General features: G+C 41.3%; 1 protein-coding gene across 3 annotated transcripts; it reads left to right on the forward strand.

Annotated features, from left to right (window-relative positions):
* Nucleotides 1–14,307: 14,307 nt before the first annotated feature.
* On the forward strand, nucleotides 14,308–41,325 carry VGLL3 (vestigial like family member 3). 3 transcript variants are annotated; one of them, XM_065657116.1, is made up of 4 exons: nucleotides 14,308–14,593; nucleotides 23,832–24,087; nucleotides 29,493–29,993; nucleotides 35,462–41,325. In XM_065657116.1, exons 1-4 carry the CDS (start codon nucleotides 14,489–14,491, stop codon nucleotides 35,503–35,505), a joined length of 906 nt encoding a protein of 301 aa, XP_065513188.1. In that variant the 5' UTR covers nucleotides 14,308–14,488; the 3' UTR covers nucleotides 35,506–41,325. The 3 variants fall into 3 exon arrangements, with proteins under 3 accessions (XP_065513188.1, XP_065513197.1, XP_065513205.1); XM_065657125.1 differs by having other exon boundaries at nucleotides 23,835–24,087; XM_065657133.1 differs by lacking the exon at nucleotides 14,308–14,593 and adding an exon at nucleotides 14,800–14,830.
* The last annotated feature ends 30,764 nt before the right edge of the window (nucleotides 41,326–72,089 follow it).

Genomic DNA, 72,089 nt, shown 5'->3' on the forward strand with positions numbered 1-72,089 from the left:
AAATCTTGTGTGACTCTGGCTAAACCAAGCACTTTGTTGATATAAACCTGAAAGTAGTTCTTAAAGTGGAAGTAGTAAGTAGTAGTCATGTAAGAAACTGATGGGTGATCTTATAAACTGAATTTATCATGTCTCCGATCCTGCAGTTTTCTACAGGTTACTGTGCTAATTTATTCTTACTTCAAGCCTGCCCTGCGTTTCCATGCGGTTGCAAAATGCCTCTTTCAGACATTCAGTATGTTCCAGGATTTCTTGGAGAAATCCATTGATAAGGTTAGTTCTGTTTCTGAAGCCAGGTGACATTCAGATCCAGAAGAGGTAGGCTTATTTTGCAGGTTATTCCAAAGGGGCAGAGCCGTGTGTTTACTAGAGTGTCTGAATGTATAATACCAAATATGAGCCTAAAACAGTAAGTAAAGGAAATCTGTTTCTTCCAGTTTTGCCAAAACTTTTTATTCTTGTTGTAAACTACACAATATTTTCTGTGTTCACCTATCTATTATTTGAGTCGCGATTATTATTTTTTACATTCCTTAACTTTCATTCAAAATGCAAAAAAAAAAAATATTTTGTTCTCACAATTACTGAGAAAACAAGAAAACATCAGAATGATCTTCTCCAAACAATTCAAACCAAATAAAACCAAAGGCAGGGTAATATGAGAATGAACCCAAAAGTTCAGAAACCCAAAGTCTAACAAGAAATCTAAATGGGCTCATTCTTAAACTTCAAAGTCAATTTTTTAAAAGTTGACTTTAAGTTATGACTTTAGGGGCACACCAACTTGTGAGTTTTGATTGCAATAAACCAAAAATCGTGCCCTATTATAATTGGGTTGCTAAAAATGGAGAAAATAACCAGCAGTACTTTCCTTGTGGGGAACCTTCCAGAACGAGTGAGAGAGTCACAGTCAATGCTTGTGTTTGCTAAGACAACAGCAATGCGGGAATGGACATATCAGATCATCAGTGGCGGTTATTATATTCAGCTATCGCTACTCAAGTGTCTGTTGAGTGTTACACAGACAAGCAAGAGCACTGTATGGGGCTGTTAAATCGAACCCAGGCGCCTGGTGCAGACCCAACCCTTTTGACTTCTTGAAAATGACATCCATCTAGTGGACACAACTCAGTATTACAGCTGGAAGAAACACCGGATTCTAAAATGATACGTTAACATTTTTCTATGTATAAAAACTTTTTTTTTTTATAAGGAGGTAGGTTTATTTGCAAGAGAGTTTCTTTGATGGACTGCTTTTCTCAATAAGCCTATTTATTGTTCTTGATGGAGGTCTATTCTTACCTTTTTTTCAGATTCTTACCTACATCCTTATGAGGCTGCTGGCATTTTCTTCAGGTTCAAAATCTGGGCTTTGGCAGGTACTCTGCTGACAAATTTACCACCAGAGAACAAGTGGAAATTTTGGAGAAGAATGATTGATCACTGTATGAGAGATCTAAACCGTATAAACGAATTAAAGGTGTAATTCTGCAATCCATCTCCATTTGCTTCAGCAGATATTACACCAGAAAGACTCCTGAGAGACTTAAATGAATCCTCTTACTTGCGTGCACTAGATCTTGCTTCCTAGGAGATGTACAACTGTCATATGTATTATAATGGCACAGTGTACCTGAACTGTGTTTAAAAATAGGAACCCTGTGAAACAGAAAGGTAAAATATTGAATTAGCATGGTTAACAAACAGGTTTTCTTATCAATTTTATTTACAAAGAATAATTGAGACTATCGCTCATCTTCTTGACTACTGCAACCCATGGAAGTAATCATAGGTCAGAGAACAAGAAACAAATCACAAAACCTTTTTGAAAAGGTCATGTGATTTTGAGACCATCTAATCAAAATTATTCAAAATAAAGTGTTTTGCAGCACCAAACCGAAGTGTTGGACTGCCAGAAATGGAAATTCTGCTGCATTTCACATGCTCCCCTCATGTCAACATGGAAGGGTATCATTGTTGCTGCTCATATGCTACAGTGATCTACTCTCCCTGGAGCCTCTCTTTACCCATGATGCCTGAGTGAAGTGCATAACTGGTAGACCCATGTCTCTGAATCCCAGTCAACACAGTTATTAACTTCAGTTGTTTGATAGAAGGGCCGTGACCACAGTGTAACTGGAAAGCGGTTGCAAGTCTTGATTTGGTGGCCTCTGAGCACCTAAGGTCCTGCTGTGCATGCTCTTTTTCTCCTTCATGTACCCGTGTCAGGCTAATTAATTACCCAGTGAGCTGTGTTGCCCCTGGTGCTTTGCAGAATGAATAGAGCAACATTCCCAACCACTTCTCTTAAAAATTAATGTTTGCAGTTTGACAAGACATTTTCTTCTTGTGATGTGTTTTGTACACTTGTTACAGCAAAGAAGTTCTACTGAAATGGAATACCCCTAGCAAGAAGCTTCAGGGTTACCAACTCGGTAATTCTATATGAAAAACACACGTCCTGAAAAAAAGTTTTAATTCTTACTGTCTTTTAAGTCTTCTCTAAACAGAGAAAGTAAATGAAACCCTACTCAAGCTGTTATTTGGACAATTCAAAAGCATAATAAATAGTGAGACAATTGGTAAGTGACGTGTTGGTGTGTGTTGGTGCTTAACTGTATGCAACAACTTAACTTTCTGGTGTGACTAACTTAAAATTCACTCGCCTTTTTTTTTTTTTTTTCAAGAGGGAAACCCATGAATGGATATAACAACTTAATCTCTTTTGCACATCAAAAATGTGAATTATTGCTGTTAACAGTAGTATTCATAGAACACCAATTGTATTACTTGCATATAGCAATAGTAAAACCTGCTATAATATCAGAGCATCTCCCAGCTGTGCACAGTAATGTTTACATTCTCTTCAGCGAGGTGCAGGTGTGAAAATAGCTGTATATGTAATTGTGTATGTTTTAGAGAAAGCAATTCCTTATATCTGATGGAAGCAACATTGAAGTTTGCAAGGACTATGGGGGAGGTTGTTCCCTTTTCATCTGCGGAAAGTTCTGTCTTCTGTAGAGATTTGGGTCACCTTTGGTCTAGAGCTCTGAGAGTTCTACCCTTTCTCTGGAGAGGCAGAAACCTCATGCCAAAGAGGTTTTTCTTCCAACTAGTTTTCAGTATAGAGCATTAAGCAGTTTTTCCAATGTCCTGGAGTGATCTCCAGGCATTGACCGTGACAGCAAGTGATGCATAGATCGGCACTACTCCTGGCCCTTAAGTCCTGTTTTTATATTGGTGTGCTATATAGATGCTATTCAGAAGAAGAGGAATATTGCTACCAAGGTTAAATATTCTGAAAAAAGAACAATTGCCTAAGGGACATTTTTTTCTTACACAGCATTAATTTTAGAAGTAATCAAATCTCCCAGGAGTACGATGTCACATGAAGTGATTGAAAGTGTCACTACCATTTCATCTTTGCCATTTTTCTCCATTGTGCCCGAACATTACAAAATGCAATAATGCATGTAAGAGATCTGGCAGCCTGATGTCTGCCCATCCTGAGGCACAATGGAGGGAATCAAGAATAGAGCAGTTGCCTGATTGCTGAACCATCTTGTTTATACAGGCTCTTACATAAGCCTTTTTTCTTCTGATTCCGTTATTTACCAAGTCAAGGGTCTATCTCATTGTTCCATTAGTGCACTACCTGAATTCACAGTAAACTAATGAAATATGGCAATAAATCTTATTAGATGTTGTATGTGGAACATAGCTCAGTCCCAAACGCTCTCCTGAGAGAGCCCCATTCCTCTCAAATAGATATCAATGAGAGTAAGACAATATGCAGCAGAAGAAAACAACTAAGTTTTTCAAAATGGTGATATCTTAATTGCATGGCACAAATGCCATTCTTTGAGAGAGCAAGATTTTTTAAATGATCTGTGTATAAAACCACTGATGGGATGTGCAAGCAGAATGGATAAAGTGCTCCCACTCTCATTCTTGTTTCTCTTTTCCTTGTTCTTGGCAGGACTGAGTGGAGTAAGGCCACCGAGGCTGGCTCCCTGCTTTGAGATGCTGCAGCTGATGAGCTTCAAATACCAGTCTGACCTGGGTCCAACTCATTCAAAAGGTTAATTTTCACACTTTGGTCTGAAGGTAAAAGATGCAGGGATTTAAAACTTGTGTTTCTTGCTTTGCTATAGGTGAAGTACCTGGCTTATTTGTCCTTCACAATCTGCAGCTCTGACTGTTTGCAAGGGCATTAGGCCTGCCTGCCTCTCTGCTGTATTACTGTCCCGTGGTGTAATTGCTGTGACATGTCTTTGAGCAGGCCTGTTTGCTTGCCACATGATAATTTATGATTAAGCTGCCTTTATTTATAACTCATTCAAGAGATATAGGTAGGCTTTCAAATGCTTCTGTCTACCAGGCAAACATTCATCACAGCTGAAAACTCTCAGGTTTCTCCTGGCTCTTGAGTGGCTTAGCACTGGGCTGGCATCAGCTTCCCCGGCACTGTCAGGAATGAAGTGTTTCTTGGCACGTGCAGGAGCTGAATGCTAGGCACCTGGAGAACTTTAAAATTGAAATAGGTGCCTACTTAGCTTTAAGAGCCTTCAGAGTTGGGCAGCAGCTGAGCAGAGGTTTTTAGTATCACCATTTGTAATTGCAGCTAAATTCTGCCTAGCCGCCTGCTTAGATACCCTAAATACCTTTTTGGGATCTGGGTCTGAGGATTTTTTTTTAACTTTCTTATGTATTAAATAATAAAGAGCAGGCAATTAAGAAGTCTTACTTAACTGGGTTAGTCTCTTGAAGAGAGCTACAAGTCAGCCTCATTTCCTTCTCCTGAGAATTGTTAGATCATTTGTTACAAGGGCGAAGGGAGCCTCTGCAGCATTTCATTGTGGAAGTGTGTGGGACTGCTCTACAGAGCACTCTGTTTCCTTGTTTACAAACCATGTGCACTTAGATTGAGCATCCCAGTTGGATGTTTAGCTTGAAAAGTGATCTGTCAGTTGCTGTTTAATTAGGACTCTACAGCCCACCTTTCTCAAATGCTGCTGCTTATTAACATGTTCCCTGATTGGGAATATGCAGATGCTGTTAGTAGAAGAAATAGTTGCCTTTAGTCAGAGTGAAAGGCCTTTGCCACCTCTCACTTGGAGTTATAGCAGCAGACACAGACCCCAGAGGTTAGGTGTGAGGACAGGGAGACAAACAGACTTCTATTCTCCTTCCAGGGAAAATGCTGTCAGCGAGGGGTGTTGCTGTGCTCCCTGCCCCAGGAGAGGAAATGTTTCTCCATTGCTGCCCATGTGTCCAGCTCAATGTTGCTTCTTGGGGTTTCTCTGTAAGGATTTCAAGAACAGGTGAACAAATCTTTGCTGCTTGCTTGTTTGGGCTGGGATGTGAGGGCAATAGCAATCAAAAATGTTGGTGTTTAATACCTCTGAGAGAGGCCTGGAAAGAATAAGCTGCTTACAGAAAAAGAGTGTGGCTCATTCTCCAGCGGTGCAGCCTTCTCTTATTTGGAAGGCAATTACTACTTTTTCACAAAATTAAAGGCTTTAATACTGCATTTCTCCAAAGAGACTCCCCAGTATGCTCTACTGAAATTGTAAAGATATCTCTGAATTAAACTGTAGTGTGCCATTCAAGTGCCCCGGCTTAGTATTAGTGTTGTTAACTACTTCCCGTCTCTCTGATTTATTGCTGCCAGCTTGAAAAAAAAAACAAACCCAAAACCTCAAGTTGATGGTGCTCATGGGAACTGTGGTATTGATACACTTGGAGAATTAAGTTGTTCATTCATACTGAGCTATAGTAGCTATGGCAGTACTCTTAGCCTGTCTGGTTTGTTTGCATCGCATGTACCTTGCCAGAGGTGACAATTTTCTTTCTCTCTTTGAAATATGAAAGATGAATTTAGAAGAAAACTTTCTTTTTTTTTTTTTTTTTTTTTTTAGAAAAGCTAACATTAATGAAATAAAATGCTGAGTACTGTTGTGTTGGACCCAGCTCTTCCAAAAAACTGAAAGGCATTATCTGTTGTGTGTATTTTTAAGACAGAAGCACAGTATTTCTTTTAGATGCTAAGGATAATGCATGTGTGTATATGGGTAAGGACTGTTTAACAGGTGAGAAAATTCCATTGATGGAGGGAAAAAAATGGAGATTAACCTTCAGCTCTCTTACCCCTGACTTTGAGAATATTATCTCTTTTCAGTAGTTTGTTTTAGCTTTGGTGCAAGCAAAAGCCATTCTACTGTATTTCCCCCATCCTCTGGCTTTCTGGGAAGTGAAGAATCATTACTGTGAGCAATATACTTCCTCTTTACGCTACTTTTTCCAAACAGTTTCAGCATGCTAGTTTTGCCTACCTAGAGACCTACTTTTTCATTAAGACAATCCCATCCTATAGCATAAAGATGCCCATGGAGCAGGGACTAATTATGTCAATGAATCTTGCTTCCTACAGGAGACTAAACATGCTTTGAGACTTCAGCCCATGCCTGGATGGCAAAAATTCTGACCACTATCTTGAACTGATTAATCCCACAGCTTCTGTATCTCAAACTGTAAAAAAAATAGTGGTGACAGCTCACACAACCTTTGTGGAAATCAGTGCATTTATATATAAATATTTTACACATTTTACTATACAACGTATTAATTCACAAAGAATTAAATACTTGCTTTCCCACTCATACGGAGTATTCTGGTTTTGTGATGGGTAAGGAATGATACCATAGACAACTGAGAAGAGATGGTAGAGTATTATTGATAGCTGCAATTTATTTATCAAGAGACTGTTAGTATTCTAGAAGCATTTTTCTAGCCATTTCCTTCACCATACACACAGGTTCTCTGGATGAGTAAAGAAAAGCTAATGAAAAGCCTACGATAATGAGATCACGAGCAATATGAAAAGAAACTGGGCAATGCTGGCAGTCTTGATTATGACAATAATCTAGTATAGGAGCAAATTACATCATTATTCCAATATAGGCTCTTGGCAAAAGCAGTAGAAAAAAAGACCCAAGCAATTGTTAAATTGTTAAAGGCATTTATGGTATTGTGTGTTGCAGCAGCAAAACAACTTTTCACTTGCATTTATCCTATCTATCTAGAATTTGGAAATGCTGTGTGGTATTAAAAACGTGGTGACATTTCTTGTAGTAAATGCTTTCTGTCATTTAAGCCAAAGAAAGGATTTGCATTGCCCCATTTTTGCGAACAAGGGTGTCCATCAAATGCTCCTATAGTCAGCAGTCACACCCAATAAAACATGAGGAGTGCTAGTAGCTGAATTGTTGTAGAAACCACTTATTTCAAGCACAGGGAAAGGAGAAGGAAGTAAAATGAGTGCAGCTCAGCTGGATGCAGTACTGCCATTGCTGTGTTTCATGAGGAGTTATCTGAAGAAGCCTACCTGGGAAAGATGAATTTGCCATGTTTGGTGACAAAACTGTACAGCTGCAATAAAGGTTTGAGGGTGAAGCAGTGGTGTAAAATCAATCCTGTTCTCCTGCAGATTGCAATATCTGCAAGGTGGAGTGGAGGGTGAAAGAATGCTAGCTTCAGCAGGGATGATTGTAGAAAATCTAGGTGTCATTTCAGTGTGATGAAGTCAGATTGTAAGACTGTTTTCAGACTAAGAATTAATCCAAGACAAAACTGATCATAATTTTACTGAGCTAACCCTTGGACTGGTGTCTCTGTCCTATTAACCTTAAAGACACATGTGTCTGCTGACATGAGGGGAAACAAAGGTAAGGAGATGGCATTATATTTTTAATAGCAATTATGGCTTAAGTGTAATCAAAAGCCTTAGCCCTACCTTAGGGCTTGTTGGACTGGATCAAAACCTTCGCAGCTAGCTGGTGCAAACATGCTCCCCTACAAACCCTTTTGCTGGTTCAGCTTTGTTCTAAATGTGCTGCTGGGCTAATCTTTTGCTGTGGGCTTCATGCCAGACCGGGCATTGTCAGCTTGCCCCCAGCTGCATAGAACTGGCAGACGCTCTATATCATACTCTGGCTAATTCATAAAAAAAATATCCGTATGCCTGCCATTCAGCAGTTACAGGAGGCGTATCTGACTGGAGGACTAATATTCTGTGAGCAGCTATGCTAACGTCAACAGGAGTAATTTCAGAGCAAAATGTCAGTCAGTGTTCATGAACCAGTCACTGATCCTCAGTCTGCAGAAAAACAAAACCATAACCTGCCAGGAGCCACTGGGCTTCATCCTCAATTGCTCTGTTTTCACCATTTTTGCTATAGCCCCAGAGACAGGCCAACAGGGGAAGCAGGGAGTGAGTCTATGCTCAACCCATGGCCAGCTTGGGACCAAAGCAGCTTTAAGGATAACTGAGAACAGCATCAAAGCTACCCTGAGTTAGGCCAGATACTGCACCAGCTGCAAGCTTGAAGGAGCACCCCAATGTGGTTTTTTTCCAATGAGGAGGAGGATGGAAAAGAAAGGCATAATTCAGCATCTGAAGGTTTTGATCAGTTTTCTGCTTCTCCTTTACAGTTACTCCCCAGCTGCTTTGCACTTCCCTCCCAGATGCGACAGGGCCCCAAATTTCAGCTGCTGAGCTGGAAACATGTTTACTAGTGTATTATGAAAAAGACATGGTAAAAAATTCCAATATTGATGGAGGATTCTAATGCCAGATTGTGCCTTGGGATTCCAGTGCATATCTTCCATTAAAGCCTTTAAAAATGTTTGCATTTCAAGGAAGAATTTGGACCTTTGTCACATTTCCCTCTTTTTCTTGGAGAGCCAAACATTTTCTGTGGTAACAGAAAATACTATAACAAGAATAAATATAATGCATTGAGGCAATAAAATGAGTAACAGTCCTTGATCTATTTGTTGAAGATTACAGGCATAAGATGTAAAAGCTGTTAGTGGCTTGAAGAAAGATATTTGCTATGATTGGCACTGCAGCTTTGCTTATATTACAAAATATGAAGGAGATGACTAAAGAGGTGTCCAGATTCTCACATTGTATGGAGAAGTTGCTATGCATCTTGTGATCATAGCTTGGGCCAATGATTTACTGTATTTCCTTGCCTTTTGAACCAAACAATCCTAAAATTTCAGAGTAACGTACTTGCCACACATAAACTGCTGTTTCCCTTTACAGAGGAGTCAAAACCTTGATAGTGAGTGTGTAATTACTATAGGTATGAGGGAAATGTTAAGCCTGTTTTCTGTACTCCCAAGGTGCTGTATGAATGAAAATGGTATTGAATGAATGGAACACTTCTTTTTTTCCCAAACACAGAATCACAGAATGTTAGGGATTGGAAGGGACCTCGAAAGATCATCTAGTCCAATCCCCCTGCCGGAGCAGGAACACCTAGATGAGGCTGCACAGGAATGTGTCCAGGTGGGTTTTGAATGTCTCCAGAGAAGGAGACTCTACAGCCTCCCTGGGCAGCCTGTTCCAGTGCTCTGTCACCCTCACTCAGAAGAAGTTTCCTCTCATATTTAAGTGGAACCTCTTGTGTTCCAGTTTGTGCCTGTTAACCCTTGTCTTATCATTGGTTGTCACTGAGAAGAGCCTGGCTCCATCCTCATGACACTCACCCTTTACATATTTATGAACATTAATGAGGTCACCCCTCAGTCTCCTCTTCTTCAAGCTAAAGAGACCCAGCTCCCTCAGCCTTTCCTCATAAGGGAGATGCTCCACTCCCTTAATCGTCTTCGTGGCCCTGCGCTGGACTCTCTCCAGCAGTTCCCTGTCCTTCTTGAACTGAGGGGCCCAGAACTGGACACAATATTCCAGATGCGGTCTCACCAGAACAGAGTAGAGGGGAAGGAGAACCTCTCTTGACCTACTAACCACCCCCCTTCTAATACAGCCCAGGATGCCATTGGCCTTCTTGGCCAGAAGGGCACAGTGCTGGCTCATGGTCATCCTGCTGTCCACCAGGACCCCCCAGGTCTCTTTCTCCTACCCTGCTCTCTAACAGGTCATTCCCCAACTTATACTGGAACATGAGGTTGTTCCTGCCCAACCTTTCAATTTCCATATTGTTTCAAATTGGAGCAGTGTATCTATGTATAGAGAGAAACTTTATCCTCGGGAAAGGAAATAACTCTCACCCTTCTCTCCCTCCCCAAATGTTTGTGGCAGTCTGCTTCCATGCCATTTCTTCAGGAATGAGGAGTGCCTGCCAGCCTGCCCCTATCTTGTGCGTCTTCCCTGGGGAATGGAGAGAACTTGAGCCTGACCCAGGGGTTTTGGGGCTCTCTGTTGCCTCCTGCACTTCTGGGACTTACACTGTATCAGCTGGAAGTGTAGATCACAGCGGTGATTGGCACCTCAGCTTTACAGGAACACGTCTAGCAGCCCTTGAGTTCCTAGGTCAAGCTAAACTCCCTAGCTGGACATCATGTAAGTTGGTGTGAAACATTGATAAATCTTTGTGGTAAATTCCACCAGAAACTTAACTGGCTTTAGAGGGTGTTTGTCAAAATTGAGTCATCCCCACAAAAACGCTTTTTCATCAAAACTCTTTTTTTTTTTTTTTTCTTTTCTGTCTTATCAGAGGATTCCCAGACAGTTGCAATCAAACTTTATTTTTACCCTTCTTTTTCGTTCATATGTAAGGCATAGATAATGCCTGGTGTTTATTTCCTTAGAATACAGTGTGTCTCTTCAGATTTGGTTCTTCTCATTTAGGAAAAACTAACGTGTTACATTTTTGGCTGTTGAGCGGACCATAACAGTAAAGCCAAGGGGCTTTGCCTGTAAATACTAGGCACAGCTAGCAAGGGTGTGGTTTCCAATGATTTAAATACTTATAGAATGCCAGCAGAGGGTGAAACAAGGGGGAGAGAGGAGAATAAAGGAAAAGACTTGTTTGTTTTCATCTCTGTGGAACTGCTAACTGTACAGAGTTGTCTCTTCAAAGAGATATTTGGGAATAATTGCATAGTGTGGAGAAAGGAGTGGGGGGACCCTGACTACTTCTCGTTATTGCTCAGAAGACTGTACCAAGTCACGTTCAGCTGTGGTTCTTACCTGGTTCTCTGTGAGGATTTTCGGGTCTTTATTTCCTGTGATTGCCCTTAGCATCACTGAAGTTCAGCTAGTCCAAGAACCAACATAGTCTGATCTATTTAAGAAGCTAGAATAGACAGCAAAGATGAATGAACTTTATTTAAAGTACAGCCAGTCAATTCTTTTCCTCATTAGAGTGACTGTGTCAGAAAGCTGGGATGTTTCTCTTCTGTAAAGAAGATCTGGAACCAGTCATACCTTAGCCTGTTCCTCTCCTTTTGTTTGTGTGATGCATCTGCATTAGCAAGCTGTGCTTTTCATTCCAGAGTGGTGAAAGGGGACAACAATAAATTACAATACCTTTTAAGTAATGTCCAAGTCTTATCAGATCTCACATTTCATCCCAATGCTCTTTCATGCCATTATTTTACTATTAATATTACTCTAATTGCCACAGAGAATTTACAGTTTGATGCTCTTCTTGGGCACCTAGTGCTTGAAACTACTGCTGTAAAATAGTATGGAGGCAGAAACTGGAGATCGTCTCTCCTCCTTTTGCAAATTCCTATTTCTTGTGAAATCTCCAAATTCATATCTTCCTGTGCTTCTGAAGAGAGTGGCCCTCTATATACTTCATGGTATTGTTACACTGCTAAAAATGGAAATTTGATGCTGCTTCTTGTGGAGTGGAAGCGAAAGAGCTGAGAAAGGTGGTGATTTTATCCCAACTGTCTCATGATACTTGAATGCTGGGAGTAGAAAGCAATATAATATCTGAAAATGCAGCCACTTACCACTTTTAAATAAATTCCAGATTATGGGCCAAACTCACTGTTGACATAAGCAGATGCAAATCTAATGAAGTCACTGCAGTTACTTCTCCTTATGCCAGAGGTGAATTTGTCCCTATTTTTGGAACATGCTAGTTTTGTGCTACAGTGTTGGCACACTGTATCATGTCAAAATCCTTTTCGGCAATGGCTGAGTACGACTAGCTGACTAACATGATGTATCATGTCAGACATATTCCTGATAATGGTTCCGTTCTGCTTTTTGACATGATGTATCATGCCACTGTATTGTGCCTGGAGGCATTTGATAGGATTTGCAGCAGGATCTGATAGTAAGGAATGTGTGCTAATTGAGTATCTGAGTACTTTGACATCCTGTGGAAAACGGTGATATCTATGTTAGCGCATCTATAAACTTCTCGCAAGTGCCGCATGTGCTTGGGTGTAAAATGATCACTACTGTACTCCCACCTCAATGTACCGCACTAGCATAGCAGATAATAAATAATTTCTTATTTTGGTCTGGTTCTGCTCTAAGGACTTGTAGTGGATTTTCTCCTAAAAACCATCAATTGGTATTGAAAGAACTTGTTCCTGTTTGTGATTTTATATCTTGTTTCATTACTGTTATTTAGCATAGGAGGGGCCGGTGTTGTTGGTGTTGTTGTTTGTGGGGGGTTTGTTTGGTTTTGGTTTTGTTTTTATAAATAATCTATTATAGGGTCTTATTGCCATTGCATCTGAAAGCATTTTACCTCAGAATGGTGCTAAACAACATCTTCCCTAAAACAGGAAACGTTTCACAATCCTCTGCAGCAAGCAGCACAGCTTCCCTGAGAGGATCTGCGAGGGTGGATAGCAGCCAGTTGTCCAAATGTGAGGAGGCCGGGTGCCAGGAGTCGGAGAGGCTGGAGGAATGCCTGAAGGCAGCCCGGCCGTACACACGCAGTGAAAACCTCCAGGTCAGGATCAGGCGCATGTCCAGGAACAGAGAATTTCCGAAGGTGGTACCTGTTATTGCTGATCGACAGCTCCTGCAAACGTTGCTGTCGGGATAATGTTCTGCCTTAGGCTGGTTGTCACAGTAGGAAACAAGGAAAAAGAGATTTCTGAAATTAATAGAGCCCAGATTGACCAGAGATTTGTAGATAGGAATCAGAATTTGGATTTTCTGTTTCCCTGAAGAAACCATTCAGAAGCCTGTATATTTGGTATAGCAAAGTGTATGCTGTATGTGTATTGTACCCTTGCAGAATCTTCCAAGTATCTGCAAAGATTAATGCTTAAATTGAATCAATTTAGGTAAATATACAAAATGCAACAGGAAGAAATTACCACAGTGACATTAAAAAAAAGTATATAGCAACTTTAAAATCTGTACACCCGAAACTAAAAAAAGAACAAAAAACCACCAACAACCAAAAAACCAAAAAACCTGCCTGCAAGAAATTGGATCTTTTTTCAAAGTATTGCCATTGGAGGTTTCAGAGAAATTCTTCCTATAAACAGGGAATCCTACTGGGGGCAGACAGAGCTATTTTAACCTTGTGTATTCATCTAACTGTTCTGGCCAAGGAGATGTGTGTGTGTGTTTGTGTGTGTGTGTGTATATATATACAGAGAGAAGAGAGAGTATAAATTTAGAACTTTTGATTGAAGGCTTACATTTTTGGCCACTATTAAGTGTAGGTAAACTTCAAAACAATTTTTTGTTTGTTTTTAAAAAGAAACTTGATGTAATTCATTTTAGGCCAAAATGAGAAGAAACCAAGTGCAAACAAGTGCAGTCATTCCCAGGCTCATAAACTGGAATAATGCTGACAAGCCATCTGCGTAGTCTTTTCCATGTGAGGAATGGCATTGAAAGCCTTCAAGTGCGGGACTGCAGTAGGGCAGCTTGCAGGCAAAAATGTGCATACAGAGTTAGACCATTAATATATTTGAGTAGGACTGGAGCCATTACAACCAGATCCTGGTTTTCTGCATATTTTCAAACTAGAGCAGTACACTTCATTGATTTTTTTTTTTTTTTTTCCGCCTTCAGACATTGTGGACCAAATGTAGGGAGAGAAGACAGACTTTCCAAGCTAATTAAAAACTTATCCGATCTCCCACCTCCCATGGGACAAGTGGGTTCCTTCTTCCTCCCAGATGAATTTCCAGGATGAATCAATCCCTCAGGAGGTCAAGTGTGGCTGGTGCAAGTGACACTTCACTAGAGAGAGTCCCCGCTGCTTAAGCGTGGCCGAGCTTCTCGTAGACTGAAACCCGGCACCGAGGTTCTTCCCTCTCCCGTCCAGAAGCGACGGGAGATTCGCACCAAGAGCAAATAAATAAATATTACTGAGGGCCAAACCTGGCAGCCGCGGGCCCCTCCGTGGGCCCCTCCGTGGGACCCTCCGCGGGACGGGCGGGGGGCAGGCGCAGGTGCTGCGCTCCCGCGGAGCCGCTGCGAGAGGGGCGGGCGGGGCGCGGTCCCCGCCCCCGCGGCCGCGCTGCTGGTGCTGCTGCTGTCGCCGCCGGGGCGCCCCGCGCTGCTGCCGCCGCGCTATAAGTGCGGGAGCGGGGCGCGGCGGCCGCCGAAGATGCGCTGGCAGCCGGGGCTGCGCGGCGCCCCGCCGCGGCCGCCCTGCGCGGAGGAGGAGGAAGAGAAGAAGAAGGAAGAAGAAGAAGAAGAAGAAGCGGGAGGCGGCGGTGGCGCGGGGCGGCCGCGGCCATGAGCTGCTCGGACGTAGCCATGCAGCAGCCCGCCCCGGCGGCGTGCGGGGCGCCCCGCTATCTGGCCGGCGCCGCGGCCGCACCCGCGGCGGGCTGCCCGCAGGTGAGCCGCGGGGAGGGAAGGGTTGCGCGGGCTAGCGCGCAGGTCGTGGCGGTGGGCCGGACTGGGAGGTGGGGGGACTTTTTCGGGTGTCCCCCCCGTTAGCGGACTACATGGCGCATCGCTGGCTGGCCGGGGCGGAGACCTCCACCCCGGCCAGCCAGCGATGCGCCATGCAGCCCCCGGCCTGATTTGGAGATGCGGGGAGCTGATGAGAGTGCCCCAGAGCAGCGGAGACTGGTAAGACCTTTTTTTTATTTAAAAAAAAAAATTTTCCCAAATTCTTATATTTAGAGGGTATGTGTTGACTTGCTCGGCCGGAGCGGGGAAGGGGGAGAAAGTTATTCCTTGCTTTCTACCCCCGCCTCCTCTCCGCCGTCGCTCCTTACTCGACGAGCCTCACAGCTCGTCCACTCTGCCGGCGCAGAGCTGCGCCGTTGCTGTCCGCTGGTGCGGAGCGGTCCGCGGGCGCGCACACTGGCGGAACCTCCGCCCGCCGGCGGGAGGGGACCCGCGCTGCTCCCCGCGAACGGGACGCACTGCACCACTCACCCCGGCTGTCTTGGAAGATCGGCTCCGGCAAGTTTCCAGCTGAATTGGGTGATCAGATGTATTTAAAAAAAAAAAAAAAAAAGTCAGGAAATTCTTATCAGGCTGACAGCATTTTTAGACTATGCAGTGCGTGGGTGAAGTGGGACTAATATTGACTTGGCCCTAATGTAGTCATCTGAGAATACATTTTTTGGTTGTTGCTGCATTCCATAAGGTTTTATCATTATTATCCATGAAGATTGTTTTCTCCGTACATGGGAAGTGACCCCTAATATCAACTTGCCTGGGAGACACGAATATGGGCTAAACCATTAAAATTCCTATTGCATGTTATTGGGTTTTTTTTCTTCATCGTTGGGACAGAGAGCCCATTTGTAGAAATGATACCTCAGTGAACTTTTCCAGGTTGCTCACGTTGTTCACTGTAAATGTGGGCTCTGGAAAACTTGTGAGTTTTGTCTGTCGCAGCGTGCCTTTGTTATTATTTCTTCTCTAATCTAGGTCACAGCTTGCAGAACCTTCCATCTATACAGTAATTTTAGTTACAAACTCTCTATCTGAAGAGCTGGAGCTCCAGTTGTTAGCCTGCATAATTTGGGGGAAAAATAAATACAGAATCTCAAACAGATTGACTCTTTGACTAAGAGACCTAGAAGTAGAAAACTGCAATTGAAACTTTGGTGGCTGTTTTGGCATTTAACTCTGTAGGTATTGACTGTATATCTTTTCTAGATCTGGGACGTAGAATGCATAGTACATAAAAATCTATTAAATGATCATTAGTAACTGTTTCACACTCAAGTGCAATTATTTTTAAACAGAATAATGAAGTTTCTCTATCAGCTGTAAGCAGCACCATATATGAAATGTCCTGGAGGCACCTTAATGAACACCAAAGATTCTTGAAATTTCATTTTAAATAAACTGAGTTCTTGTGGGTTATGCTATTTATGCCGTTTAATAACAGTGGAGGTCGATAGGCAAGGCAAGAGACATAGATAGTTTTGTTGAGCCGACACAATTTGAGAGTTGTGGCCAGCACAACATATCCTATTACCGCCAAAAAACATTCTAAACCTTGCTATCCTGCATGTTATTGACAATTTGTTTTAGTTAATCCTGCTTGCGCCAATTATTCCTGAAATATTTGGATCTGGAGGGTCTTCACAAACTCATCAAACGTCAGACTGGAAAACCAAGCTGTTTTCGCTGAACTAAGAATATTGCACTAATTCTAGCAGCTGTGAACTTTAGAGCATTTTATATATTTTCTCTGAATATAATACAATTTTTTTTGAAAAAAAGTAAACATAGAATGAACTCCTCATGCATCTGTAGTTGTGGTGGAAAGATTTACTGTTTGGGTAATGTATGACATTTTGCAAGTCTATTTTTCTTCAGAATTGTCCTGTCAGGGACGTTTAATCAACCGATAAAGAGCGTAAGAAAGGATGAGGAATCTCTTGCCAGGTTTTTGTTTCTTCTTACACATGTGTTCAACATGTAAAACACTTCTGTCGTCTTCATGAGGATGATGACCGTTTTAAAGAATGTTCTTCTTTGCCGGAATTAAAACTCTGGTTTAAAAATAACAGTGAGGGAAGACGAACTAGTGGGATATCTTAAAAATAAAGCGGTGCATTGAAGCTGATAAAGTGGAGTTCACACTTAAAATATCTGAGGACTCCATTGAAGCATTTTTCAGTGCCGTTGTACTACTCTGTTGTTTTTCGGTACTCAGTAAAATGTTTTGTTTTCTGAAAAAGAAAGCTCTTCCATGCTGTGCTCCTGTTGGCTTTCTTTTCCTTCTCAGTGCAAGGAGACATAGGTGTGTTATTCTAACTAAAGTTTGTGCATCTTCGTAGGTATTAAATCTGTCACAAACATGTAACTGGTTATGCCAGTTTTCAGTTTCAGTTTTGTATCCTTTTAAGAGCAAAGCAAGCTCCTTAGCTGTGGAGCTGCTGTTGCAGATGTATAGGTTCAAGTTCTGGGCCATAGTGTCTCTCTGGAAGGGTAACTTCATCGTGTTTCTATAGGTTGCATGCTGCATATGTTGGTCAGGAGAAGTGTCTCCAGCAAATAGCTGGTATTGTGTCACTGTTCTGCAGTGAAAAAGTTGAATGGCCATTTCTCCTTTTTTTTTTTTTTCTTTAAATAACTGATATTGGATTGTTTTTAAATGATGGACTAGTGTGCACCTGAGTTGTGCAGAAATGACATTTTTTTTTTAGGGGATGGTCTATTGTGCCTTTTCAAAGTTACTCCACTTTAAAGGTATTCCTGTATTTCTGTGCTTGTAGTTTTCATTCCCTTAAAACCAGTACAGAACTGTTTTTTATCTTGAACATAAATGCAGAATTTCTGGAAGCTTAGCTTTCACCAATCTGTAGCCAAGAAAGGACTAGCTGGCAAATGAATTTAGATGGGATTTTTTTTTTTTTTTTAAAGCACTTAGTGGACTGGAACTTGAATTCCTACTGAATGTTAATGGGAGTGGAGGCTTAGCACCTTAGGTCTTAGATTGCTGAAGTCTAGGGTGTTCTCTGGAGGGAAGTAAGTGGAATACGGATACATACGTGCTCAAACGATGTCAGAAGGAGCTGACAAAAATGGGGTGTGGCCCTAATTCTATAGATAAATTAGGGTTTCAACATTCGTTTGCCAAAAGGCAGAGTGAACGTCTGCCGGTGTAACAACACAGATGTGTTCCTCTGTGTGTCAAGAAGCTGTGCCTGCATGAGGGTAAACCCTGCAGAATGGTCAACTCTTCATTGTATGCTTTCTGGAGGCACTGTGCAGCTGTAGTTGCGAGTTTTGGCTTTTTTGTGGGTTGGGTGAGGAATGGGTGTAACAGATCTACTCATTCAAACAGACTCTGGAAACACATAATCAGTGAAGAATCCTGTTGTGTTCTTGGCGCACGAGAAATACCGTGATGGCTCGCCATGCTCTGTCAGTCTAGGTATAGCAAGCTGCAGAGCTGAGCCTAAGGTAGGATTCACCCTGGCTTGCTAACAGCTGAGTTTAAGACCTTTGAAGTGGGAAGTTGCAGTAAATGGTAGTTTTGGAATTTCTCCATGGTATGTAGATGTAGAGAGCTAAGCCAACACCATCCTTGCTAAATCAAGTCTTGCATAAAGAGTTGTGATATGCTCAAGTCAGACTTACTGCTGGCAGTGCTGCAGACAGACTTTTTCCAGAAAAGGGCTTGTCTCCGTTAGCAAATTAGGTCACTAACTCAACTCTTCCTTCCAAACTAACAGCACTGCAGACAAGGACGAGTCACATTTAGTGTTGTGTCAGCTGGCTGTAGCTAAGACCTAACTGATGTACTATAACTTAGTTTTTCAGTAGACTTCTTTGTATCGTATGTTCTCAACTTTGAGGATCGGCTTATGTTACTAATGATGTGTGTGTGTGGCAGTCTGCAGTATCTAATGCAGCAGAAGACAGCCTCACATTCAGTTTTTGTAGTTAGGATGTTTTCTCAAGGCTTGTTCTGAAGCTTGGTGATCACCCTACTACTGACTTCACTGAAAACTGAGTCAGACCTATATAAGTCACCTTTAAAGGCTACTCTCAGAATTACAGGACTTAAAACCTGGGTTAAGTCTTACCCTCTGTGTGGGTTTTTGTTGTGTTTGTTTAATCCCATGAGACACTTCTGATTTAAAAAAAAAAAAAAATTGCCTGCTTTATTTTGTTGTACTGATTGGGACCAAATTCTACTTGACCTTCCTGTATCTACATAAAAATATAACTTTAGACTTTAACAATACACCTCTGTTTAGATGTACAGCAAAAAATGTATAAATTCATTTTTCCACCATTCCATTCTTCAGCAGAGCACAGCAGGAGCTCCAGGCTCTACTGCTGCAAATCCAGTGGCTCACCTGAAGGAGTGTGGCTATGCTGTTGGCTTGCTCCTTTGTGAGGGTAGAAGTTAGCGTTTCATGTTTTCATGGCATGCAGTAAATACCGCTTTCAGACCCAGCATTCCATGCCCTGATTGCTTGAAATTGTCTTCTTCCTTGAATACTTTCTGTGTTATCAATAGGAGCCTGCTTGGCAGACAGCTCCACAAATGGAGGACTGTCCGTGATTTGCCTGGAGTTTGTTGCTGAAATTCCTTCTCAGAAGCTTATGTCAAATGACAGCCTTTTTCTCAGGACAGGGTCATATAGTGTTTCTTCAGTGTAGTTATTCTTTATTTTTGGTTCCTGTTCTTTCCCTCATAACGGAAAATCTGTAACAGGTGGCCCCAGGCACACCAGACTTTCATGCTTGGGAGCATAAAGGGCCATATGCTGTATGATGGCATGTATGGAGATAATCAGTTGTAGCAATACACAACTAGCTTATATGTAAAACAAGAGCTGGCCTGAATTTTTGATTCAAACCTGGCTAACCTAAAACTTTCTCCATGCTCAACTGTGCTTGGTTCATTTTTTGTTTTGGTGCCCAGTAGCTGGTTTCAGCTGGAAGGGAATATTTTTCAATTTGTTAGGAGGAATGTTCTGACATTTTTACCAGACCCCCCAGGTGAGATCTGGGGCCCTTGCAGTCAGTTGGACTTTTGCCATTGGCTTTAATGTGGCCAGAATTTCACTGCAGGAGAACCATTTTGCTTGGTTCTGGGTAGAGTATGTCGGAAAATAACAGGACTCTTCAAGACAGAGGTTTTGTGTGAGATTTTGGACCACATGCTTCCTTGATCTAAAAGTGGTCAGTTTTACTCCAGAAGACAGGATGATGCTTATCCAGCATAAATGCTCTCTTTACTATTGCCGTATTAGTGGTGATTTGCTGTTGACCTTTAGTTTCCTTTTGTTAGACTACATGAAGAGTTGAAATTATCTTTGGAAGAGACTGTGATTATATGAAATAAGGAAAAAAAAATGCTTTAAGCTTAATTCAGCCTATGCTGTACGGCATTATTTACCCAGAGGTTGTACCTTTGTCCTTCAGTCGTGAACGTAGGTCTATTATGTAAGCCAGCATCAGGTACTATAGACACTGAATTTCCCTATTTCCCAGTATGGTAAGTTGACTTTTAGTTCTGTATTCTGGGTCTTGGCCAAGATGAGATTTTGTGTGTTTGTTTTGTTTTGTTTTTCAAAGGTTGCTTAATCTCAGCCTCTAGTTGGTAAGGAAGAGAGGTGGAATTCATGAATATATGAAAGTATTAGAGATCTGAACTTAGGCAAGAAATATGTTGCATTTGCTCAGAAAATACTCTTTGTAAAGATATTACAGATCCTGTTGGCAGCTTAAATATATGCGAGAACTGTTTGTATGAAAAAGTACAAGTGAAACTGGGCGAGCCCAGATTAGTTATCAGAAACCTAACCTGTTTTTTGGTTCGTGTCATCCTGTACTGCCCTCTCCAAACTGCCATGATGGTGGGACAAATTCATCTAGCAGTTGATGATCTTACATACTTTTCTACTCACACAACTGCAGTTAGAAATGTTATAAGAAGTTTACTGTTAAGGTCCAAACAAGTAATGCAGAATTTGTGTACAAGCAGGGCATGTTAAGGGGGTTAGGGAAAGAAAAAACTTTAATAAAGGATGTATACAATGGAAGGGGTGTATATATACTGCATGCAAGGAAAACTTGAATTACTTTATCTCACTGTAGTCTCTTATTTAAAGAGTGTTGTAATTACAGGCTGTTAATTTCTTCCTGAAGTTCAAATTCAGTAGATCGGTATCTGATCATAGGCTTGAAGCAGTTTTGAAAAATCTTTGCTTCACGAAAAACTCACCACGAAACACTTTTCACTGTCAATAACTTCAGTCTCTATACAAGGCCTTGCACTTGTCCATCAGTACTACTATCTTTTTCTATGTTCAAACAAACAAACAAACAAACAGACCACGAACAGATTTGCTGTTTTCAAAAACAGTAAGTGCTCAGAATATCTTGTAATGACTGCCCATGGACTAGAGGGGAGGGAAGAGAGTTGAAATGGAAAATGAATTAGATTCTTAAGCTGTGGAAGGGGAAACATTCCTGCACAGAGAAGCGACTCCGGAGATAAGTTTTAATTTCCTGAGCTCCAGTCTCTATATCAGAACATTGAAAGACTTCCTTCCTGATAACCAAGTCAAGCCAGAGGCCATATTAAATGATGTGTTTCTCTATATAATTGCATTCTTGTATATGTATTTGCATACTCACAGTATAAATACAAATAATGTACCTATAATGATAGAAGTCAACTTTTAAACTGTGTTGCATGTATTCAAGATCTGGCATATATACTCTGCCTGAGATGTTGTAATACGTCAATAACTGTTTAAACTTCCATAAAGGATCTCTTTTGTACTTTGTCTCTACACAAAAGCCGAAACCCAACCAAAACCAAAAATGAAAAAAGCACTCTCCCCAACTACTTGTCTTGCATTTTTAAGAGGATCTGGGTTATGGTGCACCTTTAAGAATGATCAAGTCCCTGGCATAGATCCGTTACAGATTTCTAATGCATAGACCTCCGGTATATGCAATATTGTTATAACCGTTTCTGTCTTACTAAGGTCTCGTCACTCCATGATTACTCACACAAAACCATTAAGCTTACTGTGAGTGATATCTTAGTAAGCCTTCCAGAAACAAATATTAAGAGATATTTTTTCTTTGTTTGCAGAAGGAGCAAAGCATTTACAAAAAAGTACAAATTCTGCATTTTGAAAAATTTGTTGCAGAGCCTCAGATTGTGTTTCCTTTCGGCATTTTTAATAGTTTCTAGTAAAACTGTTTTGATTTGCTGTTTCTATCTTTAATTCTTTTATTTTTCTTTTTTTTTTTTTACATTTTTTTTTTTTTTTTTTTAGGGGATAAACCTGTATGTAAGTAATAATGTGCTAAGCAGAGCCATGGTATAACTTACTTTGTGAAGCACAGAATTACTTGAATTCCAGACCATTGTCTAGATATCCCAAACTGTAAAATAAAATTACTTACATCCCTCGTTGCAGTTTACATAACAGCATTGGAATTAAAAGTATTACTGAGCTGGTTTATGTTTATCTGTTAACCTACTGTAATGACAGATGCATCCCTTACTTGCTATGAACATTTAGCATTATAGGTTTTAATTCCTTTTTCTTACAGTTCTTACAGTTAATTTTTAATAACCATTCATAATCAAGAATTAGCCTCAGAGTTATCTATTTTGTATTACGGTGCAAGAATTTGTAGTGGCTTATATGATTTTGGAAAGTATCAATTGTAAATATATCGACGGTATACAAGATCGGAAAATGACTTTTGATTACTACTAAATCAGACCAGTGTATTTATTGTATAAACGGAACTTTATAGATGGTGTAGTTTCTTACCTTTTCCTATAGAACAACTTTGGGAAAAGGGAAGAAAGCTGTAAACTTGAAAGAGATTCTGGTGGTGCTAAGGTGTTGCCAAGCAAACCATAAAAGATAAGTCAAACTGTAATTCTATAGAAGAGCTGTGAAATACTTCTACATATGTGCTGTAGTTGGTTTTGGGTTCCCGAAGCTGCTTGTGTGTAAAGTCAGCTGTGGAAATGGCTAGCTAGCTAAAAGCTATGATTCCTGCAGCTTGACTGTTGAGGGGAGATTTTTTTTTTTTTTTTGCCTGTGAAAACAGTTGTAAAGTGGAACATCTGAAAAATATGTTCCATGCAAAATGGATCTTCACACACATTTATTTTGACATTTAGGTTTGGTTTGAGAGAGAGAGAGAGAAGATTCTGAAATAGGCATTCACAGATGGCATGTGTGGGGTTTTATTTTTTTTTATATGCTTCTCTGTGTTTTTCGTTTAGGGTAGATTTTTTTGCATGTGTTTGCAGACTTGTCAATTCCCCTCTTCCCCCAGATGACATGTTTAGGTTTTCTATGACTTGAATTTTTGTCCTTTTTTTCCAGAAGATGATACTTAAAAAATAAAAAGAAAAAAGCAATAGGCACAAAAACCTCCCACCTCCACCCCAAAACAACAACAACAAACCACCCCCAACCAACAAAACAAAAAACTTCCCTCAAGCCCCACCCCCATCCAAACCCTACACAGCACCCTAAGGTATAGCTTCCTATGATACACATTTTCTTGGCAGTGAGTGACAGCGTATGTGCTTTGTGGACTCTGATAACACGGTGGAAAATCTTTCATGAAGCACCGAATTCTCCCATCTTTACACCTTCAACAAGGAGTAGATGAGAGGAGTCCAGTGGGTCATGTGCTCTCAACTAGGGCAGTGTGGTTGGCAAAACCTGGTGCATTTTCACCTAGATGGGCAAAATGCAGACATTGTGTATTCTGGCCACCCCTCCGCAGGGCTGGACTCGACCTCTGTAGCCTTTACTGATGGGAATATCCTTTCCAGGTGGGAGTCAGGAGTGCATTGTTGGAGTCTGTCTTTTCTTTTTAAGGTGCTGAGTGAAAGCTGTTGCTGATAAATTGTGGTTGTGAAACGTGCCTGAGAAGCAGGTCCATCTGTGTGTGATGAATAAAAACTCTAAGTGGCGCTGGTAATCTCTTCTTTGTGCAATGTCAGTGCAAAATATCCCTGTATTCCAACCGTAATTATGAAATGGGTATTCAATGTATTCAGTTATTTTTCTTTAAGGAAACCAGATGTTGAGCTTGCACTGAATGCCATCAGTGATACATCTCTTGTTTGTTTTGTTTTTAATCCCAGAAGAAGTTAGCTGTATACAACAAGATGCAGGAGTCTCTGGAAGTGACCCTTCCCAGCAAGCAAGAGGAGGATGAGAAAGACCAGCCTGCCGAGATGGAGTACCTTAACTCTCGCTGCGTCCTTTTCACTTACTTCCAGGGAGACATTGGTTCAGTAGTGGATGAACACTTCTCAAGAGCTTTGAGCCAAGCCAGTAGCTTCAGTCCAGAAACTGCCCTTACGAAGAGCAAGGCAGGGCTAAATCCTCTGTGGAGAGGTAAGAGGAGCAGTAATTTGCTTTCTGTGGTGTGGCTGGGTCTGTGTCATGGTAATACACATTGCATTGCAGCTGAAATTTTGCTGCTCTGTGGAGGTGGAAAAATCCCCGCAGATTTGAAAGAACCAAGTTGCTTCTTGGGGTTGAGTGATCTGAAGTGTTAAAGTGGGAAAGAGATGTCAAAGGTGTGAAAGAAGCAGACGTGTCCCTCTCTTGCCATAGCCCGCAGCTCCACCAAGGCCTGGAAGGAATGCAGCAGAGCTCACGTGGCTTCACAGACGTCTGCTGCAAGGTTAGAGGCTTATTTTTAAGCTCCAAGTGTGAAACTTGGCCTGTGAGGCAAGAGCCAAAGCTGTTTGGGATGCTGGCCTCAGACGTGAGGAGACCCATGCAGCCTTCTCGGGTGAATTTGCCAGGTGATTACAATTCATCTGTGGCTGCTTTCCAGGTAGGGAGGAGTCAGCACAGGCTGGAACAAGCTTGGGTGCAAGCCCCGGCCCATGTGGCTGCAGCTGTGTGGTGTGGTGCATTGCAGCCTGCCCACGGGCCATTGCTACTGGCTTCCTGTGCTTAACTGGCGATGATGTTCCTCGGCTTCCGAGCAGGGCGTAGAAACATGGTAGGGGCTGTGAGGCATTTGCATACTCCACTTATGCGTGTGTACTGTTATGCATATAAGCATGATCAACACAACAAAGAACACATCTTGCCAGATAAACTAGGTAGACCTTACAGAGAAGATTTCAAAATTGGTGACTGGAGAAAGCATGCTGGTAAGACACTTTCTGCACTTCGTTGAATGTGGCAGTCTGAGTAGTTTTTCAGATCCTCAGCTGCATTATTTCTGATCATGTCCTTATGTGGACTGGCAAAGAGACATGAACTGAGTGAGTAATGGCCTTGCGTTGGGTTGAGTGAGAGGGGTACTGTCAGGATCCTTGTAGGAGTGGTGGAGTTCATAATCAGCAATCTTGAGGTGAGAGTGTATTGATGAAAGTCGTAGATAATAAAGAGAGACAGGATTTTTGGAAACCACTGTGACTAGAAAAATAGCACAGAAGGACTTGCTTTCCAGAATGATGATGACAAATCCGAGGAAGTTTAAGCAAAGGTCAGCAGAAGTGGCTAGGGAGCTAGAGGAATTTATGGCTTGAGCCGGGACCATTAATGTTAATGGGAAAGTTTCCGTCGACTCAACTGAGAGCAGGATTGAACCTATTCTTTCTAAAAAGGGGACTGAAGCATTTGTACATGGCCCAGACAGGCTATAAATGTTTTAGAGATGGGATCAAGGCAGTCCCCAGAGACCTCATGCCTACAGCAAGCCCTCTTCACAAGCTTGGAGACCTACTATGGGTGGGATTGTGTGTCTTCTCTTTGGCCTCAGACATATCCTGCTGCTGTTCCCTGGCTCCCCCTGAGGTTGCGCAGCCCCTCCCCATAAAGCTCTGCAGGGGAGAGGGTGGCCTGGCACAAGGGTTCTTCAGCCTCCTGACCCAGCGTGCCCTGTGCTGTTGGCGGGGAATGGAGGTCTTCGTGTCCTGAAAGTCTTCCAGGAATAAAGTAAGAGGATATGCCTTCTGCTGCCTCTGCACCTGCTGAAGCGGTATGAAAATCCCCAGGCAGGCCGCTGGGCAGGGCTGCTTGCTTCTGTACTGTGGACACCGAGAAAGCTGAGGGTATCTGTTTCTCTAAAAAAGAGAAGCTGACAAGAGTTTCATCAGGCCCAAGTGAGTTTTCTGAAACATGCTGGCTTGAAAATAGTGGGGAAGGAGTGACGCTAACACCTTGGTCTTCTGGTTCATGTACAGTTCTCAAAGATGCTCAGTTGCAGCAAATGGATGTGAATTTGTATCCCATTACCTAAAGAAGTTAAAATACTTGCTTGAAGGTCTTTTATAAATAACCTTCATGGTTAATCAGAATTTTTGTCAATAAATTACTCAAAGATAATTGAAAAAAAAAGCATTTACAATAGCTGTTTTGGAAGGTACAGATTTAAATGGAAAGTGTGTGGGCACAAACTGACTACTTGGCTCACTGCATTATTTCTCCTTTGGCTGAAAAGAGTGATTAATAACATTTTCTGCCTTTTTTTTTTTTTTTTAAGTCTTACGGGTGTGGAGTTTTTTTAGTGTCCTGATGGAAGAGCAAACTGTAATTTCATCATGAAGGTGATATTGTGAGTTCTTTGTTTTGAGGAGGAATTTTGCTTGTGTATAGAAAATAGAACCTGCTGTCCTGAAAAGAGCAAGTTTTCATCTTTTGTATGTTGAAAATACTGATCAGTTTAGGCTAAAATTAACTTCAAAACTATTTTTTTATAAAATATAGTTCCCTACAACAAGTTCCAGTAACATGGACTTTAAATATTCAATTGTAGATGTAGCTACCTTAAGCCTTTTTCAGGCGTAATGAAACTAATGATACCTTGAAACTAATGTTACCTTAACAAAATTTTTATCAACAAATTTTTCCCAGCTGAAAACGTTAAGTTTTTTCTTTCTTGGATTTTGTTTTCCTCCTGCATAACTAAGAAATTATATTGTATTACAGAAAATTCCATATATTGTCTCATTTATAGCGTGTGTGCTTTGTCATGTTTTCAGTGCATGTTGGCCAGCCACCATGAACTTTAGCATTAGTCACCACTTTGTGGTATCTGAGATGTTGCCATCTCCCTGCCTCCTTGTACTTAGAATAGGAAATTGTGGTAACTAGTATCTTTCTTGGCAGACAATTTTTGTTAAGTGCCTCCTTCCAGCCTTCTGAAAGCTCATAGAAGCTAATGAGATCTTTCTTTTTTTCCGCCCCCCCCTGCCAAGGACAGTGGTGAAATGGCTATTTCTCCATTGCCATGTCCCATAGAGGCAAAGTATCTGACATGATGGTATCTGTAAAGATAATTGGTTGTGCTTGCCATTTTAAAGGTGAGAAGGAAAGGAGACCCTTCAAATACTGTGGAAATGTGTGGTAGTTGGGGCTTGTGGTTCAACACAGAGATGGTTCTTGTTGATGGGGTTGCTGCACACTTAATATGTAGTAGCATCCTCTGTGAGGCCTCAGGGTGGATTAAGTTTTCTTGCATGACCATATAACCTGGATGGACCCAGTATCTCCAGTGACATGACTTGACTCTGGCCAGTGAGGTTGGTCTCTGCTGTTACACTCAATGGTACCTCGGAGCTGATCCATGACAGTTTCTGACAGTGGTAATGGCTTTGTGAAATGTGCATCTGTTTGAAAAATGGAGATGACCAAACATGTTTTCTGTGGCCTAGAACTTCTGCATGATTGGTAAAGTCAAGCTGGTATGTGATCTGGGTTGAATTCATATTGGCATATCCAGTGGTTTAAAGTGCTCTCTCCTGATATTAAAGTTGTCCTTCAGATACTTTGTGGTTTTCCATGCTTTTTTGAAGTGAGATGGTTTGGATTTATGGCTTTTCTGTGCAGATAACAGCCAGATAGCTTCCAAAACCTCTTGATTACAGAGATTAATTTTCCAGAATACTGGCAAGGCATTGTTAGGCTGTGCTTCTCTGTTAAGCAGTGAGGAAAACGAGAGACTGGACATCAAGAAGCTTGTTTTTGATTTTTTTTTTTTTTTTGTCAGCCCTGATGCCAACACTTTGAACAATGTGCATTCTCTATCTTAGCCTAATCCCTTGTAAGAAGGAACAATTTACAAACAAGAAACAATTTTGGAGGAGTGCTGAGGCTTCTATTATATGCTTGAAGCTCTCTCCAGGCTTCTACAATGAATTACAATAGGAATATGTCACTAAAAAAAGAAGCAACCTTTTGAAGAAAGCCATGCTGGAGTATAGTTTGATAGATAAGCTTGCAGCCTCTGAAGCAGTTTGGTACTAAAAGAAGTTCTCTATGTTTTTCCATAGTGGGTTTGCAAAGTTTATTTCCCATATCGGAAGTTAATCAGGCTCAATAAACTGCATAAATCAAAGCCAACTGATGTGTGGAAAAACTTTCTATGATTTTAATGGATTTTAAACCAGATACATGAGTGTCCTAGTGATGCAGTCAGAAAACACTTTTGCAGGTTTTGTTTCCAAAACATTTTTGTGTAAGCAAAGTTCAGAGGCAGGAGTGTCTGAAGAATCTGTTCATTCTCAGTGGTGTCTTCACCCAAGTCTCATGCCAGTTGTTTGTTAAACAAAGCAAAACAAAAGGTCATTTAAAAAAATAATATAAATATTTTTGTAAATGTTATATGAGGAACAGAGGATTCCTCGCCTCGTCAAATATAAAATTTCCCTGGCTTTATTTCTCCGTAGGCTATTTTTATGAGTTGTTCTTTCATCAGAGGTAAAGTCCTGTATTTTTATGTTTCCATCTTTGACCAAAAAAACCCTATTTGAGCTGAGACATATTGCATGAAGCAGTACTTTCAAACATGAGCTGGCTAGAGGATTGTGAGAATGGAGATGCCAATACTTTCCTACACATCAAAAGCACTAACTGCTCCTTTAAAAGAGGAATTTTTAGAATGTGATTTCATAATGTAGAGGTATTGAAATCCATTTAAATATAAGTTGAACCCTAGCTGTAAGAAACAGTGAGTCTTTTATTTCTGACAAAAACTTATTCCAGTTATACAGATGATTCTGTTTGTCTGATCCTATTGGGTACAAGGCAACATGATCTCTTCTACAAGGGACTAACATAACATGTGTTGGATACAATATTTATCCTATTAAAACATGCAATCAGTTTGAGAAGATCTGGTACTCTTCCTTTAGCCAAATGTCTCATGTTCTGCAGTGTGACCTGGTTCTCTGTCCTCAGAAGCATTTACAGCCATAACAGCTGCCTTTCTTAATGATGTGTTCTGGTTCGGTCAGGAGTTAACCTCTCCTCATAATTCCTATGCCAAGATCCTGAGAGACCTGTGACTCTTCAGCTTGGAGAAGTCTTCTCAAGGGTTATCTTATGTGCAAATACCTAATGGGAGGCAATGAAGATGAGGGAGCCAGACTCTCCCCAGCAATGCTTGCTTGCAGGATGAGAGGCAACAGGCACGAATTAGAAAACAGGAAACTCCATCTGAACACAATACTACATTTTTTTTTTTATTTATTTACTTTTTTGACGTTGAGAGCGTCCAAACACTGGAAGATGTTGCCCAGAGGTGATGTGGGGTTTGGATCTCAGTTAAAATCTCACTGGACACCATACTGCACAGCCTTCTCTAGGTGATTCCACTTGAGCAGGACAGTTGGACCAGATAATCACAAGAGGATCCCCTCCTACTTCACCTGTCCTGTGATTCTGTAATTGCTGAGTTCAGTGTTACAAATTTGAAAGAGTAGAAAATCATTGTGGGGTTTTGTCATTAAATTTGTTGTTCAGCTTCGGTCATACTTTGTTTCTCTCCTCTCTACCAGAAAGCTCAACAATTTCAAGCCAAAGGAGCAGTTTCCCAACTTCATTTTGGACCAGCTCTTATCAGCCTCCCCCTCCACCATGCTTAAGTGGAGTACACCCTGATTTCCCTGTTACTGCACCAGGCACCTTCCCAACACCAGATCCCAGCAGCTGGCCAGGACACGGCCTTCATCAGACTGCCCAGCCTCCTCCCCCTGCCACATCTGAATCCTGGCATTATCCTTTAGCATCTCAGGTGAGCCCTTCGTATGCACACATGCATGATGTGTACATGCATCGTCATCACCCTCATCCACACATGCACCATCACCATCCCAGCTCGCACCGTGACCCCCGCTATGGGTCCCTGCTGATGCCTTCAGTTCGTGCAGCCAGGATTCCTGCTCCGCAGTGCGATGTGACAAAGACAGATCCCGCTGCTGTCACCAGCGCTACCTCAGCATGGGCTGGAGCCTTTCATGGAACGGTGGACATTGTGCCAAGTTTTGGGTTTGACACAGGTAAGATGGTTCAATTGTGTCTGTGACTTGTTTTAGCGGGAAAAATTTGAGCAAAGTAGTGGACTCCCTGCAGCTGAAGCAAGGCTTGTTCTCAAAGCCTTCTCCAAATATATTTCCAGGTGGGAATCCCTCCTGAAATTGCAACCAGGGCAGACGAGCTGTGAAAAATCCAGTTCTCACTGCCTTTTGCTTAGAGACCTTTGTCTGCCTTGGTCCCGTTCAAGCTGAATGAGTTGTGATATGATACACATTTTTTGGTTTAAATCTTGTGGGAAATGATTAATTAAACTTCCACGTGGAAGCTTCCAGCTTGTTCAGCTAGTTCATGTGTGCATTCCCCAAAATATAGCTCCAATGAGGAATGAACTAATAACTTGTCAGTACATTGGGACTGCATCTTGCTCATCTAAATTGGAACAGATCAGTATTTCCTTCCTGTGTAGTATCCAGGTGTCACAAAGAGTAGAGATGCTGGTTGAGCTGTGCTCACCATCAAACTAAACTTCTTTCTGTAGGTTCTAGGCAGAGGTCTGTAAAATAGATTCATTTCACAGCACAGTCTGTAGCCATAGGACAGTCTCTTCTAATAAACCAGGTGCTTTTTCTCTTTTCTGTAAGAGCACAGTACCTTTGCATGGTGCTGCCTGCTCCTTGTGAAAATTGCTATGGAGGGGTACATTTGGATGCTAATTTTATTATATCAGGATTCTGTTTTGACGGTGCTTAACAGTGGCTTGCATGTTTTGTTGTTGTCTACTCTGCATGGGAGGCAGTGGAGAAGGCCTGAACAGTTAATTTCTGCCCCATCCCTGATGTGTGGGTTTTAGTCCATGAGTTCCTGTGGGGGAAAAGAAAGAGGGGAAATGATGTGTGACTGGTTTGCAGGAACAGATGAACTCAGCAAAGCAATGTCTCACTTGTTTGTGACTATTCAAAATGGCCATGCACCAAAACACCACAGCAAAACCTTACCAGGCAGAACCAGTTTGGCACATAAGGCTTTGCAAACAAGGGAGCAAGCAACAAAATGCAGCAGGTAGTGGTAGCCTGTGACATTACAATTATTTGCTCTTTTACCCTCCTGTGCTCTCCAAGCAGGGGCTTGCTGGGAAGGGCAGGAAAGCTCTAAGCTCCCTTTCCAGCCTTTCCTACAGCTGGTGGATTTGAGACAAATACTTTGGTGACAGGCATTCCTCATCGTGGTGAAACGAGGGAGCTTAGTTGCCCTGGGGTTTTGCATGCATCTCAAATGGTGTCACCCCAGGGAAGGCTAGTTGTTCTGCCAGGGAGAGGAGGGAGCTGCTGAAGCACCACTCTGAGTCACACCCAGCACTCACCAGCACAGGTGAAGTTTTTCTTGCTTCTTGTCCACTCCAGGGGAGGATTATACTGGATAAGTCTCCACGTAATGCAGAATTTAATTACATTTGACTCTCACATGAGAGAGCAATCTCAGCAGAGAGGCTAAAAACTGAAGAGCCTGAAGAATGTACTGGCTTTCTGTGGCACAGAAGTGGTTGCTCCTGAGTAGGGCAAGGTCATAGTGGCAAGAAAATTTCACTTCTGGAAGTCTTCACTCATATCTCCCTGCAGAATAAAAGACATCAACCTGTGGAGCTGTCAATATATCAGATTCCACGAGCTTCAGATGATTTATATAGCAAAGTTCATTTGGTATATACCTAGACATTGCTTTTCAGAGCCTTTCTTGTGCTACTGTCACATGCAATTATAGAAACATTTGCAAAATTCCTCATGGTGAATTATATGGAATGACAGTGTTGGGTTCAGAGCAGGCTGGCTGTAATGTTACCCTCTTCCAGCTACATTGTTGCATCTCTGCCATACTAAGCCAAATATTTGATCTCATGAATGGGTGATGCTGAATCACTTCAAAGACTAAGAGGGCTTTCCCCTTGCATGCACAGTATAGTTTGGGAATTTGTTTCAGAACACATTGTGTGGGTCATCAGTGTATCACTGTTCGTAGAGCTAACAAAGTATTGATCTGTCTTGCACATCTGTTTGAATTTACATGGTCCTGTTTTAGAGGATGAAGAGGGATTTAGCTACCTGATTCCCATTAAATGTGGCTTAATCCTCCCATTGTCTGCTGCAAATTAACCCTTTTAGAAGCTTCTTTATTGTTACAAGTGGGATTAAAGAAAATGCTAGTCTACATGAGAATATATTAAAAATTGTTATCTTTGTGGCTGCTGTTATGCAGTGTCTTTCCAAAGCTGAAGTGCCTAAGCTATAATGCTCAATATAAAAGTATAATTTATATCAAGCATTGATATAAACCTCTAGATATGAGCACAGCATGTTTGTGCTTTAGGCCTCAGTTCCCTGCCCCACTGATGTCAAGCAAAGCAAGGTCAGCCTCTAACAGCATAGACTGCAGTTCATGGCGTACATACAGAGAGCATTGCTGCAGCTGTAATCCCACAGTGTCGGGGCTAAATCCTCGTGTTTACGTTAAGGGTGCACAAACTGAGTTGAGCACTTAAAACCGGCCGGGGTGGAAGTTGCTGTGGTTACAGCCGCCAGTGTTTCCCTCAGGGGCAGGGTGGGAGTCTGCCCTGCACGCTGGGCACTTCAGGTGGTCCATCAGATCCAACTGTGCTGGAAGCTGCCAGGTCTGCTGGCAGCCCTGTGGGAGGAGAGCAGAGCAACTTGCCCTTGCTACTACGGAGCCTAGGAGGATATCCTGTCCTGCTGGTGGACAGATGTGCTGGAGGAGGTTTCCTGTAGCCCTAGCACACCAAAAGCAGAGCAGGATTTTGGCATATCTGAGGGCTGTAAGTCTATCTTAAAATTGAAGTGAACATCCTTTATTGTGCAAAGTTATGCACACTGAGGTGTGTAACTTTACATTTACCTCTTCTAGTCCTGACTAACTATAGGAAATTGACTTTAGGAAATGCCTGGAAGTCAGTGTGTCATGTTGAATATGGAATTCGAGTGGTCAATCTGCTGCCTTCTGTAGTTATCTCCGTTCACACATACACACACACAACTAATTAAGCTTGTTTAGATATTCCCACAGAACACGCACTCTGCTTGTGTGGCAATTATCTATAATGTTGGTATCCCAGAGATGGGGAGTTGTGCTGGTCTGGCAATACTGCCTCATGCAAAGCAAGGAAGGATGTCTTCACTGAGAGGAAAATGTTCTTTCAGCAGGCTGCAAGTGAAAGCTCTCGCTTATTAACAGGTCTGCACTTGGATGACATGTTAGGACTGCAGATAGCCTTGCCATGAAGGAGATGGGAATATTATTAGGGAAAGGCATGGAAAAGGTTCTACATTCAGTTCTGTAACTAAGGCAACTTTTTTTTTTTTTTAATTGTTTTCCATGACTGTTTAGGCTTAATAGCTATACCTTAAACTGCCTTGTAGTAGTTATTTGTGTTTGTTCCGAAGACAACCAATTAGGAAGGTGTCTATTCAACTGGTTATTCCCCTTCTACCAGTTGCTACTATCAGGTGGACATCCTCTTAAACAGAGGTGTGTTGGTTTTTTTGGGTTTTTTGGGGTTTTTTTAAGCTTCTAGGAGCTGTATAAGCAGTTTCTTATCAGCTTTCATTGCCTTTAGTGGCGTTTAGTGCTCTACTGGTGAACTTAAATGACTCCTTTCCACTCTGAAAGGTTTCTGCTGTCAGATTTTTTTTTTTCTTCTTGTAAACAGCAGGGGAAAAATAACAGAAAATTATCATCGCTAACTTTGAGGGAGCTGTGAAGGAAACTAACAGCATTTTATTATGACTCTGCCTGTGAATAGTGCTGCCAGGAAATAAAGTAACTCTGAAGCAACAAGGAGACATCCTTATTGAGTAAAGAGCCTCTGAACATGTTTTTATAGGCGTGCTTTAGTCAACAGACATCCCAATTTTCCAATCTAAAGAAAGAGGTGCAAATGCATGTGAGATGGAGCAGAAAGACAGTTAACCGGGTTTGGCATGCTGTATCTGTGTGTTCTGCTTTCCCTGTCTGTCACTGCTTGGACACACAAGTGTTTGGGTGCTGCTTGGGGATCCTTACACAGACTTAGAAATATGCTGTCATCTTTTACGTGACTGTTAATTTTTGTAGCTCAACTCCAAAGTGTTGCTGATCATCATTAGAAATTTAACTGTTTGTGCTCCTAAAAGAAGGAGGTGGTGGTTAGATCTGAATCTATCATGTCTCTTAGGCTTTCTGAAAACATATGGGTCTTCCTTTGTGTCTCACTATGTGATCAGATATGGAAATGAGAGATTTTCACAGGCCGATTGTCAATTTTCAGAGGTTAACGAACAAATGAACATGGACCTTCAATGGTTGCAAAATCATCAAGGTCTGGAATTGCACATACTTCACATTAGTGGCGAAATCTGCCCTAAATTCTAAGCAGATCAGGTAGCTGTTGCATTGGTCTTGGTATACAATGTAGCAGGGCAATACGTAGTATGACACAGAGCAGAGCATTGCTGTCTATATAGCAATGATGATTTATAGTGCGAAGTGCATCTTTATTTCCCAAAATGTGATTCCGTTCGCTCAAAACGTCAAGAGGTAAGTTTTAAATCAGCAAGTCCTAAATGCGTTACTACATCTTAAAATATGTGCCTGCACCTCTCTCCTTTCTACTTTCCCTATAAATCAGCAAGAATGTATCTTCCTTGGGAAGTTTCATGTGCACCTCCCCCTCTATTGTCTGGACTTAAGGTATATGCCCTGTTAGGTGTAAATCTAGCAAAAATTGAATCCCTCTGGAGCAGAGAAATCTCAGATTATAACACAGGTTCCAAGCCTATAATGCTGAAGCCACAACATTGCACCACATTTATTAGATAGTCCTCACTTTTTATAAAGGAAAATGTTAGAGTAACTCAGAACAAATGCAAGCTGAAAATCATTAATTTTTCCCATGTGGAAGCGCTAGCCATTCTTGGCTGAAAATCTGACACTCTGTAGGTGAAATTATTCGGGTTTCTTTCATGGTGTGGGAACATTTTCCTTCTCTCCTTTGTAAGGTGAAATGCCACAGAAACTGTGAGATCCTAAAGTGTCACAGGTGTTTTCTAAAAGAAGTAGAGTCTGTGGCTGGCCCCTATCAGGAAAAATTGTTCTGTTGCATACTGGATTATATATACAGACCTTGCTGGAGGATTTTATCACACTATGCCATGCTCCAAATGAGGCCAAAACGAGGAAGCACACACAGGATTTTATCAGCATTCCTGAACCACTTGAGCCAGTCTAAAACTTAAGTGTGGTTTAAGCTTATCCTACAATAATAAAATTGGGAGCAATAGTAATGTCACTAACAAGTCCACTAGGCTGGTAAGTTTTGAGTTTTTTCTTTTTCTTGTCTTTTTTTTTTTTTTTTGTTTAGCCTTATTTCACTTGCTTGGGGAAGGGATGGAAAAAGCTGTATCAATTTTTTTTTATTATTTTTTTTTTTTCCTTTTCTGAAATGTAGGTCTACAGCATCAGGACAAGAGCAAGGAAGCTTCTTGGTTCTGAAGTTCGGATAAATTAAGGCCAGCTAGAGCTGGAGTTGGTGCAGCTGGTTGTGCGATACAACAGTCGTTGACTCCTTCTGCATGGGGCAAAGGACACACATGAAGATGAAGAGCCAAGCGTTCTGGTTTTGCTATTGAGCCTTTTGTTTGTAAGGCTGTTTATGGGTCCCACAGTGTCGGAAAAAAAAACAAACCTAACTTTTCTTTCTTTCCTCATCTGAGCCTGCTGCAGCTGGGCAACCTAACTCCTTTCTGCTCCTTTAACAGTGTTTTGTTTTGTTCTGTTCAGCTTGATATTTTTATGAACAGTCTCAATTGTCAGGAGAAAGACTCTCCCTTGACCACAGTGCGCCTCCTTTCAGGAATACAGTATTTTGTAGCTCTTTGTGCATCTATTTTTGTAGAAATACAGAAAGTTTGGGTAAGAATTGATGGGCTATTTTAGGATGACATATTTTTTTAAAAAAAGTTGTAAAATTGTTAAGTTCTGTTTAAAGAACTTGCTCTCAGAGAAGCACTGGCAAAAAAATGTATAAAATGTTATTTTTAGATGTCTGTGATGTTTTTGTGCATTGTTTTTTTGTTTGTTTGTTACCTCAAATGTCTATCTATCTTTTTAGAGAGCTAAACCTTTTTTGTCTCCACATTACTAGATTTTGATGGTTTTGTCCTTTTGTTCTAGCTTAAGCAAGTGTAATTCACACCTAAATTTTCAGACAAATATTTTTCCTACTGGTGTTAGATTGTAGTAAGGGTGTTTTTATTTTCTTGCTTCTAAAGGTGGCTTTGTGCTGTGCTTATTGTCAGGAGCTTGCAAACACCTTTAGCATGGAACAAAGCCTGGGGCTGCAGAAACTTCATTTTCAACCCACCCATTCTTTCAAAATGGACCAAATACTCTTACGGATTTAAATCAGACATGAGTTTAGGCCTCATCCATGATCCGTTGAAGCTGTTGAACATAGTTTCCTATGAGTTATATTTCAGGCTGTCATAGTGCTCATAAATGTCAGTATACTCTTATTTCAACTAAGGAGGCTGGACTTTCAGATAAGCCATTTCAATGGTGGTAACTTATAACATCAATTTTCAGGGAAAAATGTCACTTTTATAAAAATGTGCGACTTGCAGAAACAAAATGTTTTCAACTGGCCTGATCTGTCTGCTGAGCACCTCAAGGAAAGCGCTGCAGTGTTCAGCTCCTGTTGACTTCAAAATCTGTTTCTCTAACCTAAGATTTGCTCTGCACCTTATGAGACCCCAGCTGCAGCTCTTGAATTTTGTGAGAAGTTGCACGTACTCCGCATGCACAAATTCAGGCCTGGCTGCTGTCTGGCTAAGAATCTGAACTTGGAAATGATGCGGCCATGTCTAGCCACAGTGCTCTGCAAGGTGTTTGGGAAACCCCATTTCTGGCCTAGGTCTGACGTGTATAATAAGGACTTTAGTTAAAGCCAAGGTGAACATGATCCAATTCTGAATAAGGGGTGCAAAATTAGCCTTGACAGCCCCAGTCCTGTGATGGGCTAGAGCTGGGTCAGCCCCCATGCCCAACCCTAGGACTCCAGTATGAGTGTCAGCATATGCTTAGGTGGGGCTGAGTGCAGGATCAGAGCCTGGGTTGCCAGGTCCTAGCTATTGCTTGGAGATGTTGCCTTTCTTTGTGCACCCAAGGTCCCCCTGTAATATTTTCCAAGGCTCTTATAACCTATTACATTTCTCTCACCACTGTTTTCAGACATCCCTGTCTGAAAGACAAACCAACTAAATGGAAACCAAGACAAACACATGGCTGAGATAAGAAAAGTTTAATTTTAAGGCAATGAGCACTGTAAATGTAGGTTTGTCAGGTGGAGACCACATGGATCAATGTGTGAAAGGGAAGGGGGAGTGTTGGGATGTGCATGCCATTCTGAGGTTCATGCCTGTGCTGCTGCTTCTCTTCAGGCTTTTTGAACTTGATCCTACGAGGTATTGAGCATTCTTCCTTGCCATGTGAGAGGGCTTGACACGCTGGCACTGGAGGCATCAGAATTATGTCACAATTTGGCAAGACCCTTAAGTGGTCTTGCTGATTTGAAGTTTGAGACAGTGTAAAAGTGCGGAATGGACTATGCTTAAACATTACTTTAAAATAGTGGGGTTGTAGTTTCTGTGTTGGGATTCTGAATTAAATGTGGTGGGATTTTTCCACTCATCTTTATAGTCCATCAGCATTTCTTAACAGAATTAACTCTCGTGACACTTCTATGTGTTATTGCTACTCTGCTGGAGCTAGCTCCTCAATTTGTCAATGAATTCATAATGCAATTGGAAAACTGTACAGGGGGAACACAGTAAGAGCTGCCACGGTTCACTTTCTTACCAGGACAGTACAGTTCAGGAAGTATCTCAAGCATAATAGTTCTGACAGTATGAGAAATATTGGGAAGGAAAAAAAAAGTCCAAGCTTCATAAAGTTTTTTTTTTTAAATTTTTTTCTGGACTTGGCAAAGCTGGAAGGCAAAGAGGCAATCTATCCTCTTTGAACTTCAGGGCTGGAGAGTTTGGGGGGAGCAAAAGAAAAGCTGACATTTCTTTTTGAGGTGTAGTGTGTCTGACTTCCTGAAATAGTTTAAAATCTAGCAAGAGTGGTCAGTTCATTGTCTTCCTCTTCACAAGTTCGGATGATGAGGGACCTCCTCCTGTTCCCTATAGATGACAAAGCAGAATGGGAGAGGAAAAATCAGGCCCATAGTTTGCACTGGAATCCCTTTCTGGATTGTTTTATTAAGTTAACGGTTAGCAGGGATGAATATGTGGTGAAGCTGTTGCCTCTTCCACCTCAAGGACTACTGTTATATGCCCAGTTTCCACTGCTGAACCTTTGAGTGTGTTGAAGGAACTTCTGTTGCTCTGCAGGCTCTGGGAGACAAGTGCCAACAAAAACCTGCTATCTTCCATAGCCATTCATGCACCAGTCAATTGACTTTGAAAGTCATTTTTTTTTTTTTGACTCCCCTCAGTCACTAACCATCCCCTGTACTAACAACCGAGTTGGAAGTAAAAGCACAAGTGGTGCATAGCAGCAGCCCTACTTCTATGTTCTACAATCTGAAGGATAGGAAAGAAAAAGTCCTTCCCCTGACAATCTTTTAAGTTAAATTCAGCAGATTTATTTCTCTCTCTCTCACATACACGCACATTTATACACACGCACAAATGCGCTTATGAGAAGCAGATGCTGTGATGGTTTTGTTCTTGAAAAAGGAGGGGAGTGCTTGCTCACAACATTGCAGTTATGGAGAAATGATGGCAGTGAGAAAGAAACAGAAATGTTAAGACTGCTCATGTTTCCACAAATAGGAAAAAAGGCCTTTAAAATCAGGTCACAGACAAGTTATGTGTTTTAACACATTACTAAAGGAGTTGTTTCATTCTTTTTGTGTGTGGTGAATTCTGATGCTGTCCCAAGAAAGTGGATGATTCATTTTGTGAGGACTTACAAAACATGATGTACTCTGTCACTATTTCTGGGAGAACACAGGGAAATTATTGTCTTATTTTAAGAAAAATCTATGTACTAAACTCCTTAAAGTGGTCAAAGATTGATTTTATTCTTATTAATGTTGAGAAATCTGCTTTCAATTTTTGTGTCTTCATTTGAAGACTGGGAGGGTTCAAGTTGTCCACCAATTTTTGAAAAGCAGATGCCAGTTTGTTTCAACTGGGCATTTCTACCCCAACAAAATAGTGCAGCTACTGACCACCAGGCAGATTTGATTTTTGGAGAGTTGAATAAGCTACACTTGACAATAGTATAATGAACTTTGTTCCGATTCCTCTCCTCACCAGACACACAAATTCAGTGATCAATTTATCTGATACCTCTTTCATAGTGTGAAGATCTTCAGTGAATGGCAGTTTTCTCTCAATCGTCTGCTTCTGCCTTAAAACATCCTTTTGAGGATGAAGCTCTCATCACAGCTTTCAGAGAGAGCAGACATTGCAGGAGGGGAGTGTCAAGTTTATCCCCACCTCCACTTAGGATCAGCTCGCCTGTACTCAGCCTTTCTGCTTCCAGGCTAGTGTGTATGTCTTGCTCTCCTCCCACAATTCTTTATGTGTATGTATATATTTATACACATATATACACACACACGTAGCTATACTGGGTTCCCTTCATTCCATCCTTATGCTTCGAATGCATGTCCTTTGGAAATGGAGTGAATGACATCACTAAATCTCATCTAAGAGTGAGAAAATGTAGGCATTTTATTGCATTCTCTATAACCTCAGGAGTGAACAGATTTTTTTTTCCATATTTGTAAAAAACAAAACCAAACAACAACAGAAACCTAACAAAACCAATGTTTTCAAAATGCCTGATTTGTTGTACCTGTGAAGATAACCATGGAGTCAACAGAGTTATGTAGAGCAGTGCAATATCTTGCCTTTCAGCAGACAAGCATATCTTTTTGAAAATGATTCTTTTAATTAATTTCAGGTACAAGCTTTCTCTCCATATCAATGGACCAGCAACATATACTTCTTATAAATGATTTAGAAATATGTATATTTTTAAAGTTGACATTCTGGCTTTAATATGTCAGCCTTTGAGCTTTTAAAGGGTATTTGGATGATAAATATTGTTTGTGTGTGAATTTTTAAAAGAAGTTGATGCATGTTATTTGGAACTGAAATCTCACGTAAAGCAGGAAGGTATTTAAAAATAAATACTGCTTTTACATATTAGCCCTATGGGCACAATCTGACAGTTGTGATGCAGAATGTTGTCCCTTTAAAGACTAAGAACCTCTTGCCTGAGCAAGATCACAATCCAGTCGCTGTGACAGAAGAGACAGGAGCAGTTATCTTGCAAAGGCTGAGCTTGTAGATCTGTGAGCAGAGATGGTCTGTATGTAGATGGCTGGGCAACCACTGCTCAACGTATTAAAAGTAGGCTGTGTTGGCAGGTTTATACTTGCCCTGTCTTATGGGGTGAACTGATTGCCAAGGGGAATTAGAAATGTGTCTGGAAACCTGTGTTTTAGCTGCCCTTGGTCTGTACAATGCTCTCCTTGTTCTTGCTCTGTGACACCATGATGAGACCTGTGAAAGCTGGGCTGGAGTCCCCTGCGAAATGCAGCATGGTTTTAGCTCACAATAAAGATAGTTTAGGGATGGGGGTAATTCAAACATCACAGCTATCTCGTACAGCTGCTCAAAGGCTCAAGCCTTCAAGGTGGATCAGCTTTGCATCATTGATGATGGCAGTTTGCATACAGGAGCCCAAATACTGCTTCCTTCCCTCGGTGTCTTTGGAAATCTTCAATGGCCTTGAGATCATTGGAACCGGCCTCAAACGCCTAAATTGCAGTCTAGTGTTGGCTGGCATAGCGTGGTGACCTGGGATCTGGTCCAGCATTGGTGGACATCAGTTGGAATCAGCGTTGATTCTGGTGAACTTGGGTTCAGGTAACTAGTACCTATAGTTAACTGATATTTATAGCAGTTGAGGTTTACAGTAATCTACTAAAGTATCTGCAGAACTATGCTGCACTTTCCCTGCTAGTTGTTTGTAGCTGTTGTTTAAATCTATCAGTCAAATCAGGGTCCCCGTCCTCCCCTCTGCTGTTTTCCAACCCTGCTTCCCTCAAAACTCCATTAAACTTTTTTGCTCCTCTTATCAAAACTGATGGGGAGGCTTTGTATAAAGAAAAGCGTCACTGTTTTAATTACTGAATAAATAATTTAATGTGAATTTTATTGTTATATTTTTATGTAGCATTTTCAGTTTGGTCTGTATTTCTCAACAATTAGCTAATGCTTTCTTTTTATTCTTATGCAACTGAAGAACTCATAAATCTCTTTGTAAATTACAGCATCCTGAGTTTCTATTTTTTTCATGACATTAATTTTTAGAGCCAAGGGTTTGTCTTCTGTTGAAAATGTGGTAAAATAAGTGTTCTAAACTGCTTCTCTACTAAAATTGGATGGAGTTAAAGCCTAGCATCAAAGAGATTTCAAACAGGGCTCTCATGAAGGCACTAGCTTTCTGTTTCAGATACTGTCAATTGCTTCTGCTACCATGTTGTCTTTTTATATGTACATATATATTTAAGTTGTATTAACACTAGAGGCTATTTTACAGTGAGACCTAGTAGAATCACTACCTGACATTTCTTAGTGTAAGGCCCTTTTTAATGTTATTGTTTTCTGGCAGTTTTGACAGTCATCAAGTAGAGATTTCCCATACAAGTAATTTATCTCAAATTAAATTTTTTTGCAAAGTTTGGTGATTCTGGCTAAGGAGGTAACTTTGCCCTTGCTAAAATTATTTTACAACTGTTTTATTAAGAAATATTTGCATGTCTGTATTCTAGCTTGAGGGCTTAAGGTTTGGTGTTTTGGTCACAGATACATCATTTACTGTTCCAGCAGAGGGGAAAAAGAAAACCAAAGTTTGGCCAAGCATTGAGCTTTTGAAAAATTGCCACTTGCACGCAATCAGCAGGGAGCTGTTATGAGTTTAGTTGCAAAATCCTGTGAAGTTCCTGACCATATGGGATGTACTCTGTTTCAGAGCATCAGGAGATGAGCAGGATTTTCCCCATACATCTTGCTCCAGGCTTTGTTTCCAGGACAAGAGAGAAAGCAGTGTGATTTTTCTCTGTGCAAAATCACCGTGTCCTTCCTTCTTAGGCCACGAGGAAGAGATGGAGAGAGCTGCCAGGCAGAAACTCAAGGAGAGGAAGGCCAGGAAAGGAGAAGACTGGGTTCAAAAGCTTCCTGTAGGAGAGAATGGGGTTTGGGAGCTACCAGGAGAGAAGCAGTCGGTGTGGACAGTGGGGATGAAGATGGGATGTTAACCACTAAAAAAAAAAAAAAGCAAATAATGCCTAACAATTGCTTGGCTAATACATGAAAGATGTAGAGGGGGACGTGACAGCCATCAAAAAATACCAGAATAATGTGAGGACTTAGAAATTTGGTATAAACTAAGTGCCAAGGAAAACTTAGGCTAATCATTGCAGGATATTTCTTTCTTTGAAGTGAGCTGTGTACACTGCAGTTTAGTCTGTGAGAAAAGACATGAAAGCCCTGTTGCTTTAAGATGATCACAATTATCCCCAGCAAAGCAAATGTATTTTAGGAAGAAAGAGCATGTTAAGCAAGGGGATGAACTAGCTGAAATGCTTTTTCTTCTCCCTGTAACTTCTACTGCTCTCACCAGAGTAGGGCTCCAGCTGTGTTGCCCTACACTTGGGTTTCCAGGTGGTCATGGGGGTTATTTCTACATGGTCTCATTGCATCAAGAAATGAAAGCAGGGGAAGAGACACTCAAGAGTAAGCATTACTTTATGACTGATTTTGTTTGTGACAATCCACATCCTCTGTTAATGTAAATCAGTGTCGCCCACTTGGCTTTAGTAACCTTAATGCCCACTGAGAATCTCATCCGTTACACCTGGATAAATCTTGTTTTGGGTGTTATCAGCTGGAAACTGGGTCCCAGATTGGTACCTGGGGGAGGTGCTTCCCTCAGAGCCAGGATCCAGATGTGTGACATCAGTGGTGCTCAGCTCGCCTAGCATGGGGAAAATGCTACGGAAAAAGTGAGGAGTGGGGTTGGCATCCTCCATGCTGGTGGGGGAGGCGAGCATGGCCCATGGCCAGCTGCTGGGGCTGACTGCCCCTGGTGGGACAGGGGTGCTACTGACTCTTCATGGAGACCCCAGCCATGGTGGGGCCAGTCATCCCAGCAGCATCTCAGACTCTGAGGGGTTATGCTCCCTGCATGACGTGGGAGGCCGGGTGGGGACTGAGACATCTGGTGAGAATTCCTCACAGCTGAGCTGTGCGTTGGGCTGGGATGCCGATTAATTTAGCTGATTTCTTTTCTAGGGTTGTTGGGAGGAGGAGGAGGGGAGGCTGGATGCCACAGCCTTCCAGTAATTGTCACTCCTTCAGAGTATCACTTTTCCTTTCTTTGAAGACAAGTGAGAAATTATATTAGAAAAACAAACAAAGAAATCCAAAACACAACACCAAAACAACAGATCAACACCAGGAACGAGACCAATGTCTTTGCCTTGGCAATAAATGTACATCTGCAATGGGAAAATGTGTGGGTAATAAAGTTTTGATGTTGGCTGTTGTATGTACAGAGGTATCACAGTCTTTGAAAATGATTTGTTATGTGAATGCCCATAGTAGCACCAAGGTTCAAAGGGAGGTGGTTTGTTTTTCATGCCCATTTAGTTATGAATAACACCAGCTCTAATTTCCTCCTCCCACCAGCAAGCAGAGTGTCCCACATTGGAAGCCAAATATAGCAACAAAGATTTCTATATCTGGCCAAAACCAAAAAATCTGTTCCCTTTTAAGAATAACACTCTATTCTTTTCTGATGGAGATGGATAAAGAAAAAATTCAACTTTAAGGAAGCCAGTTTCTCTGTGGGAAACTCCCTAGTCTCTCTTGAATGCCCAATGTAAAAGGTGTAAACTTATTTTTTGGCGTCTGTGTAGAAGCCAATGGGGAGACTTCTGCAGAGGCCCATCAGTAAAGCACTTTTGGGGTAGCAGTCTGGATAAATCTTCCTTACTCGCTGGTGTGCTTTTTCTGCCCTGCTTTGTCTGTATTCTGAGCAACAGAGCCAATGCTGAATGGGAGCTCCATGAGTTGCACAACTACCCCTGCTTTTTCTTCACCCTTTTCCTTCTGGTTTGCTTTTGTGGAGAAGTTAATTCATTGGCTCTGAGGGACAGACCCCTGCTCTGCCTGGCAAGTAAGCTTGACAAGGCAGTGTGGAGCAGCAGCATCACGCCACGGTCCCTTCCTCCTTGTTTTTTGCATCAGGGGAGTATGTGAGAAGCCAGTCCTATGTGCTTTCCCGTGGCCAGACTTTCAAGATACGTGGTGCCCAGAGAGGGTGACCAGGGGTAGTGGGGCTGTCCAGTCCCCTGCCTGGCTGGTTGGGCTGGAATAGAAGGGAAGTCTTACAAATAAAAACCAGAAATGTTCATGGCCAAATGGTTCCTCAGGTAATCATCTGACCTTTTTTGAGTCGGAGCTAATGTCACTTGAAGATAAGCATGTACCTGGGTGCCACTCTCCTGATTTTAAGATGGAATATTCTTTTTGGAGGAGGCAACACCTCCCGTCCCTCCACTTCTTCCTGATCTTGAGCAGTTTCTTTGCCTTCTCTATACCGTCTGAGGAAAGCTATTCAGTCTTTCCTTTGAAGGATTTATTTCCATTCCAACCCACCCCCACCACCCACCCATAAGCAACTGGCATCTGTGACATCTGAGCAAAAAAATCCCGGCTGTCCTTGTTTCAGGAGTGTTGCCTCATTCATTTTCAGACTATCTGGCTGAAGGCCTTCGCTGTAAGGCAAAACTTCAGGATTATAGAGTTAGTTCTTTCTCCTTTGGAAACCTGGGATTTTTTTTGTTGACTTCAGTAGAAGCAGCCTTGGACCTCTGATGCATTTTAAAGCAACGCAGAGAAGTGTCATCCAGTGAGTATATTTGCACTGGATCTGTTCTCCCAGACATATTACAGAAGAAGTTTTAAATAAACACAGGGATGTTTGGAAATATTTTGTGTATGTAAATATGTAAAATATGCAAAACAAAGCTAACAGCTGTGGGGTGTACTCATTGCTCACATGAGGAGGCTTTGTGTAATGGGTTTTTCCATCAACCACTCTTGTTTTTAAGCATCTGCGTCTGTTCCAAGATAATGACTTCTCTGTGATTCCCACTGGACAAAGAGGGAGGAGGCTGAATGGACCTATGTGTTGCCCTAGAGTCTGCCTGAACTTCTGTGAAGAACCTCCTACTATATGGTGAAACCTGCTTTCCACAGAGCACCGGAGCACATGCCCTGAGCACAGCACAGAACAATGCATTTCATTAGAGATGGGGTGGCACCTGGGTCCTATTGAACTTGGCCTGTCAAGAACAGCAATGCGCAACACCACATGTAGCACACAGCATTCGCGGCCATCCTCGGATGCTTCATAACTAGCCTGACAAAAGCATTAGTCACTGGTGTATGAGTCTTAATTTCCTGAATTGAATCTGTTGCTTAGGAAAGAATAACAGTTTTGCGGCCTCAAACCCTTTATTTAGCCAGGGAGAGCTGAAGCCTATGTATGCATGTGATCCTACTGAAGACTTTGGGATACTTGCAGTAAGAAGAAAAGAAAGTCACCCAGAACAAGCTCAGCCCATAGCACTATTAGGCTCTTCACATTATGTCTTTTTTAAATTAAACAATGTGCTGCTTTTTAGATATCCTTTCAGAAAGGGTAATTCATCTCTATGCATAGTAAGTCTCTGCACATACTTCTGAATTCTACAGGATATTTTGTGTGACTTAGCCACCTGTTGTTTTTAATTATTTTTTTTCAACCCTTATCCTTGCTCTTGTTTTCCAGTTCCACTGCTTTAAGGGCAACATTCCAAAATCCTGTCTGTCTGGCAATGTGGATGTCCAGGGACATGACACAGTGACTCTGTCACAAAAGTAGCATCTGTGTGCACGGCGAGTTTGACCTGTCCACAAGCCATGAGGCTTGGACTCGTGGATGTCAGAAAGTGCAATACAAATAGAAGTTCCATTTATTTGCTTGGTGGTTTCAGTCACAGCAAATGGAAGTGCTTGGCAGGAAGAGCAATCCTGGGCAAAGGGCAAAGAGGAAGTGAAGCATCATTCAGCAGGATCCCAGGAGGCATTCTGGCTCCCTCAGAAAAAGTCACATTTACTCTGGCAAGGTAAATAGCTTGAGTGCATCCTACAGTGACCTGCTGCTGCTTATTCTCCTTGCTCTCAGCCTAGCTGGCCTTTTTGCCGTGCTGTCAGTGACACTTCTATGTGAATAGACTTGAGGAGATCTTTATGAGATCTACTACTGCTAGGAACCTCATGCCACCTTACCTGTGTCCTAATGCAAAATCAGCCCAACACCATGTGGACTGAACACTCTGACAGTCTATAGAATTTTACAATGCTTTAATGCTATGTTCTCCTAGTTTAAAAAGTGACAGGTTCCCTAAGCCTTGTTTCCTCAGCTGTTGTCTCATATGACATCTTCCAGTCATGGCATATATCCTACCACCAGTTACTACTTACAGTGACTAGAAATTTCTACCAGCCTGGATGATGTAGTGTAGTCTTTGAGGCCACTGTTAAAGCCCATGGCTTGAAAAAATTCACTGTTTTGCATGTCGTATGTAGCCTGGTTAGTTTTGTGTTGTTTTTTTGTATGAAAGTAGATACCAAAAGACCAGAACACCATGATTGTCCAGAGAGCTCTAGACATGAGTGAGCCAAGTGGAGGCTCAGTGGCAGAAAGATCTCAAGAACAGGGCACCAAACTTCTCACTTTCACCCTCACTGCAATGTTGCTTGTTGTCCTGAAGAGGCCAGCACAACAAGAGTTGCCATCTCATTTTTCACTCCCATATCTCGAGGCAGAAAGTAATATATTTTTATTGCTTTGTATTTATTATACTTTGCAGCATGTGCTGGTCTCATCAAACGTGGACAGCAAGGACTAAAACCAATTGGCTGGTGACTTATCTGCAAGAGCTGATGTTCTTCATGAACAAACTCATCATTCACAATGTGCACTTGCAAAGCAGCACTTGCAATGCAGTTGGTTGGTAACAAGCAGGGAATTACAACAATTTTTTTATTGGGATTTGAGACATAGAGAAGTTTAGAGGAACACTGAAACCAAGTAGGATCTTCAAGCTTCAAATCTGCCTCTTCAGAAATTATTCCCTTCTAATATTTTGGACTGTATTTCAGTGATTCTTAACCAAGGTTCTCCTTAGTAAAGGAGAAAAAGTAGCTGTCATCCTTGACAGATGTTGCTGATTATTATTTATGTGGCTGTTTGCTGATTTGAAGAGGTCTGAGAGGAAGAATAGATAAACCACACTAATTGGTAAAACCTCTAGTTCTCCCACACACAGTTTAATTTGTCATTGCAAGGACTCTTCCGCAAATCTTAAACCTGTTATTTTCTTTATATGAAATCAGCAATCATTATAATTTCATCTCAGTTGGAATATTATTTTTCCTTTTTTTTTTTTTTCCTTCTCATTTTGATGGGTCAGATTTAAACCATCTGCAGGCAGATGGAAAGGAAAAGTGGAATTATTGTTTTCACCAAAAAATTTTGCAGCTGTCAGGGTGTGTTTGACACAAGCCTGATGGCTGAAAACAAAGACAGGACACATTGTCCCGGCTGGATATCAGAGTGCATAAGAACTCTTCATGGCCAGCTTTTACTTGGACAACTTGGGGCTAAATGAGGTAAACAAGATTATTACTTTGCCATACTCAGGTGCTTATCAGAAAGAATTCTTCACTGAATTGTGTACTGCTTTTCCTGCACCTCAGTGAGACCCTGTTGGTTTTGGGATGAGGGGAGTGACTCTCTAAGTGATAGTCTTAATATGTCATATAGACCTCTGCTTTGTGACTGACCTACCACATGGCAGAGGCTGCAGCCATAGCTTCCAGTACCTGTCATGACGTATTGCTTTTATAATTTGGTTTAATCTATAGCCCCATCATTAACAACTGCAGCCAATGAAAAAGGGCTTAAAGCAGAGCTGCTGAGGAGGGACATCAGGAGCTATGACTCGGACCCTAGAAGATTACTTCAGCACTTCAAGTCCGAATGCTAGTGCCTCCTTGGTGATACCAACACTACTTCTTTTCAAAGTGGGGCTTTCTGCAGGAGCTTAGTCTGTGTGAAAACCAGATCCAGCACTGGAGTTTGTATATCTTGCTGCTAGTGTTCTTCTCGTTAGGGTTCCTAAAAGTAACTGTTCTTTCTGCTTGCACCAAGCTAGGCAACTTTAAGAAACATGAATGAATTTCCAAAAGGGACTAAAATTCAAATCTTCTTATGCCCTTGTAGGTGGTTTTGCCTGTGGAAGTGTGTTTTTTTCATTGTCAATGTGAGGTTTATAACTGCAAGGCCATCCTGATATTTTTTTTCCATTTAATGGCAGACTTCTATTGTGGTTTTCTGTGTTTTGGTGTTTATTTAATTATTTTTTTCTTTTTTTTTTTAATTATTTCATTTAGTATTAACATCAGCAATGTGGGCCAAAACTGTTAATAATTTTTTTGTCCTTTTCATCATGAGTTTTGAGAGTGATACGCCTATGAATCATTGGGAGGTAAATTTTTCTGCTCTGAAGTGACAACCATGTATCATTTCCATCTTCCAGAGCTGACACTGTCATGTTGGTATTTATTCATGTTGTGGTTTTTCCTCCAAAATATTTTTTCTGTATACATCTGTAGACAGAGTGTGCTTGAGCTAAGCTAAAATTAAGAGAACTGAGAGCTATTATCTATCATTAAGTCATCTGAACCTTTGCAGTGCACTAGTTTTCAGTTGCACTCTTGTTATTCTCTGGTTACTGAATGTGTTTTACAACAGCTCAAACTGAAAGCAATTTTAGAAATAGTTCATCAGGTAGCTGGTCTTCTGAAATAGCTCAGAAGACCCAGCGTCACACCGATCTTGGATCAAGGTAAGACACGACCATGCAGCTGCAGGTGTTTTAATTTGGCTGGTCTATAAGTAATGGAAAGCCCTGAAGGTGTTTCGGTTCTTTTATTTCACCTCTTCAGGGAGCTAGAATCCTAACTTCAACAAGAAGACTGAGAAATCAGAGATCTATTGGCAGTATCATCACAGAGAGCACAGAAAAGGTAGATCACATAGTCTAAAGGCTAAATCCATGTCACTCTCAGTAGTTCCACAAGTATAAACCTGTTGGAAAGAGTAATGAGATCTAGCATTAAGAGCATTGAAACTGACTTTCACAAAGGAAATATTTTCTCCTACCTCTGTGCTTGATATACAGTGCTTGGACATGTACTATTTAGAGCCTTAGCGCAAGAATGTGAGGGACCATGCTCCCAACCATGTACTTTGCATGTTATTTACACCTGCACAAAGTGGGTGTGAAATGTTCCCCTTCAGCACTGGTTGTTGTGTACCTAGACTTCAGTAAAGCCTTTGACACCGTAGCCTACAGCATTTCCCTGGAGAAGCTGGCAGCTCATGGCCTGGATGGGTGTACCCTTCGAGGGATAAAGAGCTGCCTGGATGGCTGAGCCCAAAGAGTTGTGGTGAATGGAGCCAAATTCAGTTGGCAGCTGGTAACAAGTGGTGTTCCCCAGGGCTCAGTAATGGAGCCAGTTCTGTTTAATCTCTTGTTTTTAAATGTCTTAAAACCAATGATCTGGATGAGGGGATTGAGTGCACCCTTAGTAAGTGTGCAGATGACACCAAATTGGTGGGAGTGTTGAACTGCTGGAGGGTAGGAAGGCCGTACAGAAGGATCTGGACGGCTGGATCGTTGGGCTGAGGGCAGTTGTATGAAGTTTAACAAGGCCAAGTGGTGGGTCCTGCTCTTGGGTCACAATAACCCCAGGCAGCGCTACAGGCTTGGGAAAGAGTGGCTGGAAAGCTGCCTGGTGGAAAAGGATCTCGGGGTGTTGATTGAGAGCTGGCTGAACATAAGCCAGCAGTGTGCCCAGGTGGCCAAAAAAGCCAACAGCATCCTGGCTTGTATCAGGAACAGTATGGCCAGCAGGACTAGAAAAGTGATCATGCCACTGTATTCGGCACTGGTGAGGTCCCACCTTTAATCCTGTGTTCAGTTTTGGGCCTCTCATCATAAGAAAGACATGGAGGTGCTGGAGAGAGTGCAGAGGAGGGTGATGAAGCTGGTGAGGGGTCTGGAGCACCAGTCTGATGAGGAGCAGCTGAGGGAACTGGGGCTGTTCAGCCTGGAGAAAAGGAGGCTGAGGGGAGACCTTATTGCTGTCTACAACTACCTGAAAGGAGGGTGTAGCGTGGAGGGTGTTGGTCTCTTCTCCCAAGTAGCAAGAGGTAGGACAAGAGGAAATGGCCTCAAGTTGCGCTAGGGGAGGTTTAGATTGGATATTAAGAAAAAATTCTTCATGGGAAGGGTTGTCAGGCATTGGAACAGGCTGCCCAGGGAAGCGGTGGAGTCATCATCCCTGGGGGTGCTTAAAAGGTGTATAGACGAGGTTCTTAGGGATGTGGTTAGTGCTATAGTTAGGTTATGGTTGGACTCAATGATCCTGGTGGTCTCCTTCATCCAAAATGATTCTGTGATTCTCTGTTTATCTCCACACTGTTACCTTAGCCGTGGTCTTCAAAAGTTCAAATGAGAATAACAAAACAGTTTTCAGATTGTCTTTTCCCCTCTGCCTACAAGCTGACTTACTAAGCAGAAGCAGTCTATGACAATTTCCCAAATATTCAGCAAAACAAGTCCTCCACATTGTTCTTTCTGTCCTATTATGGAAGTGTTTGAATACCAAGAGGTTATCCAAAAGCAGTATCGCCATTGATTCTGGCTGTTTCGTGCACATCAGAGTCCTCTAACAGGTGTTTCAATCAGTACACAGCTGAATGTAGTCTGACTTCTTAACACTAGTGATATAATGTCTGGCGGAGGGCGACTGTAATTAGAAAACACAGTATGATGGATGTTGCTCCTTTTTTATAGGCGTTTGTTTGCTGAATGGGCATCATTAAAGGAGAGTTCCCTTCTAGAATGGTGATGAACGTTATACTTTGTGATCAATATATTCCAATATAAAGCAAAGCAGCTTGATTAACTAATTAAAGGTCAGGATAATAGCATAGAAATTCACAGCTCAGCTGAGCACACTGCTGACCAAGCTGAAGGAAAAGGTAAGAGGTGGTGGCATACTCCATCAAACCATTGCTGACGAAGGTGAAACCTCAGGTGGATTATCATCTATATTTCACCAGTAAAATCGCCTTCTCTGTTTTTTGTAGGGACTGATCTAGAGCACTGAAATCAGCTAAGCAAGTGATATTGGTCCGAGTGAATCTTGTATTACTTGTGATTCTGTTCCTGAAGTCAAGGAAGTAACTTGGTTTCTCAATAACTATGCTACAACTGTTCATTTAGTAAAACTTTAAAAAGCTGGCTGAGATTCTGAAGTAGACGGAAGCTTAGAGGCTTAGTATGATGCTACTACTGAAACGTGTTTTGAGGTATGGTTATTACTTATGCATTTATTTTTCCTAGTGAAGGAATCATGCAGTCTTCTAGATTTCAGGTTCTCTCCCTGCCTGATATTTTTTTTTTCCCTTTCTTTCCCTGGGGAAGTTTTAGAGAAGTTTGCATTTGAATTGAACTCTTTAAGGGGTGCAGTCTTTTATTGTGCTGGATGCAGAATAATAGGTGTACTTTCTGGGTATGGGTGTGGCAGCACAAAATCTCCTGCTGTCAGAGTCTTTGAATCAAATTGTAGACCAGCTGAAAGTAGATGGTGTTTTGATGCTGACTTTGATATGGTCCCTTTTTTTCCTTTATCTGTTTTCCCAAACTGCTCATATCTAATTGAGAGAAGCATGGACATGCTGTTCACCCCTTCAGGAAAACAAACAAACAAAAAGCACAAAAAACCCAAACCAAACCCAAACACAACTTAAAGCTTTAATCTTGTTACGAGCATAAATACCTATTTTCTGAGGACAGAATGTGTCAGTTGCTTAGCTGTGTATTTAGACCAGGGGTCTCAAACTCATTTTCACCGAGGGCCACATCAGCCTCGTGGTTGTCTTCAAAGGGCTGAATGTAAATTTAGGACTGTATAAATGTAGGCGTAGATTTAGACTATTAATATAAAGATTGTGCAGGCAAAAGGAGGTTTAAATACGATAGTGGGCAATATTAATATTCGTTCTCACATTGTAGTTTTTCATTAAGGGCTCTAGTACAACCAGAGGCTAATTCTTTGTTAACTGCTGTGTGTAAATACAGTTCTCTATGTTGGAAAAGTGGCCTTCTGCCTGTTAAGTGTAGCTGAGAGGAGCTCAGAGAACAGGAGATTCCCCTGCTGTCAGGAGGCAGGTGAATGCAGACGGAGATGGTATTTATTGTGGAATAACACATTATAGTACCCTGTAAAACAAATGTCTTGTTGAAAGACAATGGTTCATAACATTCATTATGAAGGCAGGAGATTTAAACAAAACAAGCGGATTGAAACCCTGAGAAAGGATTATTCAGATTTTACCTCTGTTGGTTTTTGTGTGGATGCTTATAACTGTAACCACTAGATATGGCCTGTGCAACGGCTTGGCTGTTACCATTCACAAGCTATTATTAATAACACTGTTTAATTGCAAGCTAATTTCCTCTAAGGCTTCTTTTGCTTGAAGCTTCTGTGATTTTAAGTGTGAAATGACCCCATTATTCTTTTATTTAATTGATATTAACTGAGACTAATTAACATACAAAAGTTAAATCAGCTTTAATTAGAAAATCATTACTGGCAGTAGCAATTTCAGAGGCACCGAACTGTTAACATAAAAAGAGGCTGTATGAATCACATCGAAAGCAAATGGCTTTGGCTTAATATATATACACCTATATATAATATATATACCTATAGAGACTTTGTCTTCATTTTTTTAAGAGACAGAGATTCAAATAGAAATCTACCCTTAAAGATTGTGTCCAGGCTCTCATATTTATTCACTACTTTGAAGACACCTGTATATGTATTTAGGTTTCATGATGTGCTATTACAGCAGGCTGCCTTTCTGTCCTTAACATGGAAGTTAAGATTGAGCTAATTTTCCCCACTATAGAAACAAAGTCTCATTCACAGCAGAGTAAATTTCTCCAGCTGTTTATGGACTGGATGTGAACAGCTGATCTCATCTAAATAAGCCAAGCTGGGAAACAAGGGGGGAAAAAGTTGTTGAGCAGGAGGTGAAATGGGTAATGATGTAACCTATTATGAAATTAGTCATTCAAGAAGTCTGTGTACTTCACCTGTACCTGCTTTTACAGTACTGATGGGTTTGGTTTTTGTTTTTATTTTTATTTTTTAACATGATCATTTTACCACTGTAGCATAAATCTGTGCTATTATAACCACCTTGATATGCCAATGGAAGAACACAGCATGGTCTTAGATGTGGCCTAAAAAAGTAAAGTTTTTACATTGTTTAAAAATTGAGTGTGTGTGTGGGAAGGGGAATGCAACAGGAAAAAGAATGGAAGTGGTATAGCTTTTGAAGTGAGAAAAGAGCTTACTATATGGGAGAGCATCTCTAAGCTAGACCCGTAGCACCAGGAAGGCTCATGTCTGTAAGTAGCCCATCCACAGCTGTCCCCAAACACCTCCCTGGCCTCCTGTTGGGGAAGGGCTCCCAGCAGAGGCAGGGCTGAGGACAAATGCTAAAACACTGACTGCTGTTACCATCAGTACCTTTTTTTGGGGTTTTGGATCACAGACCCCATCTCCTCCTGCTAGCGTTCACTGAGGTGTTAGACTTTTCTGATGATGGCTTCATTGAATGCATTCACTCTCTAAACTGTCATTTCTGTGAGCAGTGTTGTTCATCACTGCTGTGTTTTTCTGGGTTTTCCTGTTTGTTGGGTTGGTTGGTTGGTTTGTTTTGTGGGGTTTTTTTGTTTGTGTTTTTGTGTAGCTCCATCTGTATGAAACAGTTAGAAAACATGATTTAATCAGTTGAATGGACATCTCTGATGCAGTGGTGTAGTGGAAAGATACAATCCTACATATGTGTACGAAAAGAGGAAAAAGTACCTTGTGCACATTTGTCTCTCTTTGTCCCTCATATTTTGTTCATGTTAGAGAGTAATCTCTTACACAAAGGTTGAATCTGAAGCTTAAAAAAGTTTGTATGTCATTAGAGAGGTGTATTGCTCTGGATTAATATTTGTTAGTAAATAAGCACAGCTAAACTGACATGCATGGCTCTATGCATACTTCAAGCTGAGGTGCACAGCACCTCTCTGGTGACAGCCAGGCAGGCTGTGGCAAGTGGCAATCTGTTAAGCTGAGGATCTGGGTGGCCATGGGGCTCCATCCTGGGGCTCCCAGTGGCTTTATATTAGTTTGCCTTGTACATGCTGTGGGTTTACCTTTTTCTGTTTACATTCTGTCACTTTTAAATTGAAATTACATGTATTGAGAATATCAACTTCAGAAGCCTACCCAGTGCATCTTCTTTTGCAATCAAGGCCTTAATAAGACCAAGATATCTTTGGATAAAGAAAAGGATTTTGCACTTGTGCCCTGCAAACCATGCCATATGAATCACTGCTGCAGTGCCACACAGAGCAGAAAAGTAGCTGAAGAGTATAGAAGAATACAATGTTAGTTTCTGAGAGCAATTTTAGTCTGTTCTAGTGAAATCGTTAATGGAAAAACTACAATAACTAATTAACTACTTTCACAAATTAGGCTTGCAAAACAAGATAGGCTGAGACTTCACATCATAAACTGGAAAGAATGTTATAGTATAGGAACTCATCTTGATAAGCTTCTTGAAAAGACTTTGGAATCTCTGTTACAAAATTGGAAACAATAGGAAATATCTATTAGAGCAATTTCAAGGATGCATCCTCCCAGTGTCTATTACTACAGTGGTAAGAAAATATTCTGATTCATTAAAAATGAATATCATATACTTGTTTTAAATTTCTTTGACTTGTCTCAGTAAACGTCTTCCATCACTATAGTAGCAGAAATAAATACAAGAACTTTGGTGACCAAAGGAATGCCATGAAGAGAGATGGAGAAACCAAACGTCTATTTCATGCTAATAACTGATGGGCCAATGAGGCAATCTAACTGACAATATAAATGATGTAACTTTTATAGCATATTATAATGTAGCAGGTATTTAAGATGACATTCTCCTCTCTTGTATATGTTCTCTCTTTTAATTCATGTATTGAAAGTATTGACAACTTTGTATGCCTTTAAAAGGATACTACTTTCAGTTTTCATTACAAGGCATTCAAAGATTTGTGGTTGTTATCATATCTAGCCAAAATGGAGAAGGAAATTCCATGGGAAGTGAGAGCACTAAGGAATCGGTGGGCAGAAAATGTTAATAGAAAAATCCTCATAGAAAGATCAGTTCAGTCACTCCTATAAGCCATATTTTTCGAAAAGTGTTTGAGTATAAACTATACAGATATTTCTGTTTTTCCAGTTCACATTTTTTCAGCCCATCATCTAAACTTGGGGGAAGTGTAGAGTTATACAAGTAGTTGTATTTAGGCACAAGCCCTTGCCTGAATCAGGATCTTTGCTCTTAACTAAGGTAGGGTTAAGCTACTGAACAAACAACACTCAGCCAAAACAAGGAACCTTCACCGTCAACATTCATGTTTGCAAATGCTAAATTAAAAGGAGCCCTTTGGATATGCAGCAAAAATGACTTTTATGCCAGGTGTGAACATAGATTAAGTGGTTCTTGCTTGAACCATCTCTTTGAAATTACAGACTTGTAATACCAAGCAAACCCTTCCTCCAGCTGAGGCTTTGATTGTGCAACTGTCATTGATCAGAACTTCTGGGTACAAATAACCTCAATGCAGGGATTTAAAAACAAAAAGTACATGTGCAAACTTGGCTTTCGTTGGTTCTGAACTGAGCTACCTATGCAAGTCTCATCTGTGGAAAAATATTTCGTGCAATTTCAAACCAGAAAATTGGATTGTTGAGTATTATGGAATAGACTCGGACAAGTACCAAAACCAAGATCCAAAACCATTTGAAAAGCTTTATTTACCCCCACCTAAAAGAAATTTGAATTCACGTACTATTATGCTTATACAATGGAAATACAGCTCTATTTTAAATTGTGAACAAGAGAATGGTGGAAAAGACAACACACGGATGCTACAGTGCAGTTGTAAAAGAAAAGTAGCAGAGGCAAAAAGATCATTTCTTTTCACTATAGAGAAAATAGTTCAGAGCAAATCCAGCTGCACTGGAGTGAAAGAAAAGATCCCCATTAACCTCTGTGCAGCTGGATTAAAGCTTAGATTGGTATAACTGACTTCCTTAGTGGATCGTATTCTACATCTCATCCTGTATGTTGTTAAGCTTTTTCAGCTGCATGATGCTTTAAATAACATTGGTAGTGCTCAACATTTTGTCGTTTTGTTATGGTGGTGTTGTGGGTTTGTTTTTTTTTTTTTTCTCCTCCTTAAGCATGGGAGATGGCACTGAGTCTGAGAAAGAAGAAATCTGTCACCAATGGATAGAGCTTGGATCAGTGCATTGAAAACCTGTTATCTAAATGCCATGGGAATTAGATATTTCTGTGCAAATTTACACACAACGACTGACTTAAACCCTTCAGATGGTTCACAAACTTCTGGAAATCAAGATATTTTCATTCATCATCAGGAACTCAGGTTAAAATTCACAACAGATTTTGCATGTATATAGAAACCAAGGGATATAACTGAAAAAAGGCCAGAAGTGCTGACTGACAAAAATATCTCTAACTTTGTTTATATGTCATAAATGTAACCTAAAGAAAGTTGCTTTAGCAACTTGTAGAAAAAAAGGTACTTTCATGACAAAAATAAGTCTATATCCCATTGCTGAGCAGTCATTAGTTTTTACAAGTTCCTTCCTTTTTTCCAGGTTCTAATTGGTGGCCTGTTGGGAGCCCTGAGTGCAGAGCTGTCAAAGCAACCCCCCTTTTTTTTTTTTACTTTTTTTGTCACATTCCAATATAATTAGACAGATGATTGTAGAAACAAACACAGTACCAGCTGTTTGAAGCTTAATAGTATTTAAGCATTACCATGCCTTTATTTTAAAGGTACTGAAACATATGGGAATCATAAGCCATTTCTGTCTCCTTTCTCCACTAAGCTAGACTTTCGTATTCAGATGCTAAGCCTGTGTTTGAAGAAAAGGGGAAAAGAAATAATATTTCTGAAGTAGCCTGTAAAAACTCCAAGTCATCTGTCTCATTCATGCAGCTCCAGTTCCCCTTTCTACTCCATCTCTTTACTGACATTATTTCTCTGGGTAGAGAAGAGGGACAATAAGACAGAAACAGGTAGGTGCAGCTTTAGCAGCCCAATACTCAATTAATAGCAATAAAAAGAGTAATAACAGTAATAAAGACTTTTAGAATGCTCTTTTCCTTGAAAAAATCCTTGAGGCAGCAGATGTATACTTTCTAGATGGGGGTACATCACTGCTTGGACGGCTACTGGAACGAATTTGTCTCCCAGGATTCAAATTTTCTACAGTGGGAGTTGCTGTCTGTTTTCAGATAGATACTTATTTTTCTCACTTGTCCTGCATGTTTAAAAAGGAAAGCTTATATAAAAGACTGAAAGGACAAGAAAGGAAAATACAGCAGTAAGTAATTTAAAGATATCAAAATATTACAGCCAAACTTGCTCTGTGCAATATTACTCAGAAATCTGCAGAGCTATTCCAGGGATTAAACTAACCACAGAGCTTGCATTCTTGGTTATACTGAGCTAGCTTTCTGCCAAAGTACTTTAAGACTTTGGCATCTTTTGCTTTCATGTAAACGAGAATCAGGTCCTATAGCTTTATCCTCTCTGCTCAGAGCTCTGTTCAGTGAAATCCCTGGGCTTTGCTTTCCGTGTTTATGATGGGTGAGAGGAATGTGCAGCAGGAGGCTTGAGGAAGAGTGAAGCCAAGGATAATAGCGGACTTGGCATTCAAATATATAATTAGGTTCCTATGCTGTGCCCATCACTGGGGCATCTTGGTGTCTTGTGGTAGCGTAACAACATAGTGCATGTCAGGTACGAGTCCTACTATTCCCATTGTTCATGGCAAAACATTTTCTGCTGTGTAAGAAGACTGTGAGTCTTAGTGATGTGTTCTCTTTGAATACCGTGTATGTTCACGTACACGCATTCGCAAGCCAGCAAAATGTCTCTGTGCCTTGAACCAAATGCCTGGGGTTGTCAGCGGGGGATTTGTGGTGCAGGTTTGGCTGGGCCCCCAGGAAAGCTGCCTCCTCCCTGGCTTGGGTGGTGGCGTGGGGCTGCTGGTGGCTCAGCTCGGCGGGGCTGCCCACTCTGGGAATGCGCGGCAGGTGCAGCTGGTCCCTGCCAGCCAGGCATCCTGTGGGGTCACAAATGGTTCATGGTCTTGCCTGAGCTGGAGATTAAAATCTCATTGAATGAGCTCCTCATTTTTGCTTTCTTTTAAAGGATTGTGAGGCTGTGGCCAGTCTCCTTTTAAATATGGAATTAAAATAAGCATAAAAACTTCTGCTTCCTTAGTCAACTTCAAAAAGCAGTAGTAGCTTGTTCTCAGAGGTACCTGAAATCAGATTGTATGATGGGGATTACTTCCTGTAAATTCTAACAAAGATGAATGTATCAACAAATGCATTATAAGTATTAGTAACAAAGATGAAAGGAAAGAGAAATTTATTATAGCAGAAAAATATTCTGATTAAATTTTTTGGAAAAAAATGTATTGTGTGTTAGTTCTTTCCGCAGACCATTATGAATGTATACTCAGCTTCAAAAAAGATAAAGTGTTTTTTTTTTTTCTTTTTTTCTCTTTTCTCCTCACCTTCTTCCTACTTTAAGTTATGAAAATGAGCTTTTTCCAACAGGCTGATTCTCTTTTTTGATGTTGAATCGGTGGACAACTGAGCTATTTCACATTTGGGGAGCCAAATTTTGTCTCCTATTGCGCATGTTCGAGCCTAAATTTGGGCTTCAGATGTTTCAACAGAGACAGCATTACTGCAAGCACAAGGTGTAGAAATTTACACTGAAGCTCATGTAGGCGTGTTAGGGATATAATACTTTCCAGGATGGGAAATCATTTCACCTTCATTGAACAGTGTTGGAGAAATATATCAGCTTTAAAAAAAAACTCCAGAGTTAGAGGGCAGAAGATGTGGTTTAATTGTCCAAGAGAAGACTGAAGGGAACTTTAAAGTTATCATCTTCCTTTCACAAGGCCAACCAAGCCTCTGGCATAAATGGGAGTTGTTTAAAGAGTTCTTGAGTTAGTGTTGTGGGTCACCACTGTCCTAACGGCACTCCTTTGCTCTGCCGTGACCTCCCTGGCCCCCAAAAAAGGGTGACACAGTGATCTTAGTGCCATTTTGGGATGAAAAGTCCAACTCTTGCTCCACTGAGACAGAAATGGAGGAAGATGGGGTATTGACTATGGTCGAAACCAGGGCAGTACAGATTCTCCCAATACATGTGAGCCCTGTGAGATTAGGATAACTCTCTGAAAAAAAATTTAAAAAAAAAAAAAAAATATATACGTATATATATACGATATTGGATTTTAACTGTGAACTGAATACCTTTAACATTTTGTTTGGCTCAAATTCAAATGATGGTACCGCAGTGAGACCAAATAGACAAACACAACTGTCATTTTATGCATAGCAGTTGTTCATGCACAGCCCTAAGCAGGCAAAGACATTCTCCCAAGATGCTGGGAAGGATGCTGAGGTGACCCTTGTCCTGTCTCTGCATAAACTCCGACTTCCACAAGACATCATTCAGCAATGGATGAATAGATAGATGTCAGTGTAAAACTTTTTTTAAAAAATTATTATTATTTTTTTTTTTTGCCTGAACTTCTCTGCTAGGAATAAGATGGTCTCATACTGGGATGGTTAAAACCAGTTGTCTGCCTCTGAAGTGTACCGCAAAACATGAGATGCTCTGAGAAAGCTTTTTCTCATCTGTCTGCTCTACTATTGTATCAATTTTAAAACAAACAAACAAAAAAGAAATGTAGCTCCCTCTCCCCTACTGTGTTTATCTTGAGAAAGCTGTATTGAATATTGAAGCATTTGAATTATTTTACGATAAGCCTTGAGGCTGAGCTATGGTCATTTTGGTTTGGCTTCTTTTAATTGTGCTAAAAGATACACTGTGTGTGGATTTTAGTTATTCAGGATTAAAAATCTAAAGCAAAACATGTAGATTGCTGAGGATGGGTTTTGCTCCAAGTGAACTGCAAGGATGATGATTCCAGAGAAGTAGAAGATTTGATATTCAAGGCTTTATTTACTTCCTTAAAGAAAAAAAATTGTCATTCTATACAAATACAGTATTGCACAAGCCCATGAAGGAGGGTACTTGGAGTGTGTAATATCTTACTATTAAAAAGAAAACTGGACTATGTGTTCTCCCTAGTGCTTCCTTCTAGAGTTGTATTCTGGCCCCTTTTAGCATGGAGTGGAAACCATACCCAGCTATTCAACTCTCTGAACGCAAGGAGGTGAGATGCCAAGACAGAAACAGAAGGCTGTATGATTTGTGCAACTACTTTAATTAAGATGTCAAATGACTCCTTGTGAGAAGGCTTATAAAATAAGACCTGTATGTATAAGTGATAAAGCAAGTGGCATATGGCAAACCTGATCCTCAGGGGAAACCAATCGTTTCCAGCTTGGTGCATGATACAAAAGTTATTTGTACTTGCTGAGTATTTAACTGCATTCAGATGACACAGATTATCTTATGGAAGGTACCTGGAAACTTAATAGTGTCCAGGCCATTTGCATAAGAGAATTTGCTATTTACCGATATGAATTGTTTAACATTTCTCTTACTGGAAGATAGCTGCTTTTATGTCTGGATGACAAATCAGACAGCTTGAATTTAGGTCATGAAGATGCACCTACGGCAATATAGCCAGGGCACTGGAGGACCCAACACACAGGTCAGCATTACTGGGTCCAGGTGGAAAATACGAGTGAATTTTGGCCTGTGTTGAGCTCTGTGGCGTTTAAATATTTGTACCTGAAATAGTCTGGCTAGGTTCAGTACCAACGCAACCTGCATCTGTACCCGCTTATTGGTAACAGTGGGTTTGAGAGTAAAACCTGAACTTTTAATTTTACTTGGAATGTGCTCTGGTCAGACTTCAGAGATGTTGTTTTCTCATCTCCCTGTCTCTGAATGCTGTCAAAATGCCGTTATGATATTGATGATAAAATCTACTCTGACACCATTGTCAGACTTCTGAAGAGAGGCAGAATTGTCAGTCTTCCATTTCAAAGGTATTTGGATTTTTTTGTGGATTAACTTTGGTCCCACAACTGTCTATTTAAAATACCAGTATGGTGTCTTCTCTGTTGCTTCTTAGCATTAGACTGGCTTATAGAACAATATATTTCAATGATGAAAGGAAACAAAAAGACCACTTCTGCTAAGCCACAAACGTTTGTACAGAGATATGTTTGATTCAGCTTCCTTCATCCACCCCAGACTATAATTTGTTTTGCTGCAAAGTCTGTAGGACTATGCACAATGTGTATATTTTTGGCTAGTAATTTCAAAACAATCTTCAAAGCTTATAGAAGGCAACTTTGAATTTCAGTGGAGGAGAGAGAAGGAGATAATGACTTAGAAATAATCACGATACATGCCTAGTTAATGTTTTTGTTCAAAATATTAGAGATGGTTGTGTTCAGGTCTAAAGATTCATGTAGACTTGAGGTAGGTATGAATCATTGCTACGTCACTTTTTCACAGAAAGGTTGAGGCTGGAAGGGACCTCTGGGGGTCATCTGGTTCAACTCTCCTGCTCAAACAGCATCACTTAGACCTGGCTGCCCAGGACTATGTCCAGATGGCTTTTGAGTATCTCCAAGGTGGGAGACTCTACAACCTCTCTGGGCAAACTATGCCAGTGCCCAAACGCCCTCACAGTAAAAAAAAGTTTTTCCTGATTAACATCCTTCTTGGCTTGTAATTATTCCATGAGGCATCAGTAAAAAATTTGACTGACTTTAGTTGCATCTATTGGGTGGTCAGTAGGAGGGAGGAAGTCAAGCCCTTGTAGCCCAAGGTTGCTGAGGGTGAGTCCTCCATACCTTGAATTGCTTACCCTTTTCCTTATTATGCTGCATGGACTGAGATCCAGCAGTGACCTCCTCGATGAGAAAGGCTGTCTTTGCAATCCTGGCTTCCTGCTCCTTCTCCACCTGTCTTCCTTTCCTCGTACCAGGCAACAATGCTGATGCTTCTGCACATGGATATGATTATCCACCTCACCTAATCATCGAGTATATCCAGTGGTTATTACCCATTTCCAGGTCTTCCCTTAGTTTGAAAACAAATTTGACATAAATCATGTGGTGTGAGAGGAATGGTGTGCATGTTTGACCACCTTGGGAGGCAGAGAGCAGACATAATGAGTGTCTCTCCTCCTGTATTCAGTGCATTCACTTCTCTCTGTGCAGAAGTGGGGGAAGGGATTCATACTGTAGTTTTACAGGCAAAAGTGGTTTGATGGAGAGCCTAAACCTTAGTATGTCCACTGTTGCAAAGCAAGGGGAACACCTTTAAGAGTGTTACTTTTATACCTGCCTTAAGTTTCTTAGTACGTTTCACTCCTTTTAGTTGCACACAGCATCACGATGGGGCTGGAGGTGTCAGGCAGCTGGGAATGAAGCTTTGATCAGGAGTCAGCTGGGTAAGGAGTTTCGGTGGTTGTTAGTTTTTAAAATGTGTCTCCTGTTACGCACTCAAACACTTCTTACTTCTAGGGGATCTGTCTGAGACGCCCATTGCAAAGCATGCAGTGCATACCCAGAAGCAGCATCAGCAGTTCAAGCCTACGTGAAATATTTTGGCTACTTGCCATGTTTTTACTCATGTATTTAATAGCTTTCTTAATGTCCTGGCTTTCTGGATTAGCAGAGAGACCTAGCAAATGGAAGCCAAAGAGCTCTGTGTGCATGCTCATGGGTGATAGGCACAAATTAGAAGGGCTGTGGGAAAGGAGCCCCCTGACGAACAGCTGTTGTGCCATGTGCATGACTGTGTCGGGGAGGGGGAAGGCAGGTGGTTTTAGGATCAATACTGTTATACCGGTCAGAGCCATCTTGTGGATGCAGTTATGGATTATGTCCCTTTCACATAATATGAATTTATGCCTCTGTCCCCACAGGAGGATGGGACTGCAGTGAATTATACTTGCATAGCTACAGTATGGTTCAAATTATGAGAGTAGACAAGACTTATTTCCAATTTCTAATGAAACAATAGGGACAGATCCAAAGACTGTAGAAATTAACGGCAGGATTTCTGTGGGCTGCTTTCCATTTATTCAAGAGCCACCTAAGAGGCCATTTTACCCTCTAGAAATAATTTTAAATATAATTTTCTGTGACTTTTGGGTTTATTTTCCCTCCCAGGGTAGTAGGGAGGACCCCTATTATTGCTTTTGGGAGGTGGATCAGACTCTGGTATTAGATGTGAATTCTTTGAGAATGTAATTAGGAAATAAATCACTTTAGCATTTTTTTATTGTAAACATACATCACTGTAATACACCATTGTTATGAAAAAAATATCTGATATTCTGGAAACATGGAACAATCCCATTTGTTTTAAGTACAGAAGGAAGGCAAGTTTTCTCCAAGATCACAAAAATATGCCACTTGCTGCTGAAAGCATGCTTTGCATTACATTCTAGTCAGCAAGTCTAGGTCCATTTCTGTGTTGGCAAGAGGGTGCCTGGCTGTTGAATGCATAGTTTATGGAGATGGCAGCAATTTTGTGAGACTGATTAACAAAGATGGGCACAAATTCTGTCTCTCTTTGAGAAGTAAACCCACCTTTTTCCCTGCCAGTCTTGCAGGTTTTGAAAGACACCTGTGGAGCTCACCTATATGTGATGTTTTGTGTTGCTTGTGTGCACCTTTGAGAATATCCCTCCTTGTGGTGTCCCAGTGGAAACAAGTATTTGTTGCCGGTGTGCTATTTTCTTTCTGTATTCTGCTTTTCTGTTTCAAACCCTTTCAATGCAAAAGCAAGCATTGCCCCAGTCAGAAATCAATCACACTTGGTATAGGCATAAAAGCTTACTTATGTGAATCTCTGTACTTTCATGAGTGTTAAAAGTTTAAACTACTATTTGCCTGATCCAGGACACAGACTACTTGAACCTGTGTGTTCACAGCAGTTTTACTTGACCTAATGTTTCCTCTTCAGTTATTTGCCACCTTTGATTTCCTGCTTTTTGCTGTTTTCAGTGCTAGCTACTGATGAAGCTATTATTTTTGACCAGTGGGTCCCAAGAACATGGTTCTGCCTCATGCTGGCACAGCTGGTGGCTGACCTTCCCCTAGAAAATGGTCATTTGTAAGAATAAAAGCATCTAGTGGAGATGCGTTTGAGGTGGTGTCGATTTTTATAGCATTTTTTAACTAAAATATGCTATTTGTTTGCCCAAAATACATTTTCATGGCTGCTTCTTTTCTTCTGCCTTTTATAAATCTGTCTATACTTGAAAAAATAGTCACAATTCAGGCAAAAGTGGACCTTGTTTTGTCCAACCAGTTATTTAAGTTGAGACTAGAGGAATTATTTTCAGAATTTTCCTTTTATGAGAAATCAGATTTCTTTCAGTCTAAACCCACAAAAATAGCCGGCGTGAAAATGGTTGAACTGACACACATGCCAGCTTGTAGATGGTTTTCTGTGAAAGTCATTTGTCTGGTGCCATGGTGATCTAACTTTAACTGAGGCAACAGTTTAGCTGAGATTATTCAGAACCCAATATTTGAGGTAAATGGTACCCTCCACATACAGGTGTTGCCATGACAATAGTTGGCTCCTGCAGCTGTGACAAGACCACTCAAAAGATGCCATCCTTTCCATCCTGGAGCACAGGTGGACTTAAGGATGGCCATGGTCCTCGAAAGGTGATGTTTCAGGCCATACTACGACAACTGCTATACTGCTTTCTGATCTCCTACATCTTGCTTGTCGGGAAGGCTGGGCTGCAAAACTGCATTTTCAAGGGACTGCAAGACCCAGCTACAAAAATCACGTGGTGTCCTGTGGTAAAGCTTCAACCAGGACACACTTTCCTGCTGAGCAACAGCAGATTACAACAAAAAATAGAGCTGTACCCCAACCGACTGTGGCCGTGGCTCCTGCGTGATGTCTGAGTATCAGCATTTCTGGTATGACCCTGGGTCTGCCTCCATTATTCACTCTGCATTTTACCTTGTATGACTCTATTTGAGGAGGTATGAGGGCAAAGATGAGGAAATTTATCCTTGCTTTAAACTTGAGTCCAAGTGCAGCCCCTTGGGGAAGGGCATATCTGGTGGCAGTGGCCTTTGGCCAAGAAAAGGCTTTATATGTAACCACATCCTTTCTCATGCACTTTAAAATCACATTTGAAGTGAGGGTTTTCACCAACAGTATAAACAACTCACAGTGCCTCATGCTGCCCTGTGAATTAGAAACAAGCTCTGCAGCCCACCTCTTCCTCCTGTCCTTGTTGCTCTGCAAACACCGGAGGATCACAGGGAGCAGAAGTGAGAACTAAATGTCCAAAATGCTTATTCCTCTGAGGGGTCACGTCTTGAGGAAAGGTACCACACTGAGATTTTTTAGGAACAGGAGGAGTTCACTGACACCCTACCAGGAAGCTGCTGTACTTCTTGCTCTGGAGCAGACTCCATGTTTCCCTCTCTGAAGTGACAGCTCAGAAATGTGCTGTGCTATAATACAACTACACACCTACCTCAAAACAGCATTTGGTAATAGAGGTGGTCATTTATTTTTAGATCGATCCTTCATCTACCTAGATGCCTTCTCATTATCTCAGCTTTTACAGGAAAAAGTAGCGCATAATTCATTGTTTCCACATAATTTTGTATATAATTTTCGTACTGAATTTACCAGTTCACAGTTAAATTGCTTGGAGCTTGTTGCTTTTTGTTGTCATTTCCTTAGCAATCATATTTATTAACACAGTCCATTGGGAATGGGATATTCATCTTTCAAATTAATAAACAGAAACTTGGAGTTACAAGGAAACTCCTTCCTGGAAGCATCTAGAGTATGTGGTTAACATATATTCTTATCTTACTGAGGCCTATGCTTTAAGGTGGAAGAAAAACCTGTGTTAAGACTACATACTGTTTTCTTATTTCACACACATTATAAAAATATACACACACCTTTACTGAATACAACATTCATTGCTTTTTTTTTCTGGCAAGTCTGGCTTTCCTTAGCAGTTCCTTGTGCTCTTAAATCTCAGAAAGTGAGCATGCGTCAAGTATGGGATTCCTAGGTTCCTTCCTCCACTTGTTGTGGGCTTTAACTTCCTTAGAACAACTACTTGGTGTTTAACGCAAAACATAATTCAACCTGACACCCAAGCACCTGAATTTGTTAAAAATCCTGTTCTGTATAGTGTCTTGTCTTTATTGTGGTAGCATCTGAGTGCTTTCTACAGCTAGAAATGAAACAGAAGACTTTTGTTAGTCAATATAGTCAATAAAGTTTTGTTACCATCTCTTTCCAGAGAAACGTTACTGAGATAGTTATTTACCTGATTGCTCATTTTTTAAGATCTGAGTATGCATCTATACAGAATACCAAAAGTTTGAATGTCTTAGGTTTGCTGTTAATCTGAATTCAACTGATACTGAATTGCATGAGATTTGGCCTGAACATGAGAAAGATGAAGCACCTATATTCAAGAGATATCAGTGCCAAATAGAGCTAATGATAGCAAACGAGAGCACAGTACCCAAGCCCAACCTTAAAGTCTGTTACTGAGATGCAGACTTAAACTTCAGGATTCCTGGATGAGCAACTTGAGAGAACCTCAGGTTCTGCAGTTTTTGCTGAGATTGTCTATTTCTAATTCATATTAATTCCAGATCCATAATCTTGTATGGGAAGGACAAGAACTAATGTAATTGGAGTCGGATCATAAACTGTGAGGAGCTGATGGAGTCTCCAACGTGCCATGGTCAATTACAGGCAGCGCTGCCTGCAAGTCAGTGAGGAATGCAGGTCTTGAACTTGTGGCCTCTCCTTGAAGATCTCTTGGTGCACGCCCTTAACCATTGGAGACAGCTCTGTGGCAACTGCCTCCCAGAAATGATAGTTTCTTTTGCTTGGAAACATAACTCTTCTTGCGTGGGTTTAATTCTGGCCAACAGTTTCTGTGCCATGTGATGAGCTCAACCTGGCACTCACGGGTAATGGTGATTAAACTCTGACCCAAATTACTGAAAAATTCCAGTAATTTCCTTGAATCACTATTCAACCTCTTCTCCCATTTCCCCTGAGAGAGCAGTAAAGTAGTTGAGGAAACCAAGAAGGGCTTGAGGTTTCACTTCATTGCTCTTTGTAAAGCTCAACCAGAGTGACGTGGGCATAGAACCGACTATCTCCCCCTCCTGCCAAGGGACTGATTTTGTCTATGCAATACTTGGCCATCCTCAGTGCTGCAGGTGTGGTGTACTGTAGGGATACCAGAGTAGCCCAAAACTGCCACTTAGTTTAAACGTTTTGATGGCAATCGCTATCATCACAGAAACACAGAATGTTGGGGTTTGGAAGGGACCTCAAAAGATCATCTAATCCAAACCCCCTGCCGGAGCAGGAACACCTAGATGAGGCTACACAGGAATGTGTCCAGGCGGGTTTTGAATGTCTCCAGAGAAGGAGACTCTACAGCCTCCCTGGGCAGCCTGTTCCAGTGCTCTGTTACCCTCACTGAGAAGTTTCTTCTCAAATTTAAGTGGATACTCTTGTATTCCAGTTTGCACCCGTTAACCCTTGTCTTACCATTGGTTGTCACCGAGAAGAGCCTGGCTCCATCCTCATGACACCCACCCTTTACATATTTATAAACATTAATGAGGTCACCCCTCAGTCTCCTCTTCTTCAAGCTAAAGAGACCCAGCTCCCTCAGCCTTTCCTCATAAGGGAGATGCTCCACTCCCTTAATCATCTTTGTGGCCCTGCACTGGACTCTCTCCAGCAGTTCCCTGTCCTTCTTGAACTGAGGGGCCCAGTACTGGACACAATATTCCAGATGAGGTCTCACCAGGGCAGAGTAGAGGGGAAGGAGAACCTCTCTCGACCTACTAACCACCTCCCTTCTAATACACCCCAGGATACCATTGGCCTTCTGGCCGCAAGGGCACAGTGCTGGCTCGTGGTCATCCTGCTGTCCACCAGGACCCCCAGGTCCCTTTCCTCTACACTGCTCTCCAACAGGTTTTTCCCCAACTTATACTGGAACCTGGGGTTGTTCCTGCCCAGATGTAAGACTCTACACTCGCCCTTGTTATATTTCATTAAATTTTTCCCTGCCCAGCTCTCCAGCCTGTCTAGGCCTTGCTGGATGGCAGCACAGCTTTCTGGTGTGTCAGCCGCTCCTTTCAGCTTGGTGTTGTCAGCAAACTTGCTGATAGTACATGCTATTCCCTCATCCAAGTCACTGATGAATATATTGAACAATACTGGTCCCAGTACTGACCCTTGAGGCACTCCACTAGATACAGGCCTCCAACCAGACTCTGCCGGATTGACCATGACTCTCTGGCTTCTTCAGCCAGTTTGCAGTCCACCTCACTGTCCGATTCTCCAGACCACACTTCCTCAGTTTAACAACAAGGATGCTGTGGGAGACTGTGTCAAATGCTTTACTGAAGTCAAGGTAGACCACATCCACCACTCTGCCATCATCTATCCACCTTGTTATGTCCTCATAAAAGGCTATGAGGTTGGCCAAGCACGACTTCCCCTTGGTGAAGCCATGTTGACTGCCCCTAATGGCACTCTCATTCTTGATATGCCTTGACATGGCACCAGGATAAGTTGTTCCATCACTTTCCCAGGAATGGAGATGAGGCTGACCAGTCTTTAGTTACCCGGGTCCTCCTTCTTGCCCTTTTTGAAAACTGGAGTGACATTTGCTTTCTTCCAGTCCTCAGGCACCTCTCCCACTTCCCATGACTTAGCAAAGATGATGGAGAGTGGTCCAGCAATGACTTCAGCCAGCTCCCTCAGCACTGCGGGTGCATCCCATCTGGACCCATGGATTTATGGATGTCCAGATTGCTTAATTGGTCCCTAATCCAGTCCTCATCAACCAAGGCAGACTCCTCCATTCTCGTGCCTTCGTCTGGGGCCTCAGGGGTACGGGGCTCCTCAGGACAGCCTCCGGCAGAGTAGACAGAGACAAAGAAGGCATTCAGTAACTCTGCAGTTCTCTGTATCTTCTGTCACCAGGGCACCCACTCCATTCATCAGTGGGCCTACATTGCCTCTGGTGTTAGTTTTATCTGCCATGTATTTGAAAAAGCTCTTTCTGTTGTCCTTGACCCCTCTCGACAGGTTTAATTCTAAGGAGGCCTTAGCTTTCCTAGTTGCCTCCCTACATCCTTTAACAACAGCCTTATATTCTTCCCAAGTGGCCAGCCCCTCCTTCCATGATCTGTAAACTCTCCTCTTCCACTTGAGCTTACCCAGCAGTTCCCTGTTTAACCACGCAGGTCTCCTGGCTCCTTTCCTTGACTTCCTCCTTGTCGGAATGCTCTGATCTTGAGCTTGGTAGAAGCAGTCCTTGAATGCTAGCCAACTATCTTGGGCCCCTTTACCTTCAAGCAGCCTTGCCCATGGGATTTCCCCTAGCAATTGTTTGAAAAGGCCACAGTTCACCCTGATGAGGTCCATGGTTGCAATTCTGCTTGGTATGCTGTTCCTGCCACACGAAATCCTGAACTCCACCATTTCATGGTCGCTGCAACCAAGGCAGCCCTTGGTAGATTTTTCCAGCGATTAATTACCCTGTTGGATGCCAAAATTCTAGTCTAAATTTAGATGGCCAACCCTGTTGCAGAGAATAAGCAAGCCCTAGGAGCCAGTCTCTGCCACCTTTGCTCATGTTGACTCATACTTTGTAATAATAGGACTACTCAGGATGAGGAAATTCATGAAAAACAGACCTGGCTATATATTCACAGTAATCTACGTAAGAGATTTGGCTTCTGGCATTCTCTGTGTCCCAGAAAACTGAAGAAAATACTTGCTTTCCTTGAAATGAAAAGCATGTTTATTAATTACTGCAGTTTAAAGTCAGTCATTAACTTCCCCTGGCCTCAGAGAGGACTAGCAGCTTTCCCTGGACAGGTTTAATGGGAATTATGGAAATCATATTCACAGAACAGGGAGAAAAAGGCAGGAGCTGGTTCTGCCTTTAGTGGGTTAGCTCCTGAATGCTGATTTTATACCGATATTCCTGAATGACATTGATTCCTATTCAGGGACATGTAAAATATTCATAAACTAAGTAAAAAATTTGTATTCAATGATAATGAATCCTCTGTAATTCTTGAGAGTTTTAGGCTGAAGCACCTGGTACAACTCACAAATCCTGCTTAATAGAAAAAACTTGTTTACTAGCAGCCAGTCCTTGGTAAATTCATAAAAAAAACCTTGTTTGTATTCTCTGATTCACTGTAACCATACAAGCAGAAAGATGGTTTGTGGTTCTGATAGTGCCATCTTGAACAAATTACCAATCTTTCCCTACTCCATAGGAAAAGACCACAGTGGTACTAGTGGCACACCATATGGACTAAAAGCTGCTTTGGATAGATTTAAAGTTTGATACATTTTCACAAAACAGACATCTGTCTCAATGATCTTCAGACTTTGTCTGTGTATCTGCTCCACTGGATAAGTGAAAGACTTTTGCAATGACTTTTCCTTTTTTGAGTCATTTAGGACAATTAAGATAAATACTCTTTAGGGAATATTTATTAATATTGGAAAGAGTGTCTGAAAGTCTTCAGGATATAGTATACACTTTCACTTTGATAACAGGTTCTTCCTCAGCTGCATAGAAATAGCAATGACTGAAAAAAAAATCAGTAGGCCCACATCATGCAGAGATATTGCTCTTGGAGAACTTCTTCAATACTTGCAAGAATTTCCCTGAGTACAAGAGCTCCTTTATACCAGCTGTTATCTGCTTGCCACACCTAAACACCGATAGTGCAACTCCTCAGTAGTCCAGTGCAGTGAATGGGTGCTGTGGATTGGAATGGCTCTCAGAATATAAAGAATTATTTTCTTGTTGATTTTGCCCATACAATGGAAGTATCTTGCAGACTCCAGCAATTATTCTTGCATAATCTACGGGGATCTATTTTTCACTTCTGCTTTATACTTTCTGCCTCTTCGATCACTTACTTAAAAAGTGTGGCATGTTCAGTGACACTTTTGGTTGAAATGATTCAAACCACAGGACAAATAGGAAGATAAGAATTTGGGGTGGCTTCTTCTGTGCTTATGAGGATCTGAGACTTATATACATGGATTCTTGTCTGACTCAGAAGGACATTTCATGTTACCAGATGTGTTAAAATAACAGTCTCAAAGATGTTTATTTAAGAATCAAAGTTAGTTCATTATTTTGGGTTTACTTTAGTGAGTAAGTAGGTCTTTAAGCAAGCCAGTCTGCTTATTTTGACTGAAATATCCAACTTTCCCCTCTCCTTATGAGAGAACAGAGGGTAATCATGCTGCAACAATGCCAAGCAAGGTCACCAATATGCTTTCAGAAGGACTTTGCTATTTAGAATATTTTGGAATATGGGTTGAGCCAATGTTTACTTTCTACTTTAAGAGTGCCTGTCCTCAAACACCAGATACTTACACAGATATTTATAAATACAGGAAAAATATAAATAATTACAAAGGCTTTCAGATTAAGCCAGATTCCAAAATGTAAGTAACCAGCGAGAATACAAATATCTTCCACCAGTTGTATGATATACCTTGTTCCTGTACGGTTTTCTCCTTACTGAGAATTTCAGCAGATAAAGCTGTTTTACAGAGTTCCTTGAAAGTTAACAGACTTTGGTGTGGGCCTGAG

Source organism: Caloenas nicobarica, chromosome 1, assembly GCF_036013445.1.
Source record: "Caloenas nicobarica isolate bCalNic1 chromosome 1, bCalNic1.hap1, whole genome shotgun sequence".
Classification (NCBI taxonomy): domain Eukaryota; kingdom Metazoa; phylum Chordata; class Aves; order Columbiformes; family Columbidae; genus Caloenas; species Caloenas nicobarica.

Bases quoted from the DNA above. Each gene is read 5' to 3' on its own strand.
- VGLL3 (XM_065657116.1), top strand. From the start codon at position 14,489: ATGAGCTGCTCGGACGTAGCCATGCAGCAGCCCGCCCCGGCGGCGTGC. The intron at 14,594-23,831 runs GTGAGCCGCGGG...TTTTAATCCCAG, and splicing joins CCGCGGCGGGCTGCCCGCAG to AAGAAGTTAGCTGTATACAA. The intron at 24,088-29,492 runs GTAAGAGGAGCA...CCTCTCTACCAG, and splicing joins GCTAAATCCTCTGTGGAGAG to AAAGCTCAACAATTTCAAGC.